Genomic DNA, 72,089 nt, shown 5'->3' on the forward strand with positions numbered 1-72,089 from the left:
TTAATATTAAATATCGATAAAAATTTAGGTGGCGTTTGGTTTAGGGGTTTGAAAATGAGGGAATGGATTCATTCTCAAATATTGTGTTTGGTTGATGAGAATGATATTAAAATTTTATAATGAACCCCAAAAACTTGGTATTGATGAAACTCACCTCCTCCATTAGGTTTTGATGGAAATAGAAATGTGAATTAAATTTTGGATGAAAATACCCTTAGGCTACGTTTGGTTAGGTGTAATGTAATCTAATTTATAATATAATGTAATGTAATTTTGATTACATTACGTTTGATAATGTAATGTATGTAATATTTGATTAGAAGAATGATTACATTACGTTTGATAATGCAATGTATGTAATATTTGATTAGAAGAATGATTACATTTTTTTGTGTGATGTCCATTATTTTTTATAAGAAATGTAATTCATATTATTATAAAATGATAAAAATATCCTGCGATCTCGACCGATGGCCGCCGCACCTCTACTGGAGCTTGCGGCAACCAACAGTCGCCGCCGTTGGCCTCCTTCGCCAGCCACCGGCGACCACCGCCGGCGGTAGCGGCCGACCGAGGTGGCCGACCGAGGCGGACGATGGAGGTGGCCGACTGAGGCGGCCAAGGCGACCGGTTGAAGTGGCGAAGGCGGCCGGCGGAGGCGGCCAACAGCGGTGGGTGACAGCGGCTAATAGCGGTGGGCGACAGCGGCCGACGGAGGACGATAGTGGGCGGTGGCCGCGGTGGACTAAGGGTATATTCGACATTTAAATTTTGATTAAACGGTGACATCGTAATGTAATCAGATTACATAGTATTTACTTTGTAATTCAGATTACAAAACTTCACTACCTTTTGTAATCCAGATTACATTACATTACAAGTTTAAAATTAAACCAAACAAAATAATCAGTCTTGTAATGTAATCCTGATTACATTACAAGGCATATTACACCCCACCAAACGTAGCCTTAATATCTCTCCCCATGCTCTCATCATACTTTCTCTCTCCTCACACTCTCCCATCATATACTTTCTCTCACCTCATTGTCTTCCATCACACTTTCTCTCTCTTTATTATCTCTCATCATATTTTTTTTCCTTACCCTCTCTCATCATGCTTTTATTTTCCATCATATTCTCTTTCCTTATTTTTTTCTCGTCACACTTTCTCTCTCTCAATCTCTCCCATCACACACACTCTCTTCTCATTTTCTCTCATCACACTTTCTCACTCTTCATTTTTTCCCATCACACTTTCTCTCTCATCACATTTCTCTCTCCTCATTCTCACTCATCATGCTCTCTCCCATCACTCTCTTTCCTTATTTTTTCTCTTCACACTTTTCCTCTCTTTATTCTTTTCCATCACATTTTCTTTCTCATCATATTTTTCTCTCACATCTAATTTTTTCTCTTATTTTTCTCTAAGGGTAAAATTTTTTTTTGATTTATTCCGATAGAAAATATTCAACTAACCAAACATTATTTTTAAGAGTGATATTTATACTCATACGCATTCTCATTTTACAAAACTATGAAAACCAAACGCCACCTTAATGATATACTATTTTCCATCCATGCATTTAATATTTTTGTCCACATATGTTAAACTCATTTGATAAGGTAATTAAGTTTAATTAAAATTAATTAAGTCATCAAAAATTTTACAGAAATTTTATTTTTTTTACTTAGTTAAGCTCGATTTATTTAGATGTTATTAAGTTTTTAATTTAAACTTATCTAAACTTTTACCTTTTACAACTTATTTAGTTTACTAGGGAACGTAATATTACAAAATTATTTATTCATTTTAAATTTTTATTTATCTACTTATAAATTTAATAAAAAAATTTATTGATGAAATTATTCAATATTGTTCATGAATAATTCATCTCTATTTATAAACATTATATATATAATATCAAATTTATACACTTAATTGACCGACAAATACAAGCAAATTCTTGCCAAATTGGCTCATAAACATTAATTCATTTATAGATTTATGTAAGTTTTAACCAAAAGATAGTTAAATGCTAAAATATATTTTTAAAAATTTAAAAATCATATTAAAGATTTTAAGTAACAATAAACTATATCACTTTTCTTAAAATTTATCTTTTAATTATTTTATTTTAATTAAAATCTAATTATATTATATATTTTTTTAAAAAAAAAAGAGTTATGTTACGTGTAGTAAATAATTACAACATACATTATTCTTTACAATTATTGCTTTTAAAGATTTTTTTTAAAAAAAATCTTGTTTAAAATACATATCGATAAAACTAAAAATAATAGAATTATGTTTATAAAGTTGACATCATATTAAATAAAAGGTAAATCTTACGTTTACGTTTCTTTCTAGTGTCGATCCGACGTATATAGAAAAAGATAAATAACGTTAGGTGTTACGTCCTAGGCAAGACATGATATTAAATTTATCATTAAAAGTGTGTTTTTTCTTCATATTTTTCTCATGATATAATAACAGTAAATTATTATAAAATCTCTAATAGTAAACTTAACTGTGTGTTCATTCGTTACTTCAGATAAAATTTAGGCTTAAATACCTTAAACCCCCCTTTATTCTCTCTCAAGTAGCATTTAACCCCCCTTATTTAAAAAACTGACATTTAACACCCCTTTTTAAAAGCCAAATGTTAAAAAAAAATTAATAGACAATTGTGCCCTTCTCTTTTGTGATATGATAATTTTAAGAAAAAAAACATATTAAATCGACGATTATGTCCTTGGTAAAAAAAATTAACACATAAAATTGACCGGATGTGAGAAAATTTATAAAAGAGCTTTGACGAGGTAAAAAAGAAAATTGACACATTAAATTGACCCGATGTGAGAAAATTTGTAAAAGAACGAAAACTGAAACAAATGCATCTAAATAGAAAAAGTTCATATTAGAAACTTTAGTACTATTTTACCCATATTATGTTAATTGTACCTTATAAAAGAAGGCAAATTGCTACAAGTATTTACCTTGATACGAAAAGACAAACCAAAAGTTAATGTATTGAATCTAACATCTAGAAGGTACAACCTTCACAAAAGTATAATCCATAAGCACACATACTACTGTTTAAAATTATGAAACTTGCATGTAAAATAACTCAAAGAAACAATAGATCACATATTTTCTCCACTTTCTGGACCAGCATCCCTGATAAAATGCATTTCGCTTGATGACTGTTGAGTGGACAAGAAGTATTTACCACGTGCAGACATATGTGCTTGAAGCTACAAAAATTAAAGTGTATAAACTGTGAACAGATATAATATGATGCTAATAGATCCAAAAAACTAGATAACCAAATTGCTAAGTAAATGTGAATAAGAAACATACTCGAGGATTTTCATTAGTCCCTGCTACTTAATTGCTAGTTAAAGCTAACTTTTTTTCAAAATTATTAAAAATATATATTATAAAAAGATAAGGGTATAATTGTCTTTTTATAAATTTTTTAATGTTTGACTTTGATTAAGGGGGTTAAATGTTATTTTTTAAACATAGGGGGACAAAACGCTACATAATTAAAAATACAGGGAGATTAAAAGTATTTAAGCCTAATCAAAATAAATCATACTCGCAACGAATGATCTGTCAACCTAACAGGCTAACACTCTTACATCAGCCGTCGTTCCCAATTCATCCTCTGACTCGATAGATAAATAATAAAAGCACACGATCGTTGCATCATTGCATTGGTACATATTTGAACTTTGGTATAGCTTTGATGGCAAGAAATCAAGGGTAGCGGATTGGGGCAGTGGCGTGGTTGGTAGGTAGGGAGGGTACACCCGGCTCTTTTACTGTCACACTCAGACACAAGCGGTCGATCACCGACCTCTCCTCCTCCTGCTCTTCTCCCCCCCCTGCCGGAGATCTCGATCCGTCGCTGCATTTGATGGAGGTCGCCGGCGCCACCTTATTTTTAGCCCGATCTGCTCCCACCTCCTCGTGGAAGCAGGCGCGTTCGCTCTGCCCGGCATGGACCAGCCGACGGAAGGCGGTGGCTATGGCGATGGAGAATAACGTCGCTGGAGGCGGAAGCTACGCCGGGGTGCCCAACTCTAACTACGTGGTGTCTCTTGATGTTGTCCCTTCCCCCCTCACTCGCCCCCTTAAAGAGATCCTAAGGGACCTGAACAAGAGAGTGCCGGACAAGATCATCGATGCCTCCCACAAATCGATCCCCTGGTGAGGCACTAATTTATAGTCATTATACTACCTCGAATGAATCAAGATGATGTGGGTTGGTGCTTCTCTACTGATGGAAACTATTAATCTCAGTTCATGTTTTGCTTCAGCAATTTCATTATTCGATAGGACTTAAAATTTGGTTTTTTTCCCCTGATGAACTGCTTTCCCATTGACATATCTGTCAAGAGGAACTTAAGTTCATGAGAAACGTTCTGCTATTTATCTTTCTAGCAGTTTGTATTTTTTTATTTTTTTATTATTAACTGTTGTAGAATCTGGATATGTGATTCTGCGTTAATTTGTTGTTATTTATTAGGTACCACACGAACAGAATGCTGAGCTTTTATGCCCCAGGTAAAACTCAGTTCTTGTAGGTTCATGAGCTAGTTTTTAATTGCTTTTGTTTTTTTTTGTTTTCCTTTTGTCATGTACCAAACATGAGATTTCCCTTCTGCATTTTACTAAAAGAATCAAATTTTTAGTCATGTGATAAATATTAAGCAACTAAAGAAATCTGTGCTTCAGATTTAGTAATCTAGTAGTATTAGGTCGGGTCAAGTAAAAAATGCATTGCTACTAGTCCAAACTTGAGTGATCTATTAGCAAATTAATGTTTTTTTTCCCAAAGAAATGGTGCGTTGATCAGTTTTGTTTATTTATTGATTGAACAATTAATGAATTATAAGTTGGAAAAAAGAGTATAAGATGCTCCCTGTAGCAACCCATCTTTTAGATGATCCTAAATAGTTGCAACTCACAGTGTGTTTATTGTTGTCCATTTGCTTGGATATAACCTTAAAGTAATTTACCCAACTAGTCACAATTATCATTCTTCTTATTTCTCCACTAAGCACTATGCATGGTTATATTCAACTCTTCCAGCTATAAAACGTGTCAGTCACCACAATTTGCAATCTTCAATAACCCTGAGTAATTGAGTCTTCTTATATGAATCCAATTAAGGCTCATTCATTGTGATAGGCACATCTTAAATTTCAGGTATGGCATATTCTTCATTGTTTACTTTAATTGACTTTGTTACTTGGACTCTTGCTCTGCTCCCTTTGTGCCTGTCTGGTACTGATACTCTGAGCAGATTTATTTGTTCTCATAAATAGTCGTGTTGAACATTTTGGATCAACATTCGTGTTGGATATTCATACCTGAGATTGAGGTACACACTTGATTTTCTTTCTGTGGCAGACATCTACTATGCCCATTTTTGCCTCTTATTTAATTTTCTCCATTTTAGTCATCAAATTTCATTATCAAATAATTTCATCATTCAAATTCCAACATTTTTGTGTCCAGGCATGATGTGCTTGTCAATTTTGATGTTCGATTGGTTTCCTGTTGTCATTGCAAGGAACTCATCTCTCTTAGAAGTGTCTGTTTGAATTTAGAATTTCTTCTGAACTATAACAACTGTTTCCTATGAAATTCTATCTCCCTATGTTTCCTGATGACATTCTATGGAGAGGTTTATGCCATTATAAAGTTTTTGATTTAGAGTCGCTGTTTTTCCAAGTTCAAGTTTTGCAGTTTGGTACAAGTCAGCAACTTGAATTTTTATCAAACTGGCATGAATCACTTTATTTCTGATCTCTTATTGTGCTACTTTTTATAGGCTGGTGTGGAGAAGTACGCAATGTTATATTCTCAGACAATAGAACTGTGACAGTAGTGTATCGAGTTACCGTAAGAGGATCAGATGGAGAGGTATTTGCTTCTCAGTTGCAATCTTATTTTTCTTATGCTTTATTCAATTAGCATAGCAAATGGTCATGAGAGAATCCTTTTTCTTACAGTTCTAGTTATCAAGAATAAACATTATGTTAAAATCAAGTAGAATGATCTGCAGATTCGTTAGATAACCAGATGCCTAATAAACCAGAAATAACCTGGTCAACCAAATCTTGGTAGTTAAGCAATCTGTGGTGTTTTTGCTCACATAGTTGTATTTTCCCAATTCGCATTGACCTTGTTCAATGGCTCTACATTGTTCCCTATGTTTTCAACACTGTGCTTGCAGGCTCACCGTGAGTCGAGTGGCACAGTGTCCTTGAATGACGCCCAGTTTGAAGACCCTGTTGCAGCAGCTGAAGAATTGGCCTTCTGCAAAGCGTGTGCCAGGTTTGGTTTTGGTTTGTATCTGTATCATGAGGGTTCGTCTGCGTAGAACAAGTCGCATGGAACCATTTGCTACTTCTCGCGCCTTAAACAATCTTGCATTTACTTCAGGATGTGGAGAAATACTCTATGCTTTCTTTAATTATTTGATCAGAAATCCTACGAATATTTCCAATTCCGTCTTGAATTTAAAAATAGTTTCAGTTCAATTTTGACATGTTTACCTTTGATTTCTCCACAGTCGATTGCTAAAGGTATATCAACCATCTTTTTTTCCTTGTTTATAGAAGTTAGTGAAACTTTCTTTGCTAGACTTTAGACCTATTATCTAAAATATATTGCCTGAACTGAAGTCTATTGAAAATTTTGCAATAATCCAAATTCTTTACTGGCTTAATGTCATAGATATCCAGTGTCAGATCACTTGTCACAGCAGGAATTGAGGAATGAGTAGATAGTAAACTCTAGAGGATGAAAAGTAAAGTTAAAAGAAAGTTGAGAGTTTTATCCCAACTTTTTATCATCTCACTTTCTCTTTAATTAAACAACATTTCATAAATCTTTCTTCTCAGACACTTTCCGTTATCAAAGTTGGTATGAATCAGCACTCTTGGATTAAATACAATTGCATGAAAAGGTTAACAAGAAGCATCATGATTATCTGCACACCAAAGCATTGTGGTTTCCTATTTATATTTAAAACACACCAAAAAAATTGGGAGTTAAAATGTAACAATAAAAATGTATCTGTAAGTTCTAAGAAACGATACCAACGATGCTTTAGCATCTGCTTGATTGCCAAATAAACAAGGTGTTACAAAAGATGATGAATGAATCACCAGTCCAGACTGATGTTTCTGGAAAGGAAAAGATTGTCAATATATTCAATAATTGGTCGGCTCGCATCGATGTATCTTTCCATTTCCTTCTTCACTGAATCATCTGCAAGGATTCAGTGAAATGCACAAAGGTTGTTAAGCCATGATTCAGAGCAAGAGTAGAAATTGAGAAAGTTGCTAATAAAATCTTCAGTACATGAGAAGGAAACAAACATATTGTGTACTAACCAGTTTCGTTTAGTCTCAGTAATAATTGATCCTTTGTTGGAAGAGCATACATCCCAGCACCAACAGCCTTTCTGATTGTCCAGGCATGAAATGGGGCACACACTTGGCCATAAGCAGTTGAGGCAGCTTCTTTCAATGAGCAATCACTGAAAAATATTGTGAAATTAAGATCCTAATTATCATCACTATAAAAAAATATTGCTTTCTCGAAATGCATTATGTCATACTGTTGCTGAGTTCTTTAACTATTAAACATGGAAAGAAATGATAAAATCTTAAGGACTGAATCTACAGAAACAACTGAGTTCAGAATTAAATGTGCTTCAGCAACCAGGCCAACTTTGGCAACTCGAAAGTAAGTGGAAAGGAGGGTAATATATACCTTGATGACAGATACTGCTCAAATAAAGCTTTGACGAGATCAAGACCTAGCCTGACTCTGCGAAGGTTACGGGAATGGCTACCTTGCTTTCTAACGGAGTCATTTTCAACATCATGTTCTAGAATACTGCTTAATGTATCATAGGTCTTTGATGCTTCTATCAAGTCATTTACCTGAGAAAATCAACATGAACAAGGAGTTAATATCTTCCCGTTTTACTGTTTCTGCCAAGAGGACAGAGATAAAACTTAGTGTATTCAGAATTGTTTAGCTCAAATTATGGAATTCGACAAGTAAAACTTATGCAGAAGAATCTCTTGTTTATTTACAGAAGTCTTAAGAAAGCAGGGAGAAAGTCTGTTAGTGTAGGTAGGATTTGAAAACCTAAAGTCCATGCAAATATTTAGGGCTGTGCCAAAGAATCTCTTGTTTAGCTCACTCTTCTCCACCAAGATCAGAATGGCCGTTGTAGAAAATTACCAAGCACAACCCAAACAAGAATTGAAGAAAGATGCGGCTCATGTTTTCCCATTTTACGCAGTAGAATTAAAGAAGGATGCAGCTTTACCAACCGTGAAAACCTACCTAGTCGATCGATTCTTGCAATTGCTTAGCCCGCAAGAAACAATTTGGAAGGGGAAAAAGAGAAAAGAAAAACTAACCTTGGAAGAGTACTCCAATTCGGCAAACTTGAAGGCAAGGCCAAGGCAGCCGAAGAGGACGGTGACGAGGGAGCAGGCGTTGGAGAAGGGAGCGAGGCTGAGATCGCCGCGACCATCGCTATCGCAGTCGATCATCGTTGATATACCCTCAAAGGCGGTCGCCACAACGGCGAGCGGCCTCGCGGGGGCAGCTGCCCCCTCCGCCGCGAGATCCGAGGGCGGTTCCTCCCCCATGATTATCAATCAATCAGATGCCAAACAAACTGCGGGCCATGGTCAAACAAGCATCGCGAAATCAACGAAGAGGGTCGTTGCAGTTGGTCTTGGAAGGGGAGGGAGGGAAGAGGGCGGTGAAGGAGGAAGAGGAGGAGGAGGAGAAGAAGGGGGCAGAATATTCGGGACGCCTAAAAGGCATCGGAGGAGCTGAACTGGAATCCGCGGGAAGCGGATGCCCTTGTGTTGTAAAGAAATAGACGTAATAAAAATTGACTATGCTTTTGTTACATAAAAAAAAATAAAAAAATAGACAGTCTTTTCTTCCTAAATTAGTTTATGAAATAAATTTAAAATGCAATTTATACATAATTAAAAGTGGATCTTTAAAATAATCTCAATCGAGATTCAAATTGTCATCCCCTTACTTGCACTCCAAATATTCCACACCTGAAAGTCAGGTATCATATAGATAAGATTTTCTGATTTATAAAAAAAAAAATTAAGAAATAGACCCTTGTAATTACAATTGGATCATGTGATTTGATCGTATTTAATTATAATTTCTCTTGAAATTTATCGTTTCTTGGATTATAATTTGGATCAGAATGAATAATCAAAAATCTATTAAACAAGTGATCATTATATCGAGCATCAATTATCAAAAATGGATAAGTGGTCAAAATATCGAGCACCAAGTAGGGACGGCCGGTCTAACTTATAATTATAACATGAAGAAACAGTAAATCGAATAGATATCTAGATCGAAGTCAAAAATCAGATCAACAGATTGGGTTTCTTTTTGTCAGGCCAGGCCAATTACTGTTCCAATCCTATGAAATCGTTAAACAGACGGTTAATCGTTATATATATGTATATATATATAATTGGTTTAAAAGAATAGTATTGCCGTATAAAAATATAATTTCTATCAAATATGTAATAATTTATTTATACTAATGTAATTTATAATTCGGTGAGAAAGAGTAAAAATAGTTTTGATCGCTGAGAGAGAGGAGTTTTTGTTTTTAAACGGTTCGTGACAATTCAAGATATTCTTATAAAATAATTGAGGATATCTAAATAATTTAAGTACATTTTATTTTTTTATAAATTTATAATTTTAAATATTTTTAAAATAATAATAATTTTGAATCATGATGAAATATTAGACATAATGATATTGGACAGTTAAGATTAAGGATCAACCTGCTGTGAACTATTAAACCAACGATTTTAAATCATCATTTTTGAACTATGATCAGGCCTACCTATAACAAATAGATCCGATCCCGATTTTAAATCGTCGATTCGACAGTTCTTGAGGATGACCTTTAACCTTAATCATTCAAGACAGTTACTATTCATCATGATTTAAATTATTATATTAAAACAAATAAAATAAATTTATAAATTAAAAAGACTTGTAAGTTATCTACATATAGATATCCACTTAGAGTATAAAAAAAATAAAACTCACATAATTCTATTTTTTACCCTTTTATCTTGTGAAATGGAGTTCTTAATGAGACATTAGCTAAATTTCTTTAAATTGTTGATGAACATAATGTGAAAATAATGAAATAAATTCTTTAATTAGGATTTAAAGAATAATGAATATTAAACCATAATCATTAATAAAAAAAATCAATTTCTTAGGAAGATATGTGGAAATAATGAAATGCTCTTTAATTAAAATTAAAATAATAATAAATACTAAATTATAATCATTAATAAAAAAATTCAAATAATTAAAAATAGATATATTTACTATTTCCTACTTATAAAAGTAAATTATAGTTAGTTATTAAATAGTTAATTAATACATATGAAAGTTTATTTGGGTAGGTTATAAGGAAATTATAGAAAGTTTATTTGGTTAGGCGACTTCACCTGACTCAAGTTCAATCCTCCACCAATATATTTTTTTTTAATTGATTAAAAACATTATCTATAAATAAATAATAAATAAATAAAACTATTGAACCGGCAGTCCACGGTCCCGAGGGCAGGTCTAGCAGTAAGTCAGGTTGGAAATTTGATTTTCTTAAAAAGAAAAAAAAAACAAGTAGAAATCATTATTCAACAATAGAAAAAATTATTGGGGATTACCGTCCTATGATATAGTTACTATAAAATTTTCAAAATCAATTTTAGAGGAATATAACAGCTACTGATAGGGATTGGGGAAACCAAACACAAGTGACTGGTTTAATCCGAGCCAATAACTATTATCTAATTATGACCTAATTAGTATCCAAACTTCATATTATCTGAATGCTGATTTTATTCGCCAACATCATATTCATCTATGATGCTAGTAAACCATGCTAAGCCCGGGTCATCTCAGTCCTGTTAAGCTATAGATGAGCTTTCTCATACATACAGTGATGCCGCCAGATGTACAAAATTGACTGCATTGACATGAATAATGCGGTATACAGTGTGGCATACATCGACGAAAAAGGACTCTGGTAAGCCACGGGAGGGTTTGTGATCTCATTTTTTTGCAAGGGACATAAATTAGTGAAAGAACATAGTATTGGTTCGCCAATATAATCCATAGAGCATAAAGGGCCAGTCCTCTCACTCTTCCCCTTGTACATGACTCTATTCCCTCTTTGCAAAATCATGCAAGGAGGCAGAAGACATCATGACTAGTTGGAGATATTACCAATCAAAGTGAATATCTGCAATTATCCACAGTAGATGCAGTACTCATCTGACAACATTCTCATTGGCAAAGCCGTTCTGGTGAAACCATACGGAATCAAAAAGACTTTTTGCTACACTGAAATTGTAGGCAGACATTGCAGCAACGGACCACATGATGAAAGGCACCATCCTGCAGTTGTCTTCAGCCTGTAACTCTAGAAAAGAAAAAGAACGAGAATCAGGAGGAAATAATAAGAAAAAAGTTGATAAAGTCCTTTTCACTTACATTTACAAGATGTACATGAGACATGGAAGTTTTTTCTTTCAGAAAAAGATGTTTAAATCAAGCAGCATTCAAAAGGAATCCAACTTAAATTTCAGGTTTAGTCCGCGGATCCTCCTTGAAACCCTTGCTGAGAATATCATAGTTGATTGATGCAAGCTGTGACAGATTCTAATTGCCAAAGAAGAGATATCAGAATCAGGTTAATATAAATGCAAATGCCAAAAGGCATATCTATGTTACTTTAGCAACAAATTTTTCCAAGTATAAAAAAGTTGATTGTGCTATCATCCTCCCAAAAACATAATACTAAATTTTGCAAGCAAAGTTTAAAACCAGATTTACATAGATAACGTTCTTAACATGATGAATTAAGTGAATTAAAAGTGATTTGAAAAATCTGAATATTACTGGAGAATCAAGGTGCGACCTTGTACAGAATTTAATTAAATGATAAGATCTATGTAGTGTGACTGTAGACAGCATTAATACGGGATGAACTATCTAACATGGAAGAAGCTTCTACCTTAATTTTCTTATGAAAAATGTAATTCCTACTAAAAACATTGCTCTTGCCCTAACCTTGCTCCGACAAGATAACACTGGTTGATTATTGACATGTAGTCAGCCAACTTATATTGGTCTTTTAAGTTGCAAAGCAATTGTCATTTTTGTTGCAACAAATTTTGGCAATAAAAGAGCTTGTACATTGTGGAAATTTCAGATGATTTTGGAGAAATAAAACATTTTAGTTTAAAACCGCGATGGTATATAAATGACAGAAAAAAATCACTGTTATGTTGCTATGGAGCCTCACCGCAGTATTAAGTCCCTTGACCAACTATGACAAGATGAATGTCAGTTAAGAGGAAATAGTTGTGATCATGTCAATAAAAGTGAATGGATATAGTTGGGTAACAAATATTTGGCGCATGTGAAAAATCAGGTATTTGCTGATATATTCAAGTGCATCAAATTCAAACCTATTGATCTATTGATCTGGAGCTAATCCTCAGTCCATGGCATGTGTATGTCATGGAATGAGGATTAGTTCCAGATCTAGACCTGGTTTTTTCAAAACAACTTTGCATGATTTCATCACATTTGCAATTGGGATCAATCAAGTCAGTCAGACGGGTTAGGCAAAACTTCATTGGCTAATAATGCAATGAGCCAAGAAAACACATGTATTTTGGCCAGCAATACATGAGAATTATAGTCAACTGCCTCTCAACTAACTACAACATATATTTTGGCCATCAATACATGAGAATTATAGTCTAAAGCTTATTATAACTGCCTCTCAACTATGCAGATCATCTAGAAAATCCTGATTCCACTACAAGAAATGTGAATTTTCTTTTTCAACCGACCATGACAAAGTTCCAGTACCTTACATAATTATACTTAACATGTCTAATTAAAATAAAAGGTGACATAATTTTTGTGATTTTTACATGCTGGGTTATAATTTTCCATCTCCAACCATATTTCAAAAAAGGTGAAAAATAAGCAACCCGTAAAGAATAACTTGAGTAAAACACCAGGTAGATCAGTGTGCCTGAATGTATTGTAAAGATGTATTGCATGATGTCCAATACAGCATCAATAGCACGAATATGCATTGGCATCCCACAAAGGATATACATATGGCCCAATGTTTTCAAATCGAAATTATTCAATTGATCAAAATCATTGAACCAGTTAACCCATAAAATGATTATTTAAATTTTTATAAGAATCGACTATTTATATAAATTCTGTAAAAATATTTTTAAAAAATAATTATTTTGCAATATTAAAAAATATAAAAATGAAATATAGTCAATCACGTGCTAGCAGGAAGTTTGAATAAATGATAACATATGTTACCGAAAACCTATATATTAGTATTAAATACAAATCAATCACGTGCTAGCAGGAGGTTTGAAACTCTCAGACCACCCTTAAATAGCCACAAGAACTAGACTAAGGGAAAAGGTGTATATATTTTAGTTTTTTTTCAATAAGAAAATCCTAGTTTTAGAATCACTAATGTGGCCTCTCACGAGCATATTCTATGCCCATTACGCCATTACTAGTACATGATTAGTTTTCCAATGATGGAATAATATTATAATCTTAAATCAATAAGTTGGTCGATCCTTGTGTCCTAGCAGACTACACAAACAATAATAGGCTTAATTATACATATGTACATTACCTTTCCCTTGCTGATGAATCAATATTGTGCTTGCCATGTAAGTTCATGTAAAGTATTGATGCGTGCTAAAGATTAATAGGGTGGACACAGAAGGTAGCTATCAGGCTGCTGGAGGAACTCTGTTAAAACCTACAGAATTCTAAATTCTATGCAAACAGAGAACAAATTCAAACTTGTTACTCGATGTGGGCAGTGAAATGATGAATGATGAAAAGCAGTCAATCATGGTATGGCAGTGAAATGATGAGTGATGAAAAGCAATCAATCACATAAAGATTAACATGTTTGATTGTAGAAGCTTTACCATCTATCGTGTCAACATCCTTGAAAAATTAAAACCAACACTTGTAGGTACGAAAACCACATCTTTGTTTATATCCACGTTTAAAATTTACATCTTTTCAAGGAGAATGGAAGACCCATATAAAAAATTGATTATGAAGGTCCAGCATTCACATTTTTCTGGCACATTAAACATTTGGGGATCCACTAGTAAAATTTGATTCAATATTTGCACTGGAAGTTAATCTTAAAAGTTTATCTTCTGAATAATGCAAGATAATATCATCACATTGTTTCCTTTTCTCTACTGATTTCCATTATCAATATTTTGTCAAGTAACCCTGGAGGCTGTTCATAGTACTTCCAAGCGATGAATTTAAAAAACAAAAAAGAGCAAACACAAGATAGTATTTATTGATCTAAAATTACCTTGAAAGAGAAGTTACTAAATGAATAATTAACGGACGATATAGAATCAAACTCAGCAATTCCTCCACATTCATCACCCTGATTAAGATAATTCATGGAGGGAGAAGAACATCAGAGTAACACAATCCACTATTCTACTATAAACTACAAATTTATTAAAATGGCAATACAATTGAAATTTTGATTAGGGACTAGTGAGCAAGTATGAAATTTAGGCAAATAAATACAACAAAATTTGAGATTTATACCAGTTCATCATGATTGTTGCTTATACAACTACTGTTTCCACTTATACTTCCATCATCACTGGAATCTTCAAATTCACTAGCTTCATATATCTGTTCATCTGAAGGATTCCAAGAATAACGACTAGTGAAATAGCTGGTATCTAGTGCATTATCAGATGAAGGAACAAATGCAGCCTGAAGAAAGTTGCAGCATCAGTATATTCAAGCACATAGTAAGGCAGACAGGATAACAGTAATTGCATCACCTTCTGCCTCGCTAGTGTGTCCCAATTGATATCTTTAAAAAACATATGTTCCTTCACCTGGAAAAGTGCATTCACATAAAAATTAAGACCATCATGCTCACCACGTATAATTAGACAATAAAATGCACTCGTTGTTAGTGCCAATGTCAAGACACTTACTTCTGATGCACCTTCAGCTCCAAGTCTTTGATGAGGATCCTCAGTCAATAATCTGAAAAATTGACAACAATCATGAATCAATTTCAGGTCCTAAATATCTATTTAAACAAAGCCTTTGATAACCTTTATGGCATATAAAACTCATGTTTCACAATGAAATAAGCAAACACACAATTTAGGGCAGCAGAGAAAAAATAGCACATTCTTGAAAAAACTTATATTCAATATAATTGAATTTTTATTTTCAATGACCAGGTACTTTTTTTTTCTTATTTTGTTTAGTAGCACAATTGAATGAATAAATAAATATTATATAATATTATTAAAAATAAATTGTATAATTATTATGTAAACTATTTAATAACAAGTATTAATTACTATGTAAATTTTGTGAGTTCTATCATTCTATACTTAACCTACAATTAATTTTTAGCACCCAAAAAATTATAATATTGTTCTATGCCAAAGTTTCAGTCTCCACTCACTTGGTCAGGACAATACAATTTCAATAATATGTCATGCTATGTTCTAACACTTGGTACATAAATCTAGGTTGTACTCAAACATGGAAAACCCATGCCATTACTCCTTCAAGCAGACCTGGAGCCAACTTGGTCACTGACATGACAAAGAAACACGTACAAAGTCAATCAAGGCTAGATAGAATAAAATATGGATTTCATAGAATTCATGCATCAGTGCTTCCATATTAAAGATGACCAGATGTGGAATAGCATTAGCTGATCAGTTGTTCAGCCCAAGACATTAACTTTTGTAGGTTCTGCTAGTGGTCCAAGACTAGATGCATTGTGCATGCAGTTTATTGCCAGAGTGGTTAAGGATGTAGCACACACCATCAGCATCTCCCTTTGGGCACTAGCTCACTTGAAGCATCAACCAGTGGACTCCCCATTCAACCTACCTAGAAACATGGACCATTTAAATTTCTGCAATATCAAGCTTTGATGGTGGAATAGTTGCCTACTATAGTTGCAAAGGGCAATAGTGAATTTATGGTCTGATTCTAGAGAGGAAGCCTGAGAGACAACTACTGTCCAAGAAAGACAGTAAATGCTTCTAGCATCAGAACCTCTAAATACGCAATATAACTTTGATAGAGCTTATGTTTACTAGTGAATGAAGAAGGGAGAGAAATGAGCTAGAGAAAGGAAGAGTGATCAGAAGGAAGAGGAGAAAGGTTTCCTTTGTTTTATCTAAGAAAAGAGAACTTAAACTCTTGATTTTTGTTGTTCTAAAACATAGAAAGATAAATCAGTTTTTTCACCAGTTCCTAAAGCTTCTATGTCTCTTCCATCTATTTTGGAAAAAACAAACAAAAGTGGGGAAAGGATCTCCAAATTGTTTTGCTTTTTTCTCCTTATGTTTTTCTTCTACAAAGTAGACAAGGGAACCTAATTGCCCTTTCTTTATTGTTTTCCCTTTCGTTCCCTCTAATTGAGCTGCAGCCTACAAGGATGTAGGTGAGATTCAGATGAGTCACCATGCAATGGCTTTGATACCAAATTATCAAGGGCACATAGGACAGAATGCTAGCTTTGCTACAGAGTGGGCTTAATTAGCGTTTTCATCAATATAAGAGAGAATTCAAGCTCTTTGTTGAGAGAGTCGAGCTCAGACTTTGTTTAGAAAATGATATAGAGCATGGAATTGTCCTTTATTGAAAGGAAAGAAAAAAAAAACCATATACATAGCTTACAACTCTTTCCAACTTGATCTTACTAATAAACTTGGTTTACATTATTCCTTAATAGTACCACTCATTATAAACCATTCTACATACCTTGGCTCATGACACCTTATGTAAATTCTTCCAATTAAAGGCAATAACGATCAAAAAAACCAAAATTTAATTAGACTAATACAATTGTTAAGGATAGGCCCATTAGATTAATCTTAACTTCTGATTTGAAGCACAAACTGGTCAGTGATGTAACACCAAAACACATGGTAACATAATAGAAAGTTTCTGTCCTACAGGACAATGGATTTGAACATGGATTTCAGAGAATTCAACTCTGGAGCAGTTTGAAGTGCTCTGCACTCTGTGGAAATCTCTTTGTCATCCATTTAGATTCCATAAAACTTAAGGCCATTTAGTAAGCTTTCAAAAAAACTAAACAGGATTCTAACTCTCGATTCACAGGATACCGACAACTTATTTGGAAATGCAAAAGAAACAAAAACCTTAGTGCGGAAAAAGCAATAAATAGGCTACATTGAACAGAAAAGTTGAGTGGAAATTATCAGTTTTAGATCATATTAATAACTTGTTCTGTGTATGGATAACAATCTACAATCTGCATTCAAGTGTGGCAGCAAACAAACCTAAACGACAAGAATAGGGAGCGGATGGAGAACACTATCCAACTAAAAGTGCAATAGCAATATACAGCTGTACTGAAAGTAATCTTAACCAAAAATGCAAATTAAAATAATTAACTGTGTTCATTGTGCAATCCTTACTTGTCAATAAGATCATAGGCCTCAAAACTCATCTCTTCAGGGACTTTGGGCCAAGGTATTTTACAATTCAAAATATTGTCAAAAATTTTCTGCAAGTGTAAAGAAACAAAGCGAGCGTTTGGTAATTCTCATACAGAAAAACAAGTAAATGAAGCAGTCAAGTCACCAACATAACCTAATATTTTGAAATTATTTTTAAGCAACTGATCAAGTCCAGACTCTAAGCTATTAAATAGCATGAAAGAGTTCATTATTACTCACCAATTCACAAAAACAAATAAATGAACATAGTTATCTGTAGGTACATTATCATATATTGAAAGGTTAGTCAAGATGAAATCATAAAAAGCAATCATAGTTTATCCCAACGAAGATGATGAATAGTTTGTTTATGATCTCTAATACTAATTTACACCACCAGTTGCAGTTACTCTTATTTCAGGTATAAGATAAAAGTTTGATTAGAGAGAACTAGATCATTATTTGTGCAGAACAAAGTAGCATAACGCAAATAATTGGACTTGCTAGCTTGCTTGTTGAATATGAAAGGGGGTGAAAAACCACCTACAATTTTAAACCAGATTGGTGAAAAAGATATAGTTGCCACTTTAGACATTTCAACACCTCCAGTGGCCTTATATATGTGATCCACATTCTCATAAGTACATGAAGTGTTAATTTATGATTGGTTCCAAATTCTAATACATGGACAATTTGCATATTGAATTTCAACAACAAAAATAAGTATACAAATTGTAGAAGAGAAGGAAAAATCTCTGTTCATTTTATTAATCTACTTACATGTAGCTATTTAAATACATAAGGAGAAAACAAAAAAATAATCTCAATCCCTACAATCAAGGGAATACAATCAAGATCAATTTCAATTCCTACAATCAAGGGAATCCAAATCAATCATAAGCCCTACAATCAAGGGAATCTTCGGAAGTATTCAACACTTCCACTCAAGCTGGAACATATATGTCAATCATCCAGCTCGTCACAAAGATCTAAGAATCATTTTCCTCCAAATGTTTTAGTGAAGACATCGGCGACTTGGTTGGATAATGATGTGAATGGAGTAGTAATTCTCTGACTCATTACACACTCACGAATAAAGTGACAGACAACCTCAATATGCTTAGTCCTCTCATGAAAAACCGGATTACTTGCAATGTAAATAGGTAGTGATTTATTGTAGGTGAATCCTAATTCTTTAAGCAAATTCTTTAGCCATAACATCTCGGTTACAGTGTGAGCTATGGCTCTGTACTCAACTTCGACAGTCGACCTAGCAATAACAGTTTGTTTCTTATTTCGCCATGTTACTAGATTTCCCCCTACATAAATACGATACCCAGAAGTGGACCGTTGGTCATAGATCCAGCGTAGTCGACATCAGAATAAACTTCGATCTTTAGGTGCCCATTTCTCTTAAATGATAACTCTTTTTCCGGAGATTTCTTAATGTACTAAAGAATCCTAATAGTAGCTTATCCATACTATTCCAACTGCAAAAGAGATGTCAGGTCTCGTTATTGTTAAGTAGATGAGTTTTCCCAACAAGCCGTCTAGATTTTGCCTTATCCTCAAAGAACTCTCTAGTATCATTCCAAACACTTGAATTGATATCCATAGGCGTATCAGCCGGCTTCATTCCAAGCAATCAATTTCTTTGAGCAAATCTATACATACTTTCATTGGCATAATAAAACTCCAGATTTGGTGTGAACAATTTCAATTCTCAATAAATACTTACGACGTCCCATATCCCTCGTCACAAAGTGTTGTAGCAAATACTTAGTTTCATCTATCCCACATATATCACTCCCGCATATTAGGATGCTATCAACATAAATAATAAGAATAATAATCTCATCCGTACTCTGTCGTATAAACACAGAATGATAAGATTTGCACTATTTAAAGCCAAGCACTCTAATTATATTACTGAATTTGCCAAACCAGGGCTTTGTTTAAGATCATAAATAGCCTTCTTAAGTATGTAGACCATTGTAGCATTCTCCCCCTTGAGCAACATACCCTAGAGGTTGCTCCATAAAAACAATCTTGTGAAAATCGCCATAAAGAAAGGCATTCTTCACATCTAGCCGATTCATTGGCCAAGATTGATTGACAACCACAGAAAATAAAACTCTAATAGAATTCAAGCGGGCAGCAAGAGAGACTGTCTCAAAGTAGTCAACACCATAAGTTTATGTAGATCCTTTGGCCACCAGACAAGCTTTGTATCAATCAATAGTACCGTTAACTTTAAATTTCAGAGTAAACACCCACGACATGTAACAATATCAACAGAAGGTGGTGTAGCCACCAACTCCCAAGTACCACGAGAGATAAGGGCAGACATTTCCTCCTCCATTGTAGTTTGCCAAGCAAAGTGCTATAAGCATCAGAGTGGGAAGTTGGAACTTTTATAAATGATAGAGAAACAGCAAAGCGCAGAACGCGGGACCAAGATAATCAAACGAGAGATGATTAGATAAAGGATAGGTAGTGCAAGACCGAATACCTTTACGAAGCTGCAAGAAGAGGAGCTGAGGGGCATGAATCTGGTTCTAACCGAGCATGCCACGTGTACACCTATATTGGTCTAGTAGACGAAGCATCTGTAGTGGGACACATGTGAAGGGCTAGGTAATGGAGGAGATGCCAATGTATCATGTGTCTGATCGAGAAGGGGAGAAAAGTATGGTTGGGACTCAAAAAATATAACATCAGCACACATATAACTACGTTTTGTGAATGGGTCAAAACAACGATATCTTTTTTTTGTGTGTGAGAATATCCAAGCAAGATATATTTAATAGAGTGACGAGACAATTTATCCAATTCAGGAGTAAAATTATGAACAAAGCAAACACAACCAAATATGCAAAGCGCCGAGAAAAGAGATTTATTAGGATGAAGATAAGACAAGGGGATATCCCCATGTAATACACAGTAGACGACATCCTATTTATGAGAAAACAAACTGTGAGAACAACATCACCCGAAAAAAATTTAGGAACATGCATGTGACAAAGAAGAGGACGAGTTACATCTAAAATATGATGATATTTGTGTTCAGTAATGCCATTTTGTTAAGAAGTGCATGAGCAAGAGGTTTGATGAATTATCCCATGAGAATCACAGAATGTAGACACTCTGGGTGAACTACATTATCAGTACGAAGAATGCACAAGATAATAGAATATTGGATTTTTATTTCATTATAAAATGATGTTAACACCTCAGAAACCTCACTCTTATTTTTGACTAAATATAACCACGTCATGCAAGAATAACCATCAACAAAAATTATAAAATACTAAAAGCCCCCTCTAGACTCAACTCTACTAGGTCTCCAGACATCAAGTTCAAATGCAAAAGAACTATGTTTATCAATTCTACAAGGAAAAGAAGTACGATGGTGTTTGCCGAACTCAGCACCGGAAATCAGTAGACTGAACAAGAACTAAACTTTTAAAAGCAGAAGAAAATGGGTGACCTAGACAACAATGCCAATAATAAGGAGTCAGTTATTAAGAGTGCCCAGGAACTCATAGGTGTAACCGAATTCAGATAGTATAGTCATCACACTCATGTCCTCCACAAATCATCCTCTTCGTTTGTAGATCCTGAAAAATTCAATAGGATGGATAAAAAAAATTATAAAACAGTAATGAAATTTTGTTAGTTGGCTTATAGACCCTACACTAATCGGAAATCTAGGTGCACAGAGAACATTATCAAGAGTGATATTTACAATGGGTTTGACAACACATATTCCTGTAATCGGAGAATAAGTACCATTGGATAAAGATGAGGAAATAAAAGAGGAAGAGAAAATAGACTTGTTACCAGTAATATGAGCAGAAGCACCGGAATCCAACATTCAAGACTTATCATGAGACACAGTAAACACACAAGGATGAGGCAGCAGAGGGAATACTAGCAGAATAGTGAAGCAATTTCTCATAATAAGTACGAGAAATAGAGATCATATCACCGTGATCGTCAGTGTCCAGTGATGGAGTAGATAGTAGCTTGCCAAACTTCATCCAACACTTCTCGGAGGAATGGTTGGACCGACCACAATGAACACACGAATGGTCATTCCTGGTTATATCAGTTCCACGACCACAACCGCGACCCCGAAAGAACCCCGCCTGGGAGAGTCATAGCCGAAATGTCAGAAGATGAGAAAAAATTGGTGTCAAGACGACCCATGGTCACACGAAGAACCCGAGATAGAGCATTCGATAATGTGGGAATGTTATCACTTTGCCTGCAAATTATCCTGAACCAGTCGTAGAGTAGAATCTAAACCGGATAGGAATTTTGTGACTAAAATTTCCTCCCACTGATTCTTTCGAGTCTAAGCGTCACAAGAGAGAGGATGATATAACTAAATTTCATCGGCAACCCCCTTAAGAGTAGCAAAATAGTTACTAGCAGTTTGACCGTCTTAGCGAATACATGTCACATAAGGCATCCCACATCTCTTTGGCAGTTCCCACGAACATAACATTAGTGCTCACAAACTCCTCCATACTGTTAAGAAGTCAAGCCATAACAAAACAATCACTTAAAATCCAATATGAATATTTCGGATCTTTAGAGTGATCAGACAGAATATGAGAACCCAGGAGGGGTAGCCAAATTAGATTTAGAATTTGAAGATGTCATCGTAAGAGAAATTCAAAGCCAGAACCTGAGTAGTGATAAATGAGAACAGTGTTGGTTGATCCCTCTCCAACGATGCAGCACTTGAGATCAAGCAGCCAGTTGATCAAGAAGTTTCAATTTGCTGCTTACTCAAACTGTGTGAGATCCAATAGATTAGATGAGGCCGAAAGGAGAGGACTGCTAGTGACGCAACAACAGGTGGTGCAACAATATTAGGGTTTGTGGTAGTGGTCACAGAAGAAAAAAAAACCTAGATCAGATAAGGGTTAACCTTGCTCCGATACCATGTAGAAGAGAAGGAAAAATCTCTCTGTTCAATCTATTAATCTGCTTACACGTAGGTATTTATATACATAAGGAGAAAACAAAAACAAAAAATAATGTCAATCCCTATAAAGGAATACAATCAAGATCAATCTCAATTCCTACAATCAAGGGAATCTTCGGAAGTATTCAACACAAATGATTCACAATCCGCCTATTCATATAATCTCCCCGCCCCACCCCTCCTGTTCTCCCAAAAATCTGGGACATGTAACAAAAAAAGGGACTGCTTCTATATTTAATCTATAAAAAGGCCAGATGAAACACACTAGTGTGATGAAGTATACTAATTTCAGCACATTCAGAATGAAAGTCTATAAAACTGCCAGATGAAACACACTAGCACAGTGAAGTGCATTAAGTTATGCACATTACAGTAATAGTAGAGTTCAAATGAAGCAATTTTAAACTGCTTAAAGTCTTTTTGACATTGATGAGTCAATAGCCTTGGCACAACAGTAAATTACTGTCATGTGACCTAGAGGTCATGGGTTCAAGTCTTGAAAGCAGCCTCTTGCAAAGAAGATAAGGTTGCGTACAATATACCCTTCCCCGGAACCCCACATTGGCGAAAACATTGTGCACCAGGCCCCCTTTACGAGTCAATCAGGTTACAAAAATTTATTTACCTAATAGAACATATGTCAGCTTTGCTTTGTCACTTAAAATTAATGGACAAAATTTAGATGCTCAAATGCATAAGACATTCAGGTGGGACTAACAAGGCTCATGGCTCCGTGCCATTTGTTACATGAGATATTTAAATGAATTGATCATCCTACATTTATTAGCATGTAAATTCAAAGACTCATCTAGGCACTAATGCTAATAAATTGCTTGGATTGAAGAAATTAGTCCTACTTTTAGAGACATTATACAAATCAGACTAGCACTAAAAAGTGTCATAGTTAAACACTACTAAGAACTGTATGCTCCAACCCTTTAAGGTCGTCGAGTCAACTGCATGAATTTTGTACTATCATTCAACATGTATTTTAGATTCATACACAAAAGGATTTTGACATGACTAAGCATACATTGCAACCCACCATCCTTTTATCCAAGACTGGGGAAAAGACTGGGGTTAGAGTGTTGATCTTTGATGTAGAATACATGATAAAAACTTATGGTAAAGATTTCGTCGTCACACTGACATTTGCTGTGAATTACCTAATAAACACTCCTAGCTAAGGCCACATTTTGTGACTCATATTTGCTCATTTCCTCAAAAACTAAATAAATAAATGATCACTGATCCTGTCCGAGCGCTGAGTCGACGGACGCTGAGGACGTGGCACTCTCCGCTGTCTCCGACTGGTGGTGTAGATCTCCGGCGAACCTGCAAAGAAGCCGAGCCGGGAGGGGTTTCCCAGCGACGACCCTCCGACGCTCAAGTCAGGCAGCGAAGAAGTAGAGTAACGTTACTGTGGCTACAGTGATCAAGATTGCATACCTTCGTCGAAGTCTGGGGATCCTTATATAGGACCCGGGGAGGTGCGGGCACGCTTCTCAATGCGTGCACACTTCCCCAAACATACCTCAGTAGGGTTGTGTCAGAAAAGCATGCCTGACGTCATTCCGCAATCGTCCGAGCATATCCCGGATGTGACGGTGGAAGCTTCCACCGTACGTTATTTTGTCCGCCCCGGCTGCCGACCATGCTATTTGTCGGCGGCAGGTGTCTCGAGGACGAAGATACCAGTTGTCTTTTTTGTCTTCTAGCATTCTTATCTGTTCCCGGGCCGAGCGGACCAGCCGCTCGGCGCTCATGGCTTCCGGGAAGCCCTGTTCACGTGCTCGGCTAAGATTGCGCCTTATTGTCCTGCGTCTCGGCCGAGCGGCCTGTCCGCCCGGCCCATAGACCTTTTTACCTAAGCATCGGAAACCCGACTCCTGGTCGGGCTATCTTTCGTCCGGTCCGGGAGACCCTTGGCCAGATGTCCGGTCGGCCCCGTCACTCCGCTTAGCACGACCTCTGTCCGCTCGGCACGACCTTGGGGTTGACCCTCTTGACCATTGACCTCCACGTGTCGTTGGCCTCCAGCCAACGAGGGTCCCCCGTCCTTATCACCGGATCACATGCCTCCCACTCAAGTCTAGTCGAAGGAGGCTCTAAATCCGACTGACTGGACTGTGAGTTGGGTCGAGCGACATCCACTATGCCGCTCCTGAAAGTGTATCTCCGCTCGGCTCTAGGGAGGCCCATTCGGCCGACCGGTGAGTTGATCGCTATGCTTTCGGTAGTTTTGATTTCTATTTGCCGCTTGTCGCGCTACCGCCTTAAGGGTGGTCGGAGTCGTCGGGTCTCCTCGGAGTCCGTGCCAATCCTCATTAAGTTGCCCACGCGCGAGTAATGATGTTCATTAAATGCTGCCCAATCACTGATCGCCACTTGGCAAGTCCGTCGTCATCGTACGGCCTGGGCATCAGCTTCGATGAGACAGACGTCGGTTCAAATCTGACGGTCCGATGCCAACGTTCCTTTCGATGACCTGGATCGGACGGCTGCGGTGGACCAAGCCCCGGGTTTATGAAGCGCCGACGCTGATTTTCCTTCTATCGCTCTTACCTTCGTGCTTTTGGTGATTCCTCTCGTTCAGTTTCCCGACGTTCGCTTGCCTCGGCGCCCCGACGAACTTTCGGCCTCCCTCTTCTTCACGCTTCGCCTCCCAGTAAGCCCTCTCCTATCTTTACCTTCCTCTGTGTTCTCCATTCCGGTGGCCTTTGCGCCCGTTCAATACAGTTTCGACCCCCTCCGTCAACCTTTTCGTTCTTCCCTCAGCCCTTTCTTCCTCGGTATTGTCCCGGCGATGGCTAGCACCTCGCAACCTTCTGACTCTTCTCCTGGCCTATGGTATATGACCATGGTAAGCCGGTTTGACGAGGATGACGTGGGACGCTTCCTTCGCGAATTCGAACTTCCTCCTAACCATAGATTAGTTTTGGCCACCTCTTCCGATCGGACCCACAATCGGCCAACCGGCACTGTTTGTTTCTTTCGCGACCAATTTGCGGCCAGTCTGCGCTTCCCCCTATATCCTTTTATCCATGAGGTTTGTAATTATTTCCGCCTCCCGCTCGGCCAACTTGTCTCCAACTCTTTTACGTTGCTGTGCGGCGTAGTGGTCCTTTTCAAGCTGCACGGCATTCCCTTAGTCCCCAAAATCTTCCATTACTTTTACTATCCTAAACAGTCCGAATGGGGTACTTTTCTCTTCCAATCACGGATCGGTCTTGTCTTTTTCGACAAGATGTCGACCTCGAACAAGCATTAGAAGGAAAATTATTTTTACCTTCGCTTTCCCGAGCGGCCACCTTTTCGCACTAAATGGCAGACTGCTGTGCCGAGCCCGCCGGACCTCGGTAAATACAAGAGCCAGCCGGATTATCTTCATGCAGCCAATCTATTAGTCGGTCAGAGGTTTAATATCAATAAGCTACTCCACGAGGGGGTGTTGTACATATTCGGATTGAGCCCGATCCGAACGAAGCTCCCGAGCAGCTTGGGTAAGCGCTTTCCCTGTCCCCGCTCCTTTTGGTCTAACTGATTTATTCTTCTTTTATGCAGCTGACATCATGTGGCGCGCCAAGGCCACCGAGCGGATGAAATTGAAGGCCGCCGAAATAGAAGCAGCAGCCGTTAGGGAGATGGTCGATCTGGGGATTGCGTCGGTCGGCTCGCGTGAAGGCGAGAGCGAAAAAGCTCCAACAGAGGCCCGAGAGTCTACCGGTCGGATCCCTGCAACCGGAGCGATTGGTGACGCAATCTCGTCCGCCGGTCAGCCTACCTCTGAAGACGTGGGGCAGTCGCCCGGCGACTCCCCCTTGATAACATGCAAACGGCGCCGAACTAATCTCACACTTGTGGAACCGGTGACCGAGCCAGTTGACGCCCCTTCTGAAGCGGTCAACCCAGTCCCTGCTTAAACCGAGGCCATCTCTTCGGACCGAACTCCTTCCCAGCTCGACCAACCAGCAACCTCCCTCGAAGCGCGACCCGTTAGTTCCCTGCCGCAGGTTCGTCTTCGGCTCAGGCGCTCAGGAATAGTTTCTGCTCCGCTCGACGAGTCATCCGGTCGATCCATCTCTTCCCAATCCGATCCGAGCGGCCGTCGAACGATCAAGGCCGTCCTCCATCTTCCCACTGAAGAGTACCTTTTGGCCGCTGATCGACCAACTGCTCCGGAGCATCATATCACCATACGAGGACCGCTCGCCAAAGTATGGGAAGATGTGAGGGCTCGCGTTGCCCTGATGACCCCCGAGCAGCTCGGCAACAGCCATCTACAACAAACAACCGGGGTATGCCCTTTAACCTACTGTATGCTTAATTTTGGTTCTTGACATTATTCCGTCCGAATAGTACTGGGTGGAGAACATTGTGGTCAGCCATCGCCTGGCTGCCCTGGAGGAAGAATTAAAAAAGCTTCAAATTTCCGGAGGGGCACCAGCTCAGGGGCTATCATATGCCACGCTCCGAGCCGAACTGACCAAATCGGAGAAATTACTAGAGGTCGAACGGCACAAGTCCTCTGGCTTGGAGACCAGGGTAGCTGGCCTTGAGGCCCAGGTCAAGTCTCACGACCGGGAGATGAAGTTGGCGACCAACAGAAAAAATACAGCCATTTCCGATTTAGAGGCCAAGAATCAACAGGCCCGAGCGTTGGAGCAGCGTGTAAACGAATTGGCCGACCTGCTGTCCGCCGAGCGAGAGGGCCACTCGACTACTGAGGCTAAACTTCGAGGAGACATTAAAGATCTCCAAGACGCCTTAGAAGCCGCCCAAGCCGCCTTCAGAGAATACCAAGATGGCGAACCAGGGCGCTTCGCGACGATGAGGCACAATTACTTCCGGACAGATGACTTTGGCAACAAATTCAGCGATCGGCTGGTCCTTGCCTTTGAATAAGTCATTCAAGCCACAACTACGTACTTGAAGGCCAAGGGCCAACTTCCGGAGGCGACTTCTATCCCCCCCCCCCCCCCAAGGATCTGGCCGGGCTGCTGGAGCACATTCCCGAGCCCATTTTCGACGCTCTTGAGTGAAAGTATTTTCTGTAATTCTCCCAATCGGCTCCCACAGCCTCACCTTTAATGAAGACTTGCTTTCTTTTTTCCGTACTTCTCCCGGTCGGCTTAAACAGCCTTGATTTAGTGAATGACATCTGTAACTTTGCCCTTGTTCGGCGAGATTTTAAATGTAATTTTGGAATGCCAACTTTTGCTCTGTTAGCTTTTCGTTTGAATGCTTCCTGTAACTACGCCGACCGGTCGCTCGACCCTTCTCCCGCTATGTAACTTCTTAACTTCCTCACTCGGTCAAACGACCTTTATCTCGTACGGGACTTCCGTTAGTTCTTTGTTCGTGTCCTTTTCAACTGCGCCGCTCGGTCCATCGGCCTTCCCTCCGTATGGAATTTCCGTTAGTTGTTCATTGATCGGCGTTGGTAATCGCACGCCATTGCTTTCCCCTTGTCCTTAGGATCAAGGCTTGCTAATCATCGGCCCTAGATGCTGGGCTTCAGTATATTTGCGCGGCGCTGTCCCGTTCGGGGGGTTTATAGTCGCCGATCCGACTCTAGAGTTTAACGTCGCCGATCGACGATCTTCAAGCCGGGGGGTTTATAGTCGTCGATCCGACTCTAGAGTTTAACGTCGCCGCTCGACGATCTTCAAGCCGGGGGGTTTATAGTCGTCGATCCGACTCTAGAGTTTAACGTCGCCGCTCGACGATCTTCAAGCCGGGGGGTTTATAGTCGCCGATCCGACTCTAGAGTTTAACGTCGCCGCTCAACGATCTTCAAGTCGGGGTTTTTATAGTCACCGGTTCGACTCTAGAGTTTAACGTCGCCGCTCGACGGTCTTCAAACCGGAGTTTTTATAGTCACCGGTTCGACTCTAGAGTTTAACGTCGCCGCTCGACGGTCTTCAAGCCGGGATTTTTATAGTCGCCGGTTCGACTCTAGAGTTTAACGTCGCCGCTCGACGGTCTTCAAGCCGGGGGAGGTTTATAGTCACCGATCCGACGCCGCTCGACGGTCTTCAAGCCGGGGGGTTTATAGTCGCCGGTCCGACTCTAGAGTTTAACGTTGCCACTCGGCGGTCTTCATGTAGGTTGTCGTTCGGCGAATAACGCTCGGACTCTTCGCAATTTTTCTTATCTTCAATCCTGCAGTCAATGGATACATACAAGCGGAACATACATGAAATGAATTACAATGGTGTACCTTTCATCCAGCGCGGTACGGCTGGAGGTGGTTCGCGCTCCATGGTCGATCTAGCCGCCGTCCGCCTTCATCTTCCAGGTAGTAGGCACCCGATCGGAGCTTCTCGACAACCTTAAAGGGCCCCATCTAGGGAGCTGCCATTTTGCTCACATCGCCGACCGGCTTCACCTTCTTCCATACAAGATCACCGACTTGGAATTCTCTGGGAATTACACGCCTGTTGTAATTCTGCTTCATTCTCTGCCTGTACGCCATCAGCCGAACGGCTGCTTTAGCTCTTGCATCGTTCACCAGGTCCAACTCCAGCTGCCTCCGCTCGACATTGTCCTCATCGTAGCTTTGGATCCGATCGGCCTCCACTCCGACCTCGACTGGGACGACCGCCTCGCCGCCGTACACCAAGTGGAACGGTGTTACTCCCGTTCCCTCCTTTGGGGTTGTGCGGATGGCCCATAGTACGCCGGGCAGCTCATCTACCCAGCTTCCTCCTATGTGATCGAGGCAAACCCGAAGTATTCACAGGATCTCTCGATTGGCCACTTCGGCTTGACCGTTTCTTTGAGGATATGCCACGGAAGTGAAGTGTTGTTCGATGTCGTATCCTTTGCACCATTCTCCGAGCTCCTGACCAACAAATTGTCGACCGTTATCCGAGATGAGTCGACGAGGGATGCTGAATCGACAGATTATATGCTGCCAGATGAACTTTTTGACCATCTGCTCGGTTATCTTGGCTAGTGGTTCGGCTTCGACCCATTTGGAGAAGTAGTCGACTGCCACTAGTAAAAACCTCCGCTGACCGGTCCCGATGAGGAAAGGCCCTACGATATCCATGCCCCATTAGTCGAACGGGCAGGATATTGTGGACGCCTTCATTTCCGTCGTAGGCCTATGGGAGAAATTGTGGTACCTTTGACAAGAAAGGCAGGTAGCGACGGTCCAAGCAGCGTCTTCTTGTAGAATTGGCCAAAAGTATCCGGCCAGCAGGATCTTCCTAGCCAGAGACCGGCCGCCCGGATGGCCTCCGCAAGATCCTTGGTGTACCTCTTGGAGAATGTACTCTGCGTCCTCCGAGCTAACACACTTTAGCAGCGGTCGGGAGAATGCCTTCTTGTAGAGTTGGTCCCCGATGAGCGTGAATCGGCCGGCTCTCCTCCTCAATAGTTGGGCTTCCTCCCGATCGGACGGCGTGGCCTCCGATCGCAAAAATTCAATTATGGATTTCCTCCAATCGCTTGGGAATGTGAGACCTTCCATCCGGTCGATGTGCGCCACGAGGGACACTTGCTCGATTGGTTGCCGGATGACGACCGGTGATATCGAATTGGCGAGCTTGGCTAGCTCGTCCGCAGACTGGTTCTCGGCTCGGGGGATCTTCTATATGACAACTTCTACGAAGTTGGTCCTGAGCTTTTCAAAGGCCTCCGCGTAGAGCCTGAGTCTCGCGTTGTTTATCTCGAAGGACCCTGAGAGTTGCTGAGCGACCAACTGGGAGTCTGAGAACAGAGTCACCCGGCTGGCTCCCACGTGCCGTGCGGCCTGTAGGCCGGTTATTAGGGCTTCGTACTCCGCTTCATTATTGGTTGCTCGATAGTCCAGCCGGACGGACAGGTGCATCCTTCTTGAGGGGAAAGCAACAGGATGCCAATTCCGCTTACGACCCGAGTGGACGATCCGTCCACAAATATCTTCCACATAGCTTCGGGCTCGGGATTTTGCACTTCGGTCACAAAATCTGCCAAGGACTGGGCCTTAATCGCCGAGCGGGGTTGATACTGAATGTCGAACTCACTCAACTCCGTTGTCCATTTGATGAGCCGCCCGGACGCTTCTGGATTCAGGAGCACTCTTCCCAGCGGACTGTTCGTCATCACGATGATTGTATGCGCCAAGAAATAAGGGCGCAATCTCCGCGCGGCGAGGATCAAGGCAAAAGCCAATTTCTCGAGACCAGTGTAGCGAACTTCAGCATCCTTTAGAATGTGGCTTAAAAAGTACACGGGCTGCTCTTCGCCGTTCGGCCTTACTAATGCCGAGCCCACAGCATGCTCGGTCGAAGACAAGTAAATACGGAGCGGCTCTCCCACAGCCGGTTTGGTCAGCACGGGTAAAGAATTGAGATAAATTTTCAGCTCCTCGAACGCCCGATCGCATTCCTCGTCCCATTGAAACTTGGTAGCCTTGCGCAGAATCTTGAAAAAAGGAAAGCTTCGGTCGGCCGTTCGGGAGATGAATCGTGATAGCGCCGTTATCCGACCGGTGAGGCGTTGTACTTCTCGAAGATTTCTGGGAGGAGGCATATCTTGCAATGCTTTTACCTTTCTGGGATTCGCTTCTATGCCCCGCTCGGTCACAATATAACCCAAGAAACGTCCGCCCTTTCCTCCGAACAAGCACTTCTGGGGGTTCAGCTTGACCCCGTATCTCCTCAGTGTCTAGAAAGTTTCTTCCAAATCTGCATAAAGGTCTGCTGCTCGGAAGGATTTGATAAGTATATCGTCCACATACACTTCCAAGTTACGCCCGATCTGCTCCCGGAATACCTTATTCATCAGCCGCTGATAGGTAGCTCCCACATTCTTCAGTCCGAACGGCATTACGTTGTAACAGTAAGTGTCGTCTGCAATGACGAAACTGACTTTCTCTTGGTCTTCTCGGGCGAGCGGTACTTGATGGTAGCCCTGATATGCATCCAACATGCATATCAGCTCGCATCCGGTCGTGGAGTCCACCAGTTGATTGATTCGGGGCAAGGGGTAGAAATCCTTTGGGCAGGCCTTGTTCAGATCACGGAAGTCGATGCAGACTCTCCACTTGTTGCCTGGTTTGGAGACCAGCACCACGTTTGCGAGCCAGCTCGGGAACTGCACCTCCCGTAAATGGCCGGCCTCCAAGAGCTTCTCGTCCGGATGATGATATTCTGTTCGGCACTGAAATCCCTTTTCCTTTACTTTACCGGCCGAGCATCCGGTCGGACGTGAAGCTCGTGCTGCGCTATGCTCGGCGAGACTCCTGGCAGCTCATGGGTCGACCAAGCGAAAACGTCGCAGTTTTTCTAGAGGCATCCGATCAGCTTCTCTTTCTGACTTGCTTCCATATCGGCTGCTATGAAAGTCGTGGCCTCCGGTCGGGAAGGGTTGATCTACACCTCTTTTTCTTCATAAACTAGCGAAGGTGGCTTTTCGGTTATAGCGTTTACCTCGACTCGTGGCACTTTCCGAGTGGATCTAGCCTCGGCTCGGACCATCTCTACGTAGCATCGCCGGGCTGCAAGCTGATCTCCTCGGACCTCCCCCACTTTATCTTCCACCGGGAACTTGATCTTCTAGCAGAAGGTGGAGACGACTGCTCGGAACTCGTTGAGAGTCGGTCGCCCCAGGATAGCATTGTACGCGGAGGGAGCGTCGACCACAATGAAGTTGGCGGTCCGCGTTCTTCTGAGTGGCTCCTCCCCCAGCGAGATAGCCAGCCGGACTTGTCCGACCGGCAAAACTTCGTTACCGGTGAATCCGTAGAGGAGGGTTGTCATCGGCAGCAACTCGGCTTGGTCGATTTGCAATTGGTCAAATGCCTTCCGGAAGATGATGTTGACCGAGCTGCCTGTATCAATAACAATGCGGTGAATAGTGTAGTTAGCTATTACCGCTCGAATGATGAGGGCGTCATCATGCGGGACTTCGACTCCTTCGAGGTCCCTAGGCCTAAAGCTGATCTCGGGCCCATTCGCCCGCTCCTGAGTGCAGCCAACTGCATGGATCGTGAGCTGCCTTGCATGCGCTTTCCGTGCCCTGTTGGAGTCTCCTCCAGTCGGGCCTCCGACGATGATGTTGATTTCGCCCCTCGAGGCATTTCCTCTGTTCTCTTCCTCCCGAGCGGATGGCTTAGGTCGTTCATGCGACGCCCGGGGATTAGCTCTGTGCGGCTGGTGAAGGTGCCGCTCGGGTGATTCTCTGGTTGCCCGCCGCCCGGCCTCTTGGTGCCGATGTCGCCTATCAGGCGATGGGGATCGATGACGATAACTCCTGAGAGCGGGATGAGCGATCGGAGGGAGACTCCGACAATCCCGGGTGTTGTGTTTGGTGGATTGGTGGAGCGAGCAGAACATGGGAGTCCACACCTTCCCTTTTGGCTTAGGTCGATCGGTCGCTACTTGTTGGACGGCGTGCGGCCTCGCTTGCTGATGGGGACGAGCCATCTCTCGCGGGGCCCTCTTAGCGGTTGATAATTGGAAGGCGGCTTCCGCTCGGCGGGGACTGGTGGCTCAGCTGGTGCTTCCTTTTTCCTCACCATTTGAGCTTCCTCCACGTTGATGTACTCATTAGCCTTATTCAACATGTGGTTGTAGCTGCGGGGCGACTTTCTAACGAGCGCACGGAAGAAATCCCCGTCCAGAAGCCCCTGTGTAAATGCGTTCATCATAGTTTCCGAGGTGGCCGTCGGGATATCCATGGTCACCTGGTTGAAGCGTTGGATGTAGGCCCGGAGCGACTCCCTCGGTCCTTGTTTGATGGCGAATAGGCTGACGCTAGTTTTCTGATAACGTCTGCTACTCGCGAAGTGGTGGAGAAAAGCCGTGCGGAACTCCTTGAAGCTTGTTATTGATCCGTCCGGCAGCCTCCGGAACCACCATTGTGCCGACCCAGAAAGGGTGGTGAGGAACACTCGGCACTTCACCCCATCTGTATATTGATGTAAAGTGGCGGTGTTGTCGAACTTACCCAGATGGTCATCCAGGTCGGTGGTCCCGTTGTATTCTCCGATCGCCGGAGGCGCATAATGCTTTGGTAGTGGGTCTCTCAGAATGGCGTCAGAGAACTGTCGATTGATCCGCTCGGGGGATGAATCCGTCCGGGGCGCCTTGCCCTTCCTAGCGTCACGGATAGGCGCCTCGTCGGACGATCCCTGGTTGGTTAGGGCCAATTCTGATGGCGTCTAGAATAGTGCTCGATGGAATGGAATAGGGGCGGCCGGCGCGTCTCCTGGTGTGTCGGTCTACCCCTTGTTCTGAGCCCACGTAGAATATTGTTCCGGTCGGTCCTCCATTGCCGCTCGGCCTCCAGAGGCGGATGCGGCCTGCTGTGTTATCCTTTCTGCTTGAGCCTTCTGCTGTTGCTCAACCATCTTTGCGGCTCGCGCTTGAATGAGTGCTTCGAGCTCCTCAGAAGAGAGCGTTACCAGGAGTTGACGTCCAGCTTCTTCCATCTTCTAGGCTCGGATTTAGGTGCGTTCCCACAGACGGCGCCAATTTGATCCTGTCATAGCGCTGAGTCGACGAACGCTGGGGACGTGGCACTCTCCGCTGTCTCCGACTGGTGGTGTAGATCTCCGGCGACGACCCTCCGACGCTCAAGTCGGGCAACGAAGAAGCGAGTAACGTTACTGTGGCTACGGTGATCAAGATTGCATACCTTCGTCGAAGTATGGGGGTCCTTATATAGGACCCCGGAGAGGCGCGGGCACACTTCCCCAAACATACCTCAGTAGGGTTGTGTCAGAAAAGCATGCCTGACGTCATTCCACAATCGTCCGAGCATATCCCGGATGTAACGGTGGAAGCTTCCACCGTACGATATTCTGTCCGCTCCGGTCGCCGACCATGCTGTTTGTCGGCGACAGGTGTCTCGAGGACGAAGCTACCAGTTGTCTTTTTTGTCTTCTAGCGTTCTTATCTGTTCCCGGGCCGAGCGGACCAGCCGCTTGGCGCTCATGGCTTCCGGGAAGCCCTGTTCACGTGCTCGGCTAAGATTGCGCCTTATTGTCCTGTGTCTCGGCCGGGCGGCCTGTCCGCCCGGCCCATAGACCTTTTTACCTGAGCATCAGAAACCCGACTCCTGGTTGGGCTATCTTTCATCCAGTCCGGGAGACCCTTGCCCAGATGTCCGGTCGGCCAGATGCTTGTGTTGGAACCCCGAGGTGTTTTGATGTGATCAAACAAGTTAAGCTAGGTCCTGCGTTGTTTAACCCTTGTGTCTAAGTGTGCAGGAGCTTAGGAACACAGGAAGTCGAGCGGAAGACGCGGCTAACGAGAAGGACGGCACGGGGAGAGAGCCGACGGGCTCGGTGCGTCCGAGGGACGAGGTGACCGCGGAAGAGTACACCGACGGACGAGAAGAACGTGCGCGGCGTTCGAGGGACGAGAAACCGGGAAGGAAGGCTGCTCGAGGAGAAGGCCGGAACATGGGTTCGGGTGAGCCCTATTCCGGAAGGCCGAGATCACCCAAGCAAACGGAGCAGAGCGAACAGACCCGGACCGAGATGAGCTGGATCGAGACGAGCTGAACCGGAGTCGAAAAGTCAATTTAAGTTGACCTTAGGGCTCCGGGCGCCCGGAACCATTCCGGGCGCCCGGAACCCTTCCGGGCGCCCGGAATCGACTTTTCAACAGGATCGAGTTTTGACTCGATCCGACCGTTGGGGGATAAAATTTATCCCCCCAGGGCGCCCGGAACCCTTCCAGGCGCCCAGACCAAGACTATAAATATAGCCTTGGTCCAGAAGCAATAATTAATCAAGAACAACTACTTGTAATCCAGTGCTTTCATTTGTGTTATTTCTTTCTGTGCTTTCAACGCTGTAAGAGGCTACTCCGCCCAGAGGAGAATCAATTAGTGCGTCTTCTTTGCCTTGGATTAGCAATCCTCTAATTGCAAACCAAGTAATTCCTCTGTATCTATTTTCTGTTTTAATTAGTGTCTGCCTTTTTAATTACAAGTTCTTTTAAGTTAGTTGAATATCCGAGAAGGGTTTTTAGTTTTATTTTGTAGGGCAATTCACCCCTCCCCTCTTGCCGGCCTCCAAAGGGACCAACAGCTTGGTCGGCCCCGTCACTCCGCTTGGCACGACCTCTGTCCGCTCGGCATGACCTTGGGGTTGACCCTCTTGACCATTGACCTCCACGTGTTGTTGGCCTCCAGCCAACGAGGGTCCCCCGTCCTTATCACCGGATCAATCAATTTTAATAAAATATTTACTCATATAATATTAATTATTAGAAATGTAGTATTTAAAACATTAAAATTTAACATAGCATGCTGTGCTTATCAACTTATCACAGCAACATCCAGTGGCATTAACCATTACATAGCCTGATAAAGTTGAGAGTAGAGCCAAATTGAAATGAAATTAGAAATTAAAAGTGGTACGTTTGAAAATCTGAAGGCAATGCATAAAAGGGCACCCTACATTAGAAGAATATAAAAAGTACCTCCTACCAAATTTTTTTCTTCCCCGGATTAACAGACCAGTCAAATAAAAATAATGTTGCAGCAGTAGCTTTGGTCAAAACTGCTCTAGCATTGGTCCAAACTGACCCAAGATTGGTCAAAACTACCTTCACTTGGTCAAACTACTTGAACATGGGTCAACACTACTCAAAGCAATTTTGGTTACAACTGTTGATCCAATCAAGTAAAAAAGATAACTTGGAAAGAAATTTTAGAATGAGGCGCCTTTTTAATATGTGTCTAACAGGGACACCGTTTTGATGATAAAAAAAAAAAAAAGAGAAACCTTTTTAATTTTTGTCCTTATAATTTTGCCAGTATCACATCTTAATGAGCTAGAATACTGCTACAAAGAATCTCGGATTGAAAAACCTGAGGATGTGCTGCATTGAATGGTGGAATTCCAACAATAAGTTCAAAGAGAATTACACCAACAGACCACCAATCTGCACTTGCACCTGCAGAGGTAATACCAGTATAAAGTGATATGAAACAACACAATTTAAGATTCATGAAAAAATAAATAGGATATGCAAACCGTGTCCTGTTCCTAGAAGTATCTCTGGTGCTAAATAATCAGGTGTGCCAACAGCAGACCGTTTCTTCCGAGAATCTCGCTGATTCAATTGCTCAGATGCAGACACCTGGGGTTCATCTTCACCATATAATGATGTCCCACTAACAGCAGGGCCAGAGAGATCATCCGTGCTGTTAATAAGACCAACCTTGGAAAGACCAAAGTCGGTCAACTGTGAGAATGAAACATGAAATACTCAATTATATGTAATAAATCAAACAGAAATCGATGTATATAAATAATTGTAAAATGGTATTTACATGTTTATTTAACTTTGATGCAAAATATTTACCCTTTCAAAATTGTGAAACTGCATAATTGTGATAATAAAAATAATATTGCATATAGCCATATACGCCTCTCTACATCTTAAGTGTCTCTTAAATGCCATTAATTTAAGTAAAACTTGTGTTGATGATGTTTGGTTATATTATATTACCTAAAATGCCCTAATGATAATCTTGGGATAATTATCTACTTGCAATTTTCTTTTCCCAGCTTGCTTTGATCACCTTTCTTCATATCTATTGCTTTTCCAAATATTAAATAAATATATGATGCAGAATCAAAATGTGATATTTTCCAAAAACAAAATCAAATTATAAAACTTTTAAACGACTTATACAAATTTGAAATTTTCAACAATTTTATCATGACTATTATTAAACTCCACTAAAGAGAACTCAACTCCAAGCGAAGTATAGTCTCTCTTGAGTCATCATTTCCAAGCATAAGAAGCAATTACTTCACTCGCTGTGTTAGCAACGATTCTTCATTATTTTTTAGACATATTTATCGGTATTCCAAATTCACGAGCATAAGAATACTTATTCAATAGGAATTTATAGGGAAATAATAATTGTGTGAGAATCAGTATTCCAAATTCATTTTTGTAATCAAACATAAGAATACTTATTCAATAGGAATTTATAGGGGAATAAAATAGTTATTCCAGCGAGTCATATGCACCATTAGGTTTTTATCAGCCAATTCTTATAGTGATTCTGAAAACCATGAGTCAAAAGAACTTTGATACCTTAATATGACCATCATGAGCAATCAACAGATTGTCTGGCTTTAAATCACGATGCACCACACGCAACGAGTGCAAGTATTCCAGTGCAAGCACCTGCAGAATTATACCAAATTAGATAAGGACAGAGAGAAGCAAGAAAAAATTTGAGAAAAGAAATCTCAAATACATACTATTTCTGCTATATAAATGCGAGCAACATCTTCATCCAAGCAACCTAAATTTCTAAGTAACGAGTAGAGGTCTCCACCATTCAAGTATTCCATCACAAGATACAAATTCTCCCGAGATGTGAAGGAATAGAAAAATCGAACCTAGTATAACAAGCAATCCAATCAGAGAATGCCATTAAATGCTCCACTTGAGAGTAGAAAATCAGAAAAGAATTAGAAAAAATTGCTTACCACAAAAGGATTGCGAACTGAAATTAGAATGTTGCGTTCGGCCAATATACTCTCAACAGCATTTTTCCGTATCATATCTGCTTTTTTTAAGACCTGAAAAAGAATATATGGATAATAACAACCAAGTCATCATCATCCATCAAACCAAGTTAACCTAACTATTTGGACTTGACTACATAAATCTTATGATCTATGCAAGGTTATCTCACCAGTGATATACTAATTCGGAACAATTAAATCATTTTACTATATGTATTATAGTTTTCTTTGGTCACCTATTCCTGAAATCTTCCACTTTCCACTTTGATTAATTCAATTTTTCAATAATAACAATAACCACAATAACCCAATACTTGGGGGGTGGGGACTTCGAAACATCCAGAAACTCATTCCTCTGAAGCATTAAAACATAATCACAAGCAAGGAAAGGGATCCCATGTTGAGGCAGGAATTTGATTTTTCATCCCAATCCAACTTGAGGAGGGTTGCGTTATCCAACTTGAGGAGGATTTTTCATCTCTATCCGCCCGTGACGAACCAGTCATAGCCGGTCCCAAGCCCGGATAAAGGAGGAGAGTTGCGTTTGGTTGCCGGCCAACGTTAAAACGATGGTAAATATTCAATGAATAGATCCATTAAACTATTGTGCTAATGCTAAATTGTTCCCTGAAAGGAATGCATTGCAGGGTCCGACTGTAACGTCTCGGCAAGGATTGCTACATCTCCAGAACTCGGGTGTAGTGCTAAATACACAAGAATTCATGTTGCAAGGTCCGATTGTAACATATCGGCAAGGACCGCTACATCTCCATGAAAACTTGGGTGTAGTTTTAAATAGGAAATAGTTCTTACACTATAGGTTGGATAAGGAAAAATATGATACGAAAACTAATAATCTAATATTTGGAACATGGAACACAAGAACCCTAAATCAATGGAGCTAGTAGAAACGATGATTAGGAGAAGAATTAGTATTTTGTGTGTACATGAGACAAAATGGATAGACAAGGAGGCAAAACTAATAGAGAACTCGGGTTTTAAGTTATGGTACATAAGAAAGAGTAAAGCAAGAAATGGAGTGAGTATTATTGTAAATAGTTCGTTAAAGGATGAGGTTGTCATAGTTAGAAAAGGAGATAGAATTATAGCCCTTAAGAAAATAATGATGAAAGAAACTATGAACATAATTAGCATATATACACCGTAAGTAGGATTAAATAAAGCTACTAAATCAAGGTTTTGGGACGACTTATATGAAATATTACAAAACATTCTGTCAAATGAAATGATTTTAATAGGAGGTGATCTAAATGACATGTCTGAGTGAAAAATGAGGAATATGAGAGGGTACATGGGGTTATGGGTTTGGAACGAGAAATAAAGAAGGGAAAACTATATTAGATTTTGCGATAGTATATGACCTTATATTAGCAAATACAGTTTTTAAGAAAAGAAAAGAACACTTAATCACGTTCAAAAGTGAGAATAATAAATTGCAAATTGACTTTCTTATGGTTAGGAAGAAGGATAGAAAGATTTGTAAAGATTGCTTCGTTATTGAGAAAACTTAACTACCCAACAAAAGTTAGTAGTGTTGGATATACGCCTCAAGTATAGTATCAATAGAAAGAAAATATATACGACCCCTAAAATTAAGTGGTGGAAGTTAAAGAATGGAAAGCAAAATATATTTAAGAAGGTAAAAGTATAAGCATTAGGTGAAATATATAACGATTCTAGTACAACATGGAATAAAATAGTATCAAAGTTAAAAATAGTAGCTAAGAGTGTACTCGGTGAGTCAAAGGGGCATACACCACTAAGAAAAGAATTTTGTTAGTGGAATGAGAAAGTACAAGAGAAAGTGAAGGAAAAATGAATAGCTTATAAGGAATTCTATATTTGTAAAAACAAGATAAATTTAAAAAAATATACAATAACTAAGAAAGAAGCTAAGAGAGTAGTGGATGAAGCAAAAGAATGAAACTTTTGAACGATTATATCAAAAATTGGATACAAGAGAAGGGAAAAGAGATATTTATAGAATAGCTAAAGTGAGAGAAAGAAAGATAAGAGATCTTATCCAAATAAAATGTATTAAAGATAAATGTAATAGGATATTAGTAAACGATGGATAAATAAAAAAGCAGTAGAAGAGATATTTTTCATTAATTTTTTAATGAAGATTTAGGTGACCGACTTAACATAGGTAATTTAAGTAGGTCAAATGAGTATTGATCCTGTCTGAGAGTCGAAACGGCGGATGCTGGGGACGTGGCGCTCCTGTTGACCATGGATGGACTCCAAGTCAGGGAAACCTGCAACCACAGCAACGTCAGTGCCAAGCCAGGGAGGGGTTCCCCAGCGATGGTCCTCCAACGCTCAAGTCAACCACCGACGATATAGAAGAAATGAGGAAGACAAGTGGTAGAATAACTGTAGCTACAGTAAGGATTATGCATACCTCCGTCGAAACTTGTAGCCCTTTATATAGGACTCCGGGGGAGTGCGTGCACGTTCTTCGAGGCATGCACACTTCTCCAAACTTTCCCTGAAAAGACATGTCAGGAAAACGTCTCTGACACCATACCTCAATGACCCGAGGATATCTCTAACAGGACAGTGAATGTTTCTGCTATACGATCCTCTACCTGTTCATGCCACCAACCATGCCGTCTGTCGGTGGCACGAGTTCCCACGAGGATATCGGCTGATCCTCCTTTTGTCTATTAGTGGGCCGAGGGGGGTGGCTGCTCGGCCAGACCTTAGCCGTTCGGGTGGTCTAGCTCTCTGGCTGAGCGGAGTGGGCGCTTGGCCACCATTCCACCATCTGAGCTCCGCTATCGGGCTACGATCCCTTTTCGCTGGTTCCGAGGTTCGAAATAAGTCCGGGCGAGCTGGCCGCTCGCCGTATGTCTTGTTCTGAGCGTCGGAAGCTCGGTATGCTACCGAACTGTGGTGATCGACGGGTTGACATCGGCTCGGCTATCCTTTACGCCGGTCGGGCAAGTGGGTTGTCCGACCGACCGATGATACAGGGGCGTTGACCGCCTAGACTCTTTCCCCGTGACAACGACCTTCTGAGGGGTGGGCCCTTATCACCGGATCACATGCCTCCACCTCAAATTTAATCGAAGGAGGTTGTAAATCTGACTGACTAGGCAAATAGTCTGTAGCCCGGTTGGTCGATCGACCATGATACCGACTAGGCTCCGACTGATTCGCTCAAGGGTGTTGGGCGGCCTTGGGACTGTTCCTTGAGGCCGATCGGCGCTTCGCATATTTGCACTTGGATAATTCTTTTTGTATCCTTGGCCAAGAGCAGTCAAAGCTGGCGTCACCCGAATCTTTTCGGAATTCATGTAAATCACCTCCATTAAGGCCGGCATGCGCCCACGCCTGTTATGGTGCCCATTAAATGCTATCCTGTAGGGGCGCACCACGTGTCGTCGTCGCAATTGCCGTACATCCGAAGCAACAGCTACTGATGTGACGTTCGACGGTTTGAATTCAACGGCTGGATTTGCGCTCCGGTTCTCATGACCTAGATCGGACGGTTCCAATCGACCGAGCCCCATCTTTATAAAGTCGTCGTGTCTCCTTCCTGCTTGCGCTTTCTGCGATAGTTGCCAACGATTCTCTGCGTAACCCGTGCTCCGACGATCCTCAGCCTTCCTCTATGGCCTACCTCCTCCTATAAGCTCTCCCGACTCCCCGTCCTCGGTCTTTTGCAGTTCTTTTCATTTCACGCCGCTGTCTAGCGTCTATTTTGTGTCTTTTCCGTCTTCCTTTCAGTCGAACTCCCTGTTTCTCGTTTTCCGGCTATGGCCAGCTCTTCACGGTCGTATGACCCCGCTCCTGGTCTCTAGTACAGTACCATGGAGACCAGATTTGATGCGGGCGACGCTGAGAACCTTAGGAATATCTTTGAGATCCCTTCTGACCATGATATAATCTTGGCCGATTCGTCCAATCAGCCAAATAATCCGCCGACCAGCCACGAGCTAGACCACCTGAACAGCTAAGGTCTGGCCGAGCGGCCACCCCCCTCGGTCCACTAACAGACAAAAGGAGGATCAGCCGATAGCCTCGTGGGAACTCGTGCCACCAACAGACGGCATAGTTGGCGGCATCGACAGGCAGAGGATCGTACGGCAGAAGCTTCCACTGTCCTATCAGAGATATGCTCGGGTCATTGAGGTATAGTGTCAGAGACGCTTTCTTGACATGTCTTTTCAGGGAAAGCTTGGAGAAGCGTGCACGCCTCGAAGAACGTGCACGCACTCCCCCGTTGTCCTATATAAAGGGATTCAAGTTTCGACGGAGGTATGCATAACCTTTACTGTAGCTACAGTTATTCTGCCACTTGGCTTCCTCATTTCTTCTACATCGTCGGTGGTTGACTTGAGCGTCGGAGGGTTATCGCCGGGGAACCCCTCCCTTGCTCAGCACCGACGTTGCTGTGGTTGCAGGTTTCCCTGACTTGGAGTCCATCCACGGTCAACAAGAGCGTCACTTGGCGCCGTCTGTGGGAACGCACCTGCATCTGAGCCGAGAAGATGGAAGAAGTTAGACGACTTCATACCGTGACGCTTACTCAAGAAGAGCTCGATATGCTCCTGCAAGCTCGAGCGACCAAAATAGTCAAGCAGCAACAACAAAAGGCACTAGCCGATCGACTAGCGCAGCAAGCAACATCGACATCCGGAGGCCGAGCGGCGCAGGAGGACTGGTCGGAACAGCTCTCCATCTAGGGATAAAATAGGGGGTCGACCGGAACGCAAGGAAAAGCACCCCCTGCGTCGATACCATTCCATCGAGCGCTGTTCCAGACGCCCTCAGAAATCGCGCAGGCAAATCAAGAGAACGGATCTTCTTCGGACAAGGCGCCCGTTTGGGATGCTCGAAAAGGCAAAGCGTCGCGAGGCGACGTGCCCCCCGAGTGGATCAATCGCTAGTTCTCCGAAGCAATATTGCAAGACCCGTTGTCGAGGCACTATGCCCGATTGGCGATCAGAGAATATAATAGATCGACCGATCCGGACGATCATTTGGACAAGTTCGACAACGTAGTCACACTCCACCAATACACAGATGGGGTGAAGTGTCGGGTCTTCCTCACCATGCTTTCCGGCTCGGCGCAGCACTGGTTTAGAAGGCTGTCGAACGGATTGATACGAAGCTTCAAGGATTTCCGAACGGCTTTCCTACACCTCTTAGTGAGGTGTAGGCGCTACCAGAAAACGAGCGTCAGCTTTTTTCCTTGAAGCAAAGGTCGAGAGAGACCCTCCGAGCATACATCCAACGCTTCAACCAGGTAGCAATGGATATCCCCTCGGTCTCATCCGAGACCATGATGAACGCCTTTACACGGGCTCGTCGAGGGAGACTTCTTCCGGTCGCTCATCAAAAAGTCGCTCAGCGAGTACGACCACATGCTCAAGAAGGTCAATAAGTATATAAATGTGGAGGAGGCCCAGGCAGCAAGAAGGAAGGAGATACCAGCCGAACCCTTGGTGCCGACCGAATGGCGACCGCCGAGCAATCACCAACCACCGAAAGGGCCTAGAGCCGAAGGCCGACCTCATCAGGAAACAAGGACACATGCCGTGCAGCTTATGGCTTCCGACCGGCCAAAGACCTCAAAAGGCAAGGTATGGGCGCTCATGTTCTGTTCCTTCCATCAGTCAACGTCGCACAACATACGTGATTGCAGTGGTCTGACACCAATCGCCAGACTGGCCCAAGGGGCTATCGTCGGCAATCTCCTTCTCCCGAACGGCGACACAGACATCAATCCACCGAACGACGGGAAGATGCAAGAAGATTGCCCGAGCGACAATAGCTTCATCAGCGAAGGGAAGGCCTTGATCCTTCCCAAGACGCGCAAGGGCGAAACAGTTCATCCGCTCGGGAGGAGGAAAATAGAAGTAATGCCGCTCGGGGGGAAATAAACATCATCGCCGGTGGACCAACCAGGAGTGACTCCAACCGAGCCCAGAAGTCATACGCTCGGCGGTTGGAAATTCACGCCGTGGGTTGTAGCCAGGAGAAGGCGAACGGGCCCAAAATCAACTTCGGGCCCAGGGACCTCGAAGGAGTGGAAGTCCCTCACGATGACGTTCTCATCATCCGAGCGGTAATCGTCAACTATACTATCCATCGAGTTTTTGTTGGCACAGGGAGCTCGATGAATATACTCTTCAAGAAGGCTTTCGATCAGCTCCAGATCCACCGAGGCGAGCTACAGCCAATGATGACCCCACTATATGGGTTCACTGGCAACGAGGTACGGCCGATCGGCCAAACTAAGTTAGCTATATCGCTCGGAGATGAGTCACTCAGAAGGACCAGAACCACAAATTTCATTGTGGTAGACACCTCCTCAGCCTACAACGTCATCTTAGGTCGACCGGCCCTCAATGAGTTCCGAGCAGTGGTTTCAACCTACTGCCAGAAGATTAAGTTCCCGGCAGACAACCAGGTGGGAGAAGTCAGAGGTGATCAGTTAGCCACTCTGCACTGTTATGTTGAGATGGTCAAGACCGAGGTCAAATCTGCTCAGAAGACTCCCAGGCTAGAGGTGAGCGCTATCACTGAAAAACCACCTACTCTAGTTTATGAGAAAAAGGAGGTGCAGATCCATCCCAGCCGAGCGGAGGCAACGACTTTCATAGCGTCCGATCTGGAGGCAGAACAGAAGGCGGAGCTGATCGCCTATCTTCAGCAAAACCACGACGTGTTCACATGGTCGACGCACGAACTCCCCGGGATTTCCCCAAGCATCGCGCAACACGAACTTCACGTCCGACCAGACGCTCGGCCGGTAAAACAAAGGAAGAGAGACTTCAGTGCCAAACAAAATCTAATCATCCGAGCAGAAATAGAGAAGCTACTGGAGGTCGGCCACATAAGGGAAGTGCAGTTTCCAAGCTGGCTCGCAAGCGTAGTGATGGTCTCCAAGCCGAGCAACAAGTGGCGAGTCTGCATCGACTTCCGGGACCTTAACAAGGCATGCCCAAAGGACTTCTACCCGCTGCCTCGAATTGATCAGATGGTAGACTCCACAGCCGGGTGCGAGCTGATATGCATGCTGGACGCGTATCAAGGGTACTACCAAGTGTCGCTCGCCAGGGAAGATCAAGAAAAGGTCAGCTTTATTACGGTCGATGGTACGTACTGCTATAATGTCATGTCGTTTGGCCTGAAGAACGTCGGAGCCACTTATCAGAGACTGATGAATAAAGTATTCTGATGGCAGATCGGTCTCAATATGGAGGTATATGTCGACGACATATTAATTAAATTCCTCTGAGCCGCTGACCTATGTGCAGATATCAAGGAGACCTGCCAGACACTTCGGGCATACGAAATCAACCTGAATCCAAGTAAGTGTCTGTTCGACGCAAGGAGCGGGCGATTCCTGGGCTCATCGTCACCGAGCGGGGCATTGAGGCAAACCCTAGCAAAGTAAAAGCACTGCAAGAAGTATAGAAATTTAGGGATGTAATCGAGCCGAGCCGAGCTGAACTCTTGAATGTTTGAGTTTAGCTCGTTTATAATCAAGCCGAGCTCGAGCTTTATTTAACGAATATATTCATGGCTCACGAGTTTATTCGAGCTTTTATTGAGCCTAAACGAGCTTAATAAATATAAATTATAAATTTAAATATTCATTAAAAATTAAGTTATATATTTAGAGAAAATTATAATATTCTTATTAAAATTTATAATTTTATTCTAATAAATAAATTTAATATATTTGTTTATATTTTTCATAAGTAGCGTATAAAATCTATAAATTTAATATCAAAACTATTATTTTTTTATTTAAAAGTTGATTCATGAGCTTAACAAACATGTTCACGAGCTAACGAGTCGAGTATTATGAAGCTTGAGCTTGGTTTGTTTATCTTAACGAGCCTCATTAAACGAGCTCAAACAAGCTTTTATCGAATCGAGTTTCAAATAGCTCACGAACGGCTTGGTTCATTTACACCCCTATAGAAATTTAAATTTTTATCGTAAAATTTAAAGTTCAGAAGTAGAACAAGCTTTAAATGGGATGCACAATGGAAAAACCGTTAGACAAATGATATTCCGATAGAGTTATGGAAGCGCCTAAGAAAATAAGATATTGAATAACTTTCAAAATTATTTAACATGATATTGAAAATGAAAAAATGTCTAATCAATAGAGGATAAGAACTCTAGTTCTCTTATATAAGAACAAGGAGATGTACAAAGTTATCTAAACTATAGGTGTATTAAACTAATGAGTCATACCATTGAACTTTGGAAAAAAAATAATAGAAAAGAGATTAAGGAAGGAGACCGCGGTGACCAAAAATCAATTTGGGTTCATGCCTGAAAGGTCGACAATAAAAGTTATACATCTTCTTAGACAATTAATTGCAAAATATCGAGAGTAAAAACAAGATCTACACATGGTATTCATTAACTTAGAAAAAATTTATGATAGGATTAAAAAAAAAGGGCAGCTCGGTGCACGAAGCTCCCGCCATACGGGGTCCCGGAGAAGGATCCATTGTACGCAGCCTTACCTGCTTTTTGCAAGAGGATGTTTCCAGGATTCGAGCATGTGACTTTTTGGTTACATGGCAACAACTTTACCGTTGCACCAAGGCTCCCCTTCTATCTTATGATAAGATCACAAGAGAAATTATATAGAGAATTCTAGAAAAGAGAGGTGTTAGCGTAACATATATTAAACTAATTAATGATATGTAAGAGGATGTAATGACTAGAGTAAAGACTTCAGGCAGAGTAACTGAAGCATTTCTAATAAAGACATTAAGGATCAGCTCCAAGTCTCTATCTTTTTAATTATGGACGAACTCACACATTCAAGGCACAGTACCGTGGTGCATGTTGTTTGCAGAAGATATTGTTTTGGCAGATAAAACACATGAAGGAATAAATGTTAAACTATAATCTTTGTGGAAAATACTAGACCGGAAAGATTTTATACTTAGTAGTATAAAGATAAAATATATGGAATTTAAGTTTAGCAATGTTTAGACATAATGAGACAATTGTTAAGATAGGAGATGACGAGTTGCCAAGAACCGAGAGCTTTATATATTTAGGATCATTTTTGCAAAATGATTGAGGGATTAAGAGAGATGTCTTACATAGAATACAAGTAGGATGATTGAAATAGAGAGCGTCGGGTGTTTTACGCGACCATAAAGTACGTCTAAAACTTAAAGGAAAATTCTATAAAATCGCAGTTAGACCTGCTATGTTATATGGAGCTAAATGTTAGGTTATGACTCGAGCACATAAGTAGAAGATAAGAGTTGTAGAAATAAGGATATTAAAATGGATGTGTGGACAGAATAAGAACTGAAAGTGTTAGAGAGAAAGTCGGAGTTACATTTATTGAGGAAAAACTCTAAGAGACACGTTTAAGATGATACGGGCATACCAATAAATGCACCAGTTAAGCGATGTGAAAGTATGACAAACACGCATATCAAACGAGGAAGAGGAAGACCAAAAAAGCCTTGTTAGCAACCATAAAATAAGATAAAATTTATTTAAGTATAGATGATGATATAGTAGAAGATAGAACTCAATAGCGTAAAAAGATTCATATAGTCGACCCCACCTAGTAGGATAAGGCTTGGTTGTTTTTGTATCCTGTTCAACTTGAGGGGCGAAGGAATTATAACAGCGCCAATTGCAAGCGATATATCGCATAGTAAGGATAAGGTTTCCAGTAAATATTGTGCAGTGCAAGCAAGTCATAGCATAAAAGGCATCCAAAATCAAGGCAGATTAGTGTATGGCGATACTGAAGCAGGTCAACTTCTCATCCCTACTCACAGGTTTGAATCTTGTGTTATCCCCCAATTATGTCCTTATTTAATCATCCAAATGGTTGCACAATTATTTTTTCAATAGGTAGTTTAGTTGTCTTAGGTTTGACTAGCGTATGCTTTGGAATATGAGGGCCATGTGACATCTTACATAAACAAATCTTCAAGCAGCTGCAAGAGCATACTTAAAATTTATCAAACCCCTATTACAATTGTATCAGCATACACCACAACCACCCTTTGTAAATTATGCTAGTTTTAAGCACTGACCAGCACACAGATTAGAGAATTTGAAAAATTAAGGATGGAAAACACTTTGATGTGACTTCCTCTGTCTACTGTGTCCTAACAAATTGTCCTAACTAAAACAATAACAAAAACAGGAAAATGTTTAATAATGAAGCCAAAATAAGGATAAGGAATGCTTATAATGCTGGAACGCACTCTTCAAAGCAAAAAACAAGTTCAAACATTGAAAAATGCAATAGCAAAGCTCAAAAAAGAAATGACATCTTTAGGAATCAATAATAGTAAATACCTTTATTGCAAAGAGATCCCCTGTAGTTCTTTTCTTGGCCAAGAAAACCCGACCATATGCCCCACGACTGATAGGCTTGATGATTTCAAAATCATCAATAGATGTTCTATCCTTGCTGGCATGATGATGAATAGGACTCGCGCGCAAACTTCGAACTATGTCATCTTCTTCATCCATAACAGAAACTAATGCATCAGCCTTTTCCATCTCAAGTGGGGCTACTGAATCGCAAAGCTGCAAGCACTTCTCACTATAGGACAGTATATATGCAAAAAAGTGGAGAAGAGTCAAGATTTAGTAGCTGTAAGCACCTCACTACAGGGAAGCACATAGACAAAAGTGGAAAACAGTCACATGATTGCAGGACGAGGAAAAGTAACAGGCCAGAAATGTGCTAGTGGAAGTAACTCCAAAATTTCATTAGTTCTCAGAACAAGCATACATGAAAAATAAGAGGGAAAAATTGATAGTATGACGCATAGATTACCGATGGAGCTTCTCAATACGTGTTGCAAATGTTTGCACAGCAAGTGCCTCACGTTTACGTCGATTCATAACTTCTTGTAGGTTTTCTAAACAAGAAACTAAATAATTCAAGGAGCCTTCTCCATCCACTGAAGCATTAGCTATGCAGCGAGCAATATCAGCAAGTTTGTTCATCTACATCAATTTAGGAAAATTCAGTACCCACAATAAATAAGATGATTAGCAATACTGGCATTTTAGTTACAAAGATATGCAGTTGGAGAAACCATTAATAGGAAAATTTTAAAGCAATTTTAGGAGTTATAGAGATCTACATTGAGATTTGTAGTAATCTGTCCTTGCCCAATACATATTTTTATAAATATTTGTTGTGAAATTAGTCGATCCTTCAAACATAATTCCCCAGCAACATCAGCTGATCTTATTTTGCAAAACTACTCAAATAGAAAGATTATATTTGGATAAAGCAGTAACTTGCAAATGAAACATTAAATTCCTAGGAACTGAAAGCAAATAGAGTTAAACAAGAAAATAACAGGTGACGTTTAAATTCTACATTAAGATCCATGTAATTGTGAACCATTAAGATAACTCTTTTTCTAAAATGGCTTTGTCAAGAAAGTGGGTTCACAAAAGTAAACAAAAACTAGCAATTCAATCTCGTCAAAATAATAATTAATAAACATGAATTGTATGCAAAAAATAATATTAATAATAATAATAATAATAATAATAAATAAATACATGATTCAAAAAGAATAGGTGAAAAGCCCGTTTAAGCACCAAATATGGAACAGATGAGCAAGTATTTGAATGTTCGTGTGCCATCAAATTCATAAAATGTGTGGGCGTGAAAAATGAATCTGAATGATCACTATAAGATTCTTCATAAATTAGTAAATCACTACAAAGGGGAACTCAAGAATCACTGCTGGCACACTAACAATTGAGCCTATGCATTCAATCAAGCAATGATCACCTGTGAAAAATCATCACCCTCAGAAACAGCATTCATCCCTGTCAAAAGCATGTCTATATGAGTACCCCTTGGTGTCATTAAAGGGGATCGTGGAGTCATGCTGCCTGCTGATGAAGTAGTCATTCCTTGATCAGATTTTGCACTAGGTCGAGTCTTGCAAGTCATTGATGGGAGATTTTTCAGGTCATCTAACAGAAGAGGATTCTCTGACTCATGAAGACAATCAACCATATCAGCCAAAGCTAACTGTGCCCAATCACTTAGTTTTGGAGAAGGAATATCAGATTCTTCTGTTACACTTGAATTCGAAACTTTTGTAACATCTGGGCTCCCGTTGAGATTATGCAGATCTTTTTGTCCATAAGAGTCCATCATTTTCTCTAATTTTTCAGCTATTCTAATGAGACGCTCATCAACACTTAAGCCTTTCTGATCACATCTATCAGCAACAGCACATACCTTTGAGTGTTCTTCCACATACAAAGTAGGAACGTACTCTTCACAAATGCGACACATAATTGACCCCTCTTCAGAAATACTCTGCTGATCAGACCAAAAGTCCCATGAAACTTCATGTTGATGCTTGGAAGAAACAGATTTAGACCTGGGTGCATCAATAAGGCTAACTGGATCGGGATGACTAGAGGCTGCCGTTAAGGAGTCAGTTTTAGCATTGAGTGATACATCAACAATTGGATTAAACTCTTTCTGGTTCTTTGGTGCTGGTGAAGGTAGAGCCTTCCAAGAAGATATTCGCTCCCTAGTAGAAAATGGATCATCCTTTGCTATATTTTCTGAGAAGAAATCAACAGGTTTTATCTCTTGGCTTCTTTTCCATTTTAAGTTATGTTGCTCCTGACTATAGGACTTCCTTGCAACCCCTGCCTCCACAGATTTTTTTTCAGATCTGCTATATTTACCATCTTTGGAAGGGACAGATACTACCTCAGCAGAAAGCATGACTTTCGATCCTGGATCCATAACCATCCCATCCTCAGGAAACCCATGTTCCTTGTGAAATTGTAGCAACCTTGTGCATCTAGTAAGGATAAAAAGTATGTGTGTATAAAGTTTCTTAAGCATTCCTGAGGAAAGCTCCTGGCGACGGTCATCCAAATCTTGAACTATGACTTCACATTGAAGCCAGAATTCACCAGGTGTCATAACACAACAGCTCCGAGCAAGTATCAACAAGTCCTCCAAAATTTCTTTCCACTCAGGATGAGTTTCTAGATTTTTCTCCATTATACTAACCAAATCACCAGCAAAGATTGCCAGATCTGAGTTCACTTCCTCCTTTGCTTTTTCAAATTTCACCTGAATAACTTTCAATACTTCCTAAAAGGGACAGAAGTCACAAGGCAAAATATTCAATTATCATATTCAAAAACTACAAATTTATACAAAAAAATCATTGCCATGATAAGTCCGGAAGAAAATTCATTTACAGTGTTAACCTTCAAATTGTAAGTACTTCGAGGCTTCCAAAATGGAAACGGGCGTACTCCTTTGGAGCTTAGCTCATGGGAAAAGCTTTTCACATCTCCGGGCATCTTCTTTCTCGGTGCACTGGTAGCCTGCATTATTTCTTTAAAGCGAGGAGATTCTGATTCCTTTGGTGTTTCACAAGCATCATATGGGGACTGTATGGACAACCATTGGAAACTATTATTGATTCCATGATAAGTGATTATCAAAAGATACGTGGCAAAATATGATACTATTTCTTTAAAATGAATAATTGTTTGTAGCTTAAACATTAAAAGCATCTTCTGTCTACCTCCACTTCTGAAGCAAATGTAGCATTGCTTTTCAAATCAACATATTTACTACGTGATACAATAGCTTTTCCTGCAAAGAAAAAAAATGATGTATTTATCAATATGGTAGAGATCTGCTTTGACATCAATAACAATCTCAAGCTTCCTATCATAAGATTCAGAATTATAGAAATACTAGGTGAGTAACTTGAGCAAGCAGCGCAGTGGTAGATAAAAACTACCTCATGTAGCAATATTTGGTGGGCATAGTATGATTTGATTTGGTTTGATTTTCTTTGAAGGACAAAAATCAATGCATTACATATTTCTACATTCTGTTTTCTAATTTAAAAGGATCGTGTTAAATAGCTCATGCATACAGCACAGCCAACTCCACAACTATCAACATCGCTGTTATACCCACAATATCAACCTCTGAGAAAAATATGACAAACATAATTTCTCACATGACCTAGAAAAATTTCACAACTCTAATATAACTTGTAGAACATTTGAGTATATATATATTACAATATCATAGTATTTGTTGTATGTATATTTGATATCTCAGTCTTCAGTTTCAGCACCCACTCCCATGCAAGTAAAGATTATATCAGCATATTAACATTCAACCAAATTTAGCAATAAAAACTCTGCACATAAAAATCCACTGAAGTAAGACACCATAAGCAATAAGGTGAACCAAACAACAGCCGATACTTGAAAGTCTAAAAGTTTCACAAACACTAAAAGGAAAATAGTAAAGTAGGCAAAAAAAGGGGACTGTTTAGATGAAACTATAGCAGAAACACAGTCTGGCAACAACTATTTGCCCTTAGTAATTGACGATTATAAAAGATTGGTACCATGCCTGCCAGATCATAGTGAAAAAGGGTGATACTTAAAAGAAATTAAATTGATAGCAATTCATATGCAAAGCAAAAAAAACTTACAACCCTTTAAGATAAATAAAAATATCACTTAAAACAAAAAATAAATAAAGAAAATAAAAATATATAACAAAGGAACCAAGGATTTGCCTGTTGGAATGATCAATAATACACAAAGAAAGTGAAGAAAAACCTATAACTAAACCCTTTTCGACTCTCATCATAAGCATGATAAACAAAATAGCAGGCCAATTTATGTTTTTATTAAAAGTTTAATGATCACTTTAGCTACTTATTCTCTTAAAAGTGAAATATTTCTAAAATTAAGGTACTCTGGTCACAGATTCATTGTTTTCCATTATGCTAGATAATTTTAGGCTAAGTGGAGATAGGATCTCTTACATTCCCCAACAGATGACCAAATGCAGAAGAAAAAGCATGAAGACAAAGCCATGTGGTAACTAACCAGCAAAGTCACAAGATCTAAATGGAAAGAAGCAAATAATCAGGTTTTAACTAACCAGCAAAGTCACAAGGCAGACTAATTTGATCCAATTGGCTTGCAGCTAAATACTGCATTCGCTATGGATATATAGTTTATTGAAGAAAGAATTCTGCACATCTTTTTGGCTTCCCAAAATCCGTTTGAATTCATATCAGACCTAATTTTTGTGATTTAGGATATCTCAAAAGTGAGCTTCATTCAATTTATGATATCCTTCTATTTTACAACAAAGTAGGAAGCAGTATAGCAGTATAGGGTGTTTAAATATTGAATATGTGTTCGCAATGTTACGATCACAGGATGGCATCGAGGGTTCAATCATAATACAATATTAAATTAACAACTTAATTCATCGTCTACAAAATGGATTTTCATATCAAAAACAATTGTTGACACTACATACACGAAGTCATCTGAGCAGCAGAAAGTTACCAATGTTGCCCTGCCGCTCAAATGGAGCATCCGCACTAATTGTCGACCACTGCTTCGCCCCACTTGTGCCACGATCAACCCAAGAGCTAGTAGACGTCTCGGCGACCTTGACTACAGTCCTTCCATCCTTCTTCGTTCCTGTACTACTAACACCGACTGCCTTTCCTCCAGTCATCGAAACATACCCGGCAGCTCTGGATAAATTGCTGCCCCCGATGCCTGACATCCTATGCTCTCCACGGGAGCCCTCCTGCGGCAACGGCCCTGATCTAGTCTTGATCCGGTTAAGGCCAAGCGAGGAAGCCAGGATCGGGGAGAGGGCCGCGATAGGGGGCGCCCCTTCGGCGTCCTTAACCTCCACGGCCACAGTCGCCGGCGTACGCCGGAGCTTGGAGAGGGCGGAGGGGGCAGTCGGAGGGGAAGGTTTTGGTGAAGGGGAATTTGCGGCCTCCTTCCCCTTGGACTCCTTCCCATCCTTATCCTTCTTCTTGTGAAGCTGCTGCTGCAGGTGGTGCTTCTCGACGGCGTTGTGGATGACAGTATGGCGGGGGGAGGAGACGGAGGAGGGGGATTTGGACTTCTTCTTTTCGGATCTGGCGGAAGAGGTGGAGGCGAAGGTAGACCCGGCGGGGCTGTTGGATCCGTCGGGGCTGGAGGAAGAATCGGACTTCTTGGACGAGAAGAAGCGCGCCTTGAACACCATCGCCCAGTCTCGTTGCCCCCGCCTCGTCTCGCCGCTGCGAGAGCGAGGGGGCGTCGGCAATGGAGGAAGGAGCGGGGATGAATTGGGTAGGGGGATCGGAGACTTGGGGAATAAGGTTCGAGTTTGGACTAAGACGAGGTGGACTACAACTCCTACGACTTGGCCATGTTGCTCCGACAAAACCACGGGTTGTGTACACGTGGCCAGAAAGATTCAGTTTCCCTTTCGAGGAATTTTTGAATCTCTTTTCTATTTCGCCATTTGCTTGGTATTTATTTATTTATTTTTTGAATAAGGAAAATGTATTAATCATGAGAATCTACAACTTTAAATTAAGAGAAGTTTAATGGGAAAATAAAAATAAAAAGGATGCCCTTTTTTATTATCATCAAAAGCTATCTATTTTTAAAAAAAATATTTATAAAGTACTTTTATCATAATGTTAATATTAAAATAATTTTTAATAAAATTAATCATAATAATAATTTTAGAAAAATATTATTATTGACGAGAGGATATTCAGAACGATTATTTTAATGATCAGAATTTAGTCAGTCAGAAAATAAATTTCTATAATTAAAAAATTAATTAAGTATTATTAATAAAAATTAATTAGATATTATTTTTTAAAAATAAATATGGAAATAAGTGAGAAAGGATATAATTGACATCCTTAATAATCTTAAAAATTATTTTAAAAAAAACTAATCTCGATTCTACCCATTTAATATTATCCATTTCAGAATTTCTAAAAAACACACATCATTTTTAGAATTCTCACCGACCGCATTTGTTGCATTTAGATTTCTCAAAATTTTAGAATTTCTATTTTAACCCTCTTGCAAACCACTATAATTTTTAAGTATAAATCTTGATCCTGTCCGAGCGCTGAATCAACGGACGCTGGAGACGTGGCGCTCCCTGCTGTCTCCTCGTACGCTCCGGTGATCCTGCAGCAAAACCGAGCAAGGTGGGGTTTCCCGGCGACGATCCTCCGACGATCAAGTCAGGCAAAAGGGAAACAAGGAGGTGGCTCCGAAGATCCAAGATTGCATACCTCCGCCGAAGTCTGAGAGCTCTTATATAGAGCTATGGTGTGCTTGGCGCGCGCACAAATCGAGGCGTACACGTGTTCTGCACCATACTTCAGTATGGGCTTGTCAGAAGAGCGTGTCTGACGTCATGCTGCTATAGTCCGAGGACCTCCTTGATGGGATAGAAGAACCTTCCATCGTACGATTCTGCGTATGGTCTGGCCATCAAACATGTCTGTTGTCAGCGACAGAGGTTACTAGGATGACGTCCCTACTGTCCCGTGTCTTTTGGTTTCATCCTCTCGAGCCAAGCGTCGAGCTGCTCGGCGGCTTCTTATCTTCGACCCGTCGTAGATGTTGGTCCGTCCGGGGGAGATTCATGGCCCCCTGCTCGGACGAACACTCTTGTCTTGTTGCCTGACTCCTTGGCCGAGCGGACAGACCGCTTAGCCTTGTACCCTTGTCTTGGGCCACGACCGAGCGGACCACCCGCTCGGTAATATAGCCTTTTTACCTTGGCGTCTGAAACTCGAGCTCATGGCCGGGTTACAGTTCCTTCAGCTGGAGGGCATGGTCGGGCGATCAGCATAGGGTGCCCGCTCGGCGAGCCCACGGGGTTGAACCCCTTGACTCCTGACCCCTACGGGTCGTTGACCCTTTGCCCATGAGGACCCCCTGGCCTGATCACCGAATCACTTGTCTTCCCCTCAAGTCTAGTCGAAGGAGGCGCTAAGTCCGACTGACTAGACTTCCGGTCTGACTGAGTAATGGCGCTCGGACGGCCCGTGGAATGCTCGTCCGTTCGGCTTACATTCTTCTCCACGCCCATTCGGCGCTGTTAACGGATGGACGGTCAACGCTGATGCCTCCATTGATACCCTCGGAATGCGTGTCAAATCCTTCCCATTAAAGCCGAGCACGTGCGCTGTGCCCGGTAATGGTGCTCATTAAATGCGCCTCAGGCGGTAGCGCCACGTGGCGTCTCTGCGCCGTCAGCGTACGGCGGCGGCGTTACCTCCGATGGGACAGCCGATGTTTGGAATGGACGGTTAGATGCGGGCATTGATTCGCGTGACCTGCATCTAACGGCTTAGGCCGCTCTGCTGAGCGCACCAAATTTGAGGGGGATCTAAAAGGTCTCCAAGACTCCGTAGAAGCCTCCCACACTGCCTTGAAAGAATATAAGGATGGAGAATCGAGCCGTTAGGCCGCGACGCGGCAAGCCTTCGTCCGCTCGGATGAGTTCGGCGATAAGTTCAGCAACAAGTTGGCCCTAACTTTCGAGGAAGCCATGAAGGTTGCAGTTGCTCATTTGAAGACGAAGGGCCATATTCCCACCGAGCTGTCCATTCCCCCTGAATAACTGGCTGTCTTGATGGGCGCAATCTTGGATGCCCTTTTCAATTTCGAGGATAGTGAGTGAGGAGTCTTTGAAATCTCCTTTAAGTGTCTTTTGCTACTTTTTGTTTGGCCGCCGTTCAGCGTAAACTCTTTATGTAATGAACTTTGTTTTTGTTTACCATTTGTTGATCGACCAATACTCATCCCCTTACTTTTGTTTCAGTCAGAATTTTTTCGCGCAAGCACTTTTTATAACTCGGTCGTTCAGCCTAACACCTCCATATTTCTAACTTGAGTTTGAGCCAATTGTCCGTAAAATGCCTCTTAATTCGACCGTGTGGTCGTTCGAAACGCGAACAGCGCTCGTTCACGCGTTCTCACCTTTTATTCTCATTGATCGTCTTCCGGCCAGAGGGTTTATAGTCGCCGGTCCGACTCTCGATATTTAATCGTCGGAGCTCGACGGTCTTCTGTCCGGGGGGTTTATAGTCGCCGGCGCGACTCTCGATATTTAACGTAGGAGCTCGATGGTCTTCCGTCCGGGGGGTTTATAGTCGTCGGTCCGACTCTCGATTTTTAACGTCAGAGCTCGACGGTCTTCCGGCCGGAGGGTTTATAGTCGCCGGTCCGACTCTCGATTTTTAACGTCGGAGCTCGACGGTCTTCCGTCCGGGGGGTTTATAGTCGCCAGTCCGACTCTCGATATTTAACGTCGGAGCTAGACAGTCTTCCGTCCGGGGGGGTTTATAGTCGCCGGCACGACTCTCGATTTTTAACGTCGGAGCTCGACGGTCTTCCGTCCGGGGGGTTTATAGTCGCCGGCGCGACTCTCGATTTTTAACGTCGGAGCTCGACGGTCTTCCGGCCGGAGGGTTTATAGTCGTCGGCACGACTCTCGATATTTAACGTCGGAGCTCGACGGTCTTCCGGCCGGAGGGTTTATAGTCGCCGGTTACAGGTGTCAAAAATGAACCCGACCCGACGACCCAACCCGAGTCGACCCGAAAAAAATCAGGTTCGGGTTGGGCATTTTCGGGTTCGGGTCGGGTTCGGGTTGGAGGATTGGAGAGTTAAAAAATTTCGGGTTGGGTCGGGTCGGGTTCGGGTTGACCCGGGTAGACCCGGGTTGACTTAAATATAGGGTTTTGTGGGGTTTTTTGGTGTTAAATCAAATTTTATTTTAAAAATTTAGATGTTTTTATGTATATTAATATCATGTTTGTATGATAATGATGGAGTATTGAGATAAAAGTGAAGAATTATAGGGAAAATAGCCCAAAAAAATCATTTTGAATTGGATTTTCGGGTTATATGGGTCGGGTTCGGGTTGATCGGGTTCGGGTTGATCGGGTTCGGGTTTAGGTGTTTTGGGTTGAAGTCGGGTTCGGGTTGGGTTAAAAAAAAAAAAAATTCAACCTGACCCAACCTGACCCGACCCACCCGAATTGACACCCCTATCGCCGGTCCGATTCAAGATATTTAACGTCGGAGCTCGACGGTCTTCTGGCCGGAGGGTTTATAGTCACCAGTCCGACTCTCGATATTTAACGTCAGAGCTCGATGGTCTTCGGGCCGGAGGGTTTATAGTCGCCGGTCTGACTCTCGATATTTAACGTCGGAGCTCGACGGTCTTTCGGTCGGAGGGTTTATAGTCGCCGGTCCGACTCTCGATATTTAACGTCGGAGCTCGACGGTCTTCCGGTCGGAGGGTTTATAGTCGCCGGTCCGACTCTCGATATTTAACGTCGGAGCTCGACGGTCTTCCGGTTCGGCTGACGACGCCCATACTTGCGCTAATTTTCCGATTTTTTACTCCTGCATTTCAAGTATACAGCCGAACGGGAAGTATACAACATACATTATATTGGCGCACCTTTCACCCCGCCCGGTAAGGCTGGAGGTGGTTCGCGCTCCATGGTCGATCCAGTTGTCGTCCGTCTTCATCCTCCAGATAATAGGCACCCGAGCGGAGCTTTTCGATGACTTTAAAGGGGCCCGCCCAAGAAGCCTCCAGCTTGCCAACGTCCCCGACCGGCTTTACTTTCTTCCACACTAGGTCGCCGACCTGGAACGCTCTAGAGATCATGCGCCGGTTGTAGTTCTGCTTCATTCTCTGCCGGTACGCCATCAGCCGGACGAACACCTTGGCTCGATCTTCGTCGATCAAGTCAAATTTCAGCTGCCTCCGCTCGGCGTTGTCATCATCATAGTTCTGGATCCGGACGGACTCTATACCGACTTCAACTGGGATAACTGCTTGGCCGTCGTACACCAAATGAAATGGTGTGACGCCCGTTCCCTCCTTTGGGGTCGTGCAGATAGCCCATAGGACGCCCGGCAGCTCGTCCACCCAGCTTCCTCCCATATGGTCGAGCCGAGCCCGAAGAATGCGAAGAATCTCTCGGTTGGCTACTTCGGCTTGACCATTGCTCTGGGGATATGCCACGGAAGTAAAATGTTGTTCGATGCCATAACTTTTGCACCATTCTTCGAGCTGCTTCCCGGTGAACTGTCGTCCGTTATCAGATGCGAGTCGGCGAGGAATGCCGAACCGACAGATTATATGCCGCCAGATAAACCTTTTGACCATCTGCTCGGTGATCTTGGCCAGTGGCTCGGCTTCCATCCATTTGGAAAAGTAGTCGACCGCCACTAGAAGAAACTTCCGCTGACCGGTCTCCATAGGGAACAGACCCACGATATCCATTCTCCACTGATCGAACGGACAGGAGACAGTAGATGTCTTCATCTCCTCCGCCAGTCGGTGGAAGACGTTGTGGTACTTCTGGCAGGAGAGGCACGATGCGACGGTCCGAGCGGCGTCTGCTTGCAGTGTTGGCCAGAAATATCCGGCCAGCAGGATCTTCCTGGCCAGCGATCGTCCGCCCGGATGTCCTCCGCACGATCCTTGGTGCACTTCCTGGAGGATGTACTCCGCGTCTTCCGAGCTCACACACTGTTGGTTAATCCTAGGAAAACGTACCGGTTCCACTGTACAAATTTTTTTTTATAAGTGTCAAACCTTTCCTTAAATAACCTATTGTGTTCTTTAGAAATTAAATCAGGAATCGCAGACGGAACTTAACATCATTGATTCCAAATTTAACTTATCTGTTCTTAATGGTTTAGATTTGAATCGCAAGCGGAACTTAACACTATTGATTCAAATCTACCTAAATTATTAATTCCATAAATATTAATTTCCAAAATTGGCTTCCAGGACTGCATGGCGAGGCACATGGCCTTCTTGGATATGGGAGCAACCACCACCGCCTAGGCAAAGCCTTTTAAGGAAAGCTAATATTTATTTTCTTAAATAACTTTAGGTTAACCAAAAAGAACAATCGAATCACAAATTCGAAAAAGAAGAAAACACAAAATCGAAAAATAAATTCGATAAACTAGATCTAATTGCCTCTTGTATTTAGAATTCATACAAAGAAAAATAACTAGTATGATGTGGAAGAAAAATACTAGTTATACCTTCTCTTTGTAAGCTAATGACCTCAAGATCTTCTGCCGTATTCCTCGCCTCACCTTGGACGTCGTGTGGGCGACGATCCTCCAAGATGAACACCACCCAAAAGCTTCCTCCTTCTTCTAAAATCCGGCCACCGCCACTACCAAGGAGAAGAGAGCAAAGGGAGAGGAAGAAGGGAGAGGGCCGACCACCAAGAGATCACCCAAGCAAAAGAATAAGAGTTGTGTCTCATGAAGCCCCCTCACCCCTTCTTTTATATTATTTGCCCAAGGCAAATAAGGAAAAAACCTTTTACAAAAAATAAAATCATCCAAGAGTTTTTCCTTTTCCCTTTTTATTTTTCCTTTTCTTTCCTCTTGATTGAATCAATCACCAATCAATGATTATGATCAATCCTATTTGGTTTAGGATTGAATTTGGTTTAATCCTATTGGCCGGCCCTTGCTTGGGCACCAAGCAAGGTGGCCGGCCACAATTAAAAGGAAAGGAAAAATAATTTTTAAAAATTTTACAAGAAGAAATCCTCTTATAAAATTTACAAGCTCTCTTTCCTAAAGTATGAGTTAAAAAAGGAAGGTTTCTAAAAATTAAAACCATGTTTTAAAATTTAAAAACTCTCTTATAAAATTTCCTTTTTTAACATGGTGATAGAAAATTTAAATTTTAAAACTTCTTTTCTTTTTTTTTTCTAAACAATGAGGATAGTTAAAAAAGGAAAGTTTTAAAATCTTTTAAACTCTCTATTTAAACATGTGGCCTAATTCAAATAAGGAAAGTTTTAAAAATTAAAATCTCTCTTTTAAAACTTATAGTTTTCTACAAAGAGAAGATTTTAAAAATTCAAAACAACCCTCCCTTTTTGAATTATTATGGCCGGCCCCTACAAGCTTGGTCACCAAGCTATAGGGCCGGCCCCTTTCAAGAGGATGTGGCCGGCCATTGCTTGGCCACTAAGCAATGGTCCGGCCCCCTTCTTGGACACCAAGAAGAGCCTTACATTTGGATAGACTTGAGGTTATAATGAGGCTACGACAGGGACCTAGAGGAGAAATTGGTTTTGGCCTTCCGATGAGCTTGAGTATCTCGTGTTCACCCCGAACACACAACTCAAATTCATCGATACTAACTCATTCCACTAGAGAGTTATTACCGCACTACCGCACCAATCCCAAATTACATTATGGGCTCCTTCTTATCATGAGTGTGTTAGTCTCCCTGTATTTAAGATTATGAATGTCCACTAATTAAGTAAGTTACTGACAACTCACTTAATTAATATCTAGCTTCAAGAGTAATACCACTCAACTTTATTGTCATGTTTGACTAGGTCCACCTGCAGGGTTTAACATAACAATCCTTATGAGCTCCTCTTGGGGACATTCTCAACCTAGATAACTAGGACACAGATTCCTTCTATAATCAACAACACACACTATAAGTAATATCATTTCCCAACATATCGAGCATATTGATTTATCGAGTTAAACCTCACCCTTTGATAAGTCAAAGAAATAAATATTAAATATATGTGGTTGTTATTATATTAGGATTAAGAGTACACACTTCCATAATAACTAAGGTTTAGTTCTTTTACTAAGTCAGTACAAAAAGAACTTACCTAAATGATCCTACTCAATACACTTAAAGTGTATCAGTGTAATTTATTAGTTAAGATAAACTAATACTTAATTACACTACGACTATACTGATGAGTTGTTCCTTTCCATCTCAGTCGTGAGCAACTGTTTATGATTTATAGAGAGCCGACAACATTATCTTCTGAGTGTGACACCACACTCCATGTTATCTACTATATAAATTAATTGAACAATTACAGTTAACAAATAAATACAGAAATTGACCAATGTGATTCTTTTATTTCAACAAATAAATATTTACAAAAGCTAGGCTTTTAGTATACACTCTAACACACCCTTCAAAAGTGGGCGGGAGAATGCCTTATTGTAGAGTTGATCTCCAACGAGTGTGAACCGGCCGGCTCTCCTCCTCAATAGCTGGGCTTCCTCCCGATCGGAAGGTGTAACACCCGAGCGGAGAAACTCCATGATGGTTGTCCTCCAATCATTCGGAAATGTGAGGCCTTCCATCCGGTCGATGTGCGCCACCAAGGATACTTGCTCAATTGGCTGCTAGATGACGACCGGTGATATTGAACTTGCGAGCTTGGATAACTCATCTGCCGCCTGGTTCTCCGCTCGGGGTATCTTCTGGATAATAACTTCTCTGAAGTGGGTCCTGAGCTTTTTGAAGGCCTCAGCGTAGAGCTTGAGCCGAGCGTTGTTAATCTCAAAAGTGTCCGAGAGTTGTTGAGCGACCAGCTAAGAGTCTGAATGCATTGTTACCGGACCGGCTCCCACATGCCGGGCTGCCTGCAAGCCGGCTATGAGGGTCTCATACTCCGCTTCATTATTGGTGGTTTTGTAGTCTAGCCGAACGGATAGGTGCATCCGTTCTTCTTGGGGAGAAAGTAATAGCACACCAATCCGCCTCCCGAGCCGAGTAGACGATCCGTCCACAAATATTTTCCACATAGCTTCAGGCTCGGGATTTTGCACTTCGGTAACAAAATCTGCTAAGGACTACGCCTTTATCGACGATCGGGGTTGATACTGAATGTCAAATTCGCTTAATTCCGTTGTCCATTTGATGAGTCGTCCGGACGCTTCTGGGTTCAGCAGCAGTCTTCCCAATGGGCTATTTGTCCGGACGATGATTGTATGTGCTAGGAAATAAGGACGAAGTCTCCAAGCGGCGAGGACCAAAGCAAAAGCCAGCTTCTCGAGTCCAGTGTAGCGAGATTCAGCGTCTTTTAGAATATGGCTTAAGAAGTACACGGGTTGTTCTTTACCGCTCGTCCTCACTAATGCCGAGCCCACTGCCCGCTCGGTTGAAGATAAATAAATACAGAGCGGCTCACCTGCAGCTAGCTTAGCTAGCACGGGCAAGGAATTCAGGTAGGTCTTCAGCTCCTCAAACGCCCGGTCACATTCCTTGTCTCAATGAAACTTAGTAGCTTTGCGCAGGATCTTGAAAAAAGGGAGGCTCCAGTCGGCAGTCTTGGAGATAAATCTTGACAACGCAGTTATCCGACCGGTCAGGCGTTGTACTTCCCTCAGATTTCTCGGAGGCGGCATATCTTGCAACGCTTTTACCTTGCTGGGATTTGCCTCTATGCCCCGCTCGGTCACTATATAGCCCAAGAAACGCCCGCCTTTTGCTCCGAACAGACATTTCTGAGGATTCAGCTTGACTCCATACTTCCTCAGCGTTCGGAAGGTCTCCTCCATGTCCGCAAAAAGATTAGCCGCTCGGACGGACTTGATGAGAATATCATCCACGTACACTTCTAAATTGCGTCTGATCTGCTCTTTGAATACTTTGTTCATCAAGCGCTGGTAAGTTGCTCCTGCGTTCTTCAATCCGAATGGCATTACATTGTAGCAATAAGTGCCGTCGGCTGTGACGAAACTAACCTTTTCTTGATCTTCTCGGGCGAGCGGCACCTGATGGTAGCCCTGATAGGCGTCTAGCATGCATATTAACTCGCACCCGGCTGTGGAGTCCACCAGTTGATCAATCCGGGGTAGAAGGTAGAAATCCTTTGGGCATGCTTTGTTGATATCCCTGAAATCGATGCAAACCCTCCATTTGTTGCCCGGCTTGGAGACTAGCACTACATTTGCGAGCCAGCTCGGGAACTGAACCTCCCTTATATGGCCGGCCTCCAAGAGCTTCTCAACCTCCGCTCGGATTATGGCGTTCTGTTCGGCGCTGAAGTCCCTCTTCCTTTGCTTTACCAGTCGAGCGTCCGGTCGGACGTGAAGCTCATGCTGTGCTATACTCGGCGAAATTCCCGGCAGCTCATGCGTCGACCAAACGAAGACGTCGCAGTTTCTCTGGAGACATTTGATCACCTCCTTTTTATGGCTTGCCTCCAAATCGGCCGCAATGAACGTGGTAGCCTCCGATCGGGTCGGGTGGATCTGCACCTCCTCTTTTTCTTCATAGACCAAAGAGGGTGGTTTTTCGGTTATGGCGTTCACCTCGATCCGTGGCGTCTTCTGCGCGAAATTAGCTTCCGCTCGGACCATTTCGACGTAGCATCGCCGAGCCGCCAGCTGGTCTCCTCGCACTTCTCCAACTTTATCTTCAACCGGGAATTTGATTTTCTGGTAGAAGGTGGAGACGGTCGCTCGGAACTCACTGAGCGTCGGTCGCCCTAGGATAACATTGTATGTTGAGGGAGAATCGACCACGACGAAGTTGGCGGTCCGCGTCCTTCTGAGCGGCTCTTCTCCCATTGAAATAGCCAGTCGGACTTGCCCGACCAGTAGAACTTCATTGCCCGTAAACCTGTAGAGAGGGGTTGTCATGGGCAACAACTCGGCTCGATCGATTTGTAGTTGGTCGAAAGCCTTTTTGAATATTATGTTGACCGAACTGCCTGTATCAATGAAAGTGCGATGAATAGTATAATTAGCTATTACCACTTTGATAATGAGGGCGTCGTCATGTGGCACTTCGACTCCCTCAAGGTCCCTGGGCCCGAAGCTGATTTCGGGCCCGCTCGCCCGTTCTTGACTGCAGCCGACCACATGGATCTGGAGCTGCCTTACACTCGCCTTCCTTGCTCTGTTGGAGTCACCTCTGGTCGGTCCGCCAGCGATGATATTGATTTCGCCTCGGGACGTGTTGCTCCTATTTTCTTCCTCCCGTGCGGACGACCTAGGCCGCTCCTTAGACATCCAGGGATTGTCCTCGTGCCTCTGAGGATAATGCCGCTCGGGAGACTGTCGTTGTCGCCTGTCGCCGATCCGTCGATCGGCTTCAGAGTGTCGTTGTCGCTTGTCGGATGATGGCGATCGACGATGGCTACTCCGAGGAGCGGGGCGGGCGATCAGGGGAAGGCTTCGGCAATCTCGTGTGTTATGCGTGTCGGTTCGGTGGAACGAACAAAACATGGGGGGTCCATACCTTCTTCTTTGGTTTAGGCCGCTCGGCAGCTACCTCTTGGATGGCATGGGACCTCGCGTGGTGAGAGCGGAATGCCTCGGCATGCGGTTCTCTGGGCGGCTCCTAGCGAGTGACAGGCTTCCGCTCGGCAGGGGCTAGCCGCTCAGAAGAAACTTCTTTTCTTCGGGCCGCCTGGGCTTCCTCCACATTAATGTACTCATTGGCCCGGTGCAACATATAATCATAGTCTCGGGGCGGCTTTCGAATAAGTGAACGGAAGAAATCACCATCCACGAGGCCTTGCGTGAATGCATTCATCATTGTTTCTGAGATGGCTGTTGGAATATCCATGGCCACCTGGTTGAATCGCTGGATGTAAGCTCGGAGCGACTCCCTAGGCTCTTGTTTGATGGCGAATAGACTGACACTAGTCTTCTGGTAACGCCGACTGCTTGTGAAATGGTGGAGAAAGGCCGTGCGGAACTCCTTGAAGCTGGTAATGGATCCGTCCGGCAGCCTCCGAAACCACCGTTGCGCCGATCCCGAGAGGGTGGTAAGGAACACCCGACACTTTACTCCATCTGTGTATTGATGTAGGGTAGCTGTGTTGTCGAACTTACCCAGATGGTCGTCCGGGTAAGTGGTTCCGTTGTATTCCCCGATCACCGGGGGCACATAATGCTTTGGCAGAGGGTCCCGCAGGATGACCTCTGAAAACTGCCGGTTGATCCGCTCGGGGGAGACGTCCGTTCGGGGAGCCTTGCCTTTTCTGTTGTCTCGCCTGGGCGCCTCGTCGGATGAAGATCCTCGATCACGGTTAACTGTTGTAACTTCAAGAGGCGTACGGAATAGGGCCCGATGAAATGGAACCGTGGCAGGCGGTGCTTCCGCTTGGCCACCTGACGCTGACGTCGCTTGTTGCTCCATCCGCTCGGCTTGCGCCTTCTGTTTCTGTTGCTCCACGAGCTTAGCTGCTCTTGCCTCGATGAGAGCGTCGAACTCCTCCTGGGAGAGCATCACGGTGTGCGGTCGTCCAGTTTCGTCCATCTCTTCCGCTCAGATGTAGGCGCGTTCCCACAGACGGAGCCAATTTGATCCTGTCCGAGCGCTGAATCAACGGACGCTGGGGACATGGCACTCCCTGCTGTCTCCTCGTACGCTCCGGTGATCCTGCAGCAAAACCGAGCTGGGTGGGGTTTCCCGACGACGACCCTCCGACGATTAAGTCAGGCAAAGGGGAAACAAGGAGGTGGCTCCGAAGATCCAAGATTGCATACCTCCGGCGAAGTCTGAGGGCTCTTATATAGAGTTATGGTGAGCTTGGCGCACACACATCGAGGCGTACACGTGTCCTGCACCATACTTCAGTATGAGCTTGTCAGAAGAGCGTGTCTGACGCCATGCTGCTACAGTCCGAGCACCTCCTTGATGGGACAGAAGAACCTTCCATCGTACGATTCTGCGTATGGCTTGGTCATCGAACATGCCTGTTGTCAGCGACAGAGGTTACTAGGATGACGTCCCTACTGTCCCGTGTCTTTTGGTTTCATCCTCTCGAGCCAAGCGTCCAGCTGCTCGGCGGCTTCTTATCTTCGACCCGTCGTAGATGTTGGTCCGTTCGGGGGAGATTCATGGCCCCCTTCTCAAACGAACACTCTTATCTTGTTGCCTGACTCCTTGGCCGAGCGGACAGACCGCTCGGCCTTGTACCCTTGCCTTGGGCCACGGCCAAGCGGACCATCCGCTCGGCAATATAGCCTTTTTACCTTGGCGTCTGAAACCCGGGCTCATGGCCGGGTTACAGTTCCTTCGGCTGGAGGGCATGGCCGGGCGATCAGCATAGGGTACCCGCTCGGCGAGCCCACGGGATTGACCCCCCTTAACTCCTTACCCCTACGGGTCATTCACCCTTTGCCCATGAGGACCCTGGCCTGATCATCGGATCAAATCTTAAAATCAGTACTATTGTTGATTTTTAAAATGCAATATCAAATTAAATAATGTTGTTTTAGAAAAAATATAAATTCACTATTTTAATAATTCCCCTAATACCGATATCGCATATATGAAGATAAATATATGTGTTAGCATGTTCTTCTTTTAGAATTTGATGTTATTTTTTACAATATCATAGTAGTGCTGCGTCATAATAGCTGGTGGAATCGTGAAATGAAAAATAAATACATATTTTGAGAAAAAAAATCGATATGTATTATTTAAATTTATAATTATAAGGGACTCCCTTTGCTTTTAATGATTATAAAAATAAGAGGTGGCCTAGTTTTATTTTACACTCCAATATTTTTCTTACCGAAATATTTGTATTTTAAATCAATTAATACAAAACACAACGCATAATTTTCCACCCGGCAAACTTTCTCTAATGTCTACACTTCATTCAAATTTGCCCCTTTTTCTTCTGAAATAGTTAAATTGCCTCAAATTTTCAAAGTGGGCAGATAATTACAAGAAAATCTTGGTATTATTGCTACCCTATCACCCCTGTGTTTTTTTTTTTATTTTCGACGTAGAATTTAAAAGCCCCAAATTACCAATGAGAAAAATGAAAAAGAAATTCAATTAAAATCACCTTTAATACCCTGTTTATGGAGGAGTGAAATAATTTTTTTTCTTTATTTGTGTAAAAAAAATTGTGAAGGGAGGATTTATGTGGCAAAAGATGATTCGCTCGTCCCAACGCTCCCTTTAATCCGTTTCTAGGTTAATACGGAGGAGGTAAATTACGGATGACTATTAGTCATTAGTGTAAATGGTCAAGACATGAGGGAGGTTATGCTCGGTCACGCTGAGTTTCGACCTCAAGATTTTATGTGATAACACCCTATATTTTAATCATTGTACCGTCCCGAGAAAACATAAAGAAAAGATTTATGATCCATAGGCGGATCAATTTTTGATCATTTTCACTTCTTCGTAAATCAACGTAATCTAATAGTTTCAAGTTTCAACATCACATACGGAAGAACAATTATTTCCCACAATTTTGGATGTATAAAAAATAAATCAATGAATGAATTTTAAATCCATCATTTTTTGAATTTTAAAATAAATAAATAAGGGGAAAATTTTTAACAGGGAACTTTTTTTCTCAATTTTTTTCTTTCGAGCGGGCAGTGATTACTTAATTCTCATATTTAAATGTTTAATATAATCATGTGTGTATGTGAGAAAGGTTAATACAGCCTGGGTAATAGTACGTCCATCAAAATTTAAAGTTTGAATTTGTTACGATGTATTATTGGAGATTTTTTCTTTAATAAAAAGTGGGCTCAGGAAACTTTTAAAATCGAGTTAGTATTAGTAAATCTAATTAAATCAAAATTTTAGTAAAATCAAATTAACTAAATCAAATTAAAAATTTATTATTTATGTTAACATCGAATTAATTAAATTTATTTAAAAAATACTTTAAATATTTGTAAAACTGTAATAGCAAACTATAATTTATTTAACATCAAAAGAAGTCAGATTATATTTGTAAAATACTTTATGTTAAACTGTAATAGTAAATCATGATCGATTTTATGATTTCAAAAGGAATCTGTATTATATTTACAAACAATAAATGTTAAACAACAGTAGTAAATGATGATATCACGATCAGAGTGTCAAACAAATATATAAATTCTGATTAATATTTTGAACTTTAAGTACGTACAATAATCAAAATAAAATGTTTGTCTTTATTATCAAATATAGAGCAAAAAAATAAATACAGACTCCCACTAGATGAGTTCTTCTTCCATAAGAAGGATTCTCATATCCACAACATGCGCATGAAACACTTTAGGCATCAAGCCTTTGGTGAGTGGATCGACCAACATAGAATATGTGCTGATGTGCTCTACTATAATCTGACAACTCTGAACTCTTTGTTTAACCGTTAGAAACTAGATGTCGATGTGCTTAGACTTGTACGAACTATGATTGTTCTTGTCATAAAGTTCTACAGCTTTATTATCACAGTAGATCTTCAGTGACTTATCAATAATATCAACGATCTGTAATGTTGTAATAAAGTTCTGCACCCAAATCCCGTGATTGGATGTTTCATAACATGCTACCAACTCTGCCTCCATAGTAGAAGTGGCTACTAGTGTCTGCTTAGCACTCTTCCAAGATATAACCCCTCCGTCAAGCATAAAAATATAGCCTGAAGTAGATCTTCTATTATCCAAGCATCCAGCAAAATCGGAGTCTGAATATTCAATCATCTCCAGATGATCTGATCTTCGATATGTGAGCATATGTCCTTTAGTTCTTTGCAAATATCGCATCACTCTCTTTACCACTTTCTAGTGTGACGGACCTAGGTTACTAACATATCTGCCTAACATCCCCACTATAAATGTTATATATGGTCGAGTACAAACTTGTGGATACATGAGACTTCCCACTGCTGACACATATGGGAATTGCTCCAGTTCCTTTATTTCAAGTTTAAGACGTGGACACTGCTTCAAGCTAAACTTGTCATCTCTTGACACAGGTGTGTCATCGAGTGTACAGTTCTGCATACCATATGTTATAAGCATCTTTTCAATATAGGCTTGCTGTGAAAGTTAAAGAGTACCTCTTGAACTTTCACGATAGATTTGTATGCATAAAATAAAGGATGCTTCACCAAGATCATTCATTTCAAAATTACCAGATAGAAATGACTTAGTTTGAAGCAGCAGATCCTTATTATTGTTCGCAAGCAATATATCGTCCACATATAAAACAAGTATAACAAACTTGCTCCCATTGAACTTGACATATATGCACTGATCAACGGGTTTTTTTTAAAATCCAAATGAGGAAACCACTTGATCAAATTTTCGGTACCACTGACGAGATGCCTGTGTTAAATCATAAATGGACTTCTTTAATTAATCTACATACTAGGTGCTTTGAGTCTTTAGACTCAAAGTTCTCTGGTTGCACCATATATATAGACTCCTCTATGTCTTCATTGAGGAATGCAGTCTTTACATGAATTTGATGTAGCTCCAAATTATAAAGAGCTATAAGTGTCATGATTACCCTAAGGGAGTCTTTCGTCGACACAAGTGAGAAAGTCTCCTTGTAATCAATGTCTTCTTTCTAAGTGAATCCCTTAGCAACAAAACGAGCCTTATACTTTTCGACATTGTCCCTTGAATCCCGCTTGGTTTTAAATATTCATTTACAACCAACGTGCTTCTTTCCTTAAAGCAATTCGGTAAGTTCCCAAATGTCATTGTTCGCCATAGACTTCAACTCTTCTTGTATGGCGTTAATCCACCATTTAGGGTTAGAGCATTGTTTGACTTTTTGTAAAGATGTAGGATCACTCTCCGACCCTATGTCAAAATCATACTCTTGGAGATAAATATAATCACGAGAATTCGTGATTCTCCGTTCCCTTGTGGATCGTCTTAAAGGCACTTATGTTTGAGGTACTTGCTCATCAATATGAGGCAATACTTCAATTTCAATAATAGATTCCCCCGATTGCATTAGAGATGTCATGGGAATATCTTGGTTCACTACGCTCATTAGACGTGTGATACCCATAATGTGCGGTATGATAACCATACTGCTACTGATCACACTAGTAGTAACCACAGGAGGATCGTCAATGCTTTCCTCAAAAGATACTTTCCTAATTTTATTACTTCTACTGTCCTCAATGTACTTGACATTTCCCGTTTTGAAGAATGATCTATTAGAGAGATCATAAAATTTATACCCTCTTAATTTCTCAGAGTATCCTATAAAATTATAGCTAACCATTCTTGAATCCAGCTTCCTTCCATTAGGCTTGTAAGGCCTAACTTCAGCTGGACAACCCCAAACGTGTAAGTGTCTAATGCTAGGCTTCTTACTCGTCCACATCTCAAATGGGGTTTTAGTTATTATCTTACTAGATACTCTATTGATTAGGTAAACTGCAGTCTTGAGCGTTTCATCCCACAAGGACTCTGGTAGAGAAGTGAAAGTCATTATACTTTTTACCATGTCTTTTAGGGTTCGATTGTGATGCTCGGCTACACCATTCTGACAGAGTGTACTAGGTATGGTATACCGAGGCACAATTCCACACTCAGCAAGGTAATTCACAAAAGATCCTGGCCTGATCCATCATATCGATCATAATATTCGCCTCCATGGTCAGATCGGACAACTTTAATTTTCTTACCTAGTTGAAGTTCAACTTTGGCTTCGAAAAATTTGAACATATCCAAAGATCGTGATTTCTCATGAATAAGGTACAAATAGTCAAACTATAATAGTTATCTATGAAGCTAATAATATATGTGTATCTATTCCAAGATACCTTAGGGAATGGTCCACAGATATTTGTATATATTAGCTCCAAAATATCACTAAAATGGCTAGCCCCTTTATTTCTTTTGTTAGTAGTCTTCTCCTTGATACACTCTATGCAAACATCAAAGTCTGACCTGTCAAGAGAATCGAGAATTCTATGTGACATTAACCTTTCTAGACGTTGTTTGGATATATGTCCTAAACGTCTATGCCACAGCATGGAAGAATTCTCGTCGGTCAATTTGCGTTTCGTACCTATACTATGCATTATTACGTTGTCAACCGTAGAAGTAAAGATATTCAATTTATAAAGCTTATCAACCAAGAAATCATTGCCAACCAACACTGAATTAAAGAAAATACTAAAATTACATTTCTAAATGAACAAGAATAACCTAATTTGTCCAAACAAGAAATTAAAATTAAATTTCGTCAAAAAGATGGTACAATAAATGTATTTTCTAAATTTAGAAAAATATTGGTTCCTAAACAAACCCTAAAAACACCAATTGACTCGACTTTAGCGTTCTTTCCATTTCCTATATAGATATATCTTTCACCATTAAGCGGAAGTCGACTACAGAGATAACCCTACATAGTAACACTTATGTGAGTAATAATACATGTATCTATCCACCAAGTGTCAGTGGGTACAATAGCTAGAT

The 72,089-nt window shown here is 41.7% G+C and overlaps 4 protein-coding genes across 5 annotated transcripts; 1 reads left to right on the forward strand and 3 right to left on the reverse strand.

Annotated features, from left to right (window-relative positions):
• Positions 1-3,720: 3,720 nt before the first annotated feature.
• Positions 3,721-6,558, forward strand: LOC121986647 (DNA repair RAD52-like protein 2, chloroplastic). Its single transcript, XM_042540603.1, has 4 exons — positions 3,721-4,216; positions 4,536-4,573; positions 5,847-5,938; positions 6,252-6,558. The coding sequence occupies exons 1-4, from the start codon at positions 3,924-3,926 to the stop codon at positions 6,396-6,398; spliced, it is 570 nt and encodes a 189-aa protein (XP_042396537.1). The 5' UTR covers positions 3,721-3,923; the 3' UTR covers positions 6,399-6,558.
• A 448-nt stretch (positions 6,559-7,006) lies between these two features.
• Positions 7,007-8,917, reverse strand: LOC122015562 (ACD11 homolog protein-like). The gene is made up of 4 exons (XM_042572560.1): positions 8,461-8,917; positions 7,799-7,971; positions 7,417-7,562; positions 7,007-7,291 (listed from the first exon to the last, which is right to left on the reverse strand). The coding sequence occupies exons 1-4, from the start codon at positions 8,692-8,694 to the stop codon at positions 7,185-7,187; spliced, it is 660 nt and encodes a 219-aa protein (XP_042428494.1). The 5' UTR covers positions 8,695-8,917; the 3' UTR covers positions 7,007-7,184.
• Positions 8,918-11,074: 2,157 nt separating this feature from the next.
• LOC121986656 (probable serine/threonine protein kinase IREH1) lies at positions 11,075-54,424 on the reverse strand. Of its 2 annotated transcripts, none has more exons than XM_042540616.1 (18): positions 53,577-54,424; positions 51,770-51,840; positions 51,447-51,632; positions 49,990-51,327; positions 49,012-49,184; positions 48,525-48,774; positions 38,142-38,234; positions 37,911-38,051; positions 37,741-37,833; positions 36,666-36,852; positions 36,500-36,585; positions 17,662-17,750; positions 15,178-15,229; positions 15,019-15,075; positions 14,774-14,947; positions 14,526-14,603; positions 11,615-11,782; positions 11,075-11,543 (listed from the first exon to the last, which is right to left on the reverse strand). In XM_042540616.1, exons 1-17 carry the CDS (start codon positions 54,277-54,279, stop codon positions 11,699-11,701), a joined length of 3,855 nt encoding a protein of 1,284 aa, XP_042396550.1. In that variant the 5' UTR covers positions 54,280-54,424; the 3' UTR covers positions 11,075-11,543; positions 11,615-11,698. The 2 variants fall into 2 exon arrangements, with proteins under 2 accessions (XP_042396550.1, XP_042396544.1); XM_042540610.1 differs by having other exon boundaries at positions 36,666-36,876.
• Positions 54,425-69,020: 14,596 nt separating this feature from the next.
• LOC122043917 (secreted RxLR effector protein 161-like) lies at positions 69,021-69,377 on the reverse strand. Its single transcript, XM_042604482.1, has one exon. It carries the CDS (start codon positions 69,375-69,377, stop codon positions 69,021-69,023), a length of 357 nt encoding a protein of 118 aa, XP_042460416.1.
• Between the last annotated feature and the right edge of the window lie 2,712 nt (positions 69,378-72,089).

This window comes from Zingiber officinale, chromosome 1B (assembly GCF_018446385.1).
Source record: "Zingiber officinale cultivar Zhangliang chromosome 1B, Zo_v1.1, whole genome shotgun sequence".
Lineage (NCBI taxonomy): Eukaryota > Viridiplantae > Streptophyta > Magnoliopsida > Zingiberales > Zingiberaceae > Zingiber > Zingiber officinale.

Bases quoted from the DNA above. Each gene is read 5' to 3' on its own strand.
- LOC121986647 (XM_042540603.1), top strand. From the start codon at position 3,924: ATGGAGGTCGCCGGCGCCACCTTATTTTTAGCCCGATCTGCTCCCACC. The intron at 4,574-5,846 runs GTAAAACTCAGT...TACTTTTTATAG, and splicing joins GCTGAGCTTTTATGCCCCAG to GCTGGTGTGGAGAAGTACGC. The intron at 5,939-6,251 runs GTATTTGCTTCT...CTGTGCTTGCAG, and splicing joins TAAGAGGATCAGATGGAGAG to GCTCACCGTGAGTCGAGTGG.
- LOC122015562 (XM_042572560.1), bottom strand. From the start codon at position 8,694: ATGGGGGAGGAACCGCCCTCGGATCTCGCGGCGGAGGGGGCAGCTGCC. The intron at 7,972-8,460 runs GTTAGTTTTTCT...TGATTTTCTCAG, and splicing joins AATTGGAGTACTCTTCCAAG to GTAAATGACTTGATAGAAGC. The intron at 7,563-7,798 runs GTATATATTACC...AATATTTTTCAG, and splicing joins GAGCAGTATCTGTCATCAAG to TGATTGCTCATTGAAAGAAG.
- LOC121986656 (XM_042540610.1), bottom strand. From the start codon at position 54,279: ATGGTGTTCAAGGCGCGCTTCTTCTCGTCCAAGAAGTCCGATTCTTCC. The intron at 36,877-37,740 runs GTATCAAAGTTC...TCATTCTCACAG, and splicing joins CTCATGATGGTCATATTAAG to TTGACCGACTTTGGTCTTTC. The intron at 15,230-17,661 runs GTAAGGATTGCA...TCAATTTTTCAG, and splicing joins GCCTATGATCTTATTGACAA to ATTATTGACTGAGGATCCTC.
- LOC122043917 (XM_042604482.1), bottom strand. From the start codon at position 69,377: ATGCTCACATATCGAAGATCAGATCATCTGGAGATGATTGAATATTCA.